General features: G+C 43.6%; 1 protein-coding gene across 1 annotated transcript; it reads left to right on the forward strand.

The window, feature by feature from the left end:
• Positions 1-359: 359 nt before the first annotated feature.
• On the forward strand, positions 360-56,738 carry KLHL6 (kelch like family member 6). Its single transcript, XM_055568941.1, has 7 exons — positions 360-887; positions 21,360-21,525; positions 37,450-37,899; positions 46,083-46,320; positions 50,934-51,136; positions 52,137-52,350; positions 53,593-56,738. Exons 1-7 carry the CDS (start codon positions 601-603, stop codon positions 53,892-53,894), a joined length of 1,860 nt encoding a protein of 619 aa, XP_055424916.1. The 5' UTR covers positions 360-600; the 3' UTR covers positions 53,895-56,738.
• The last annotated feature ends 10,779 nt before the right edge of the window (positions 56,739-67,517 follow it).

Here is a 67,517-nt window from a genome sequence, read left to right on the forward strand (position 1 = left end):
GGGAGGGGGAAGGGATCACTAATAATTGCCATGACATTGTTTTCCCCTGAGCAGGGAAGAGGACAAAGACAGATGACACGCAGTGTTGACAGAAATAAGAATGTCAGAGCTATGTAGGGCTTTCCAAGGTTCCTGAGGAACTGAGTGGGGGGCTTATCATGGGGTCCCGGACTCCTGGATGGAAGGAGGAAGAGGATTTAGAATGTCCCATGTCCATTCCGTCATTGACACCTTGGGATATAGAAGCACCGGAAGTACAAATGTAATGACCAGAACCAGAGGCTTCCTGATCACGGATATGATGGGGGAGGTGGACCAAAATAGCCACACGGCACTAAGAAAAGACTCTGAGAAGCCACTCCTTTTCTATGGAGCCCCTTCCTACACACCCTTCTAAGTAATTTCTAACCTTGTGATGATTGCAGAAAGAAGAAGAATAGAAGTTACTGGCGTTTGTAGTAACAGGATGAGAAAGTGCGAGACTTCCTGTTATGTGTGTGTGACAGCTGGTGATAAGTGGAGGGCCCTGCACAGGAAATCCGCCCAGCTTCTGCAATGTGACCTGCCTGAAACTTGGGCGCTCCTTCAGTCTGAGTGTTGATGGCAGGACAAAGGGGCACCTGGACCATGGACGACGTGGTAGAGAAGAGTTTGGAAGGGCCCTTGGCACTGTCTACAGATGAGCCCCCCGAGAAAAGGGGAGACCTGGTAGAAATCTTAAATGGGGATAAGGTAAAATTTGACGACACAGGACTCTCCTTAATTCTGCAGAATGGCCTGGAGACCCTGCGAGTGGAAAACGCTCTGACCGACGTCATCTTGTGTGTGGACATCCAGGAATTCTCCTGCCACCGCGTGGTGCTTGCCGCGGCCAGCAACTATTTCAGGTCAGCAGCCTAGGACCAGAGTCAAATCCGGTGCAGGTCGTAAGGGAAATCTGAATTGATGTGACAGCCTGATTAAACTGGTTGGCTGTTGTATTGACGGTTTGTCTATTTGTTTAGGTTTGTGTGTCTATTAAAGATATGTACAAAAAGGAAGCTACTAAACCTTAGAGTTTAGAATTTAAGTCCTACTAAAAGAGAGCTTGCATCATTTCAAAGCAATGTTTATACCTTATGGTGAGCTTTAATGTGTATATGTCTTAGTCCAGAGGGTGGAAAATTACTGAAGTTATGGCATTTTTTTCCCCCCAGCACCTGACTACTGTGTTGGAAACATAATGCTGTCTTTGTTCACCAGCAGACATGGAGAAAAAATGATGTGGCCATTCTTAAAGTTAGCCAATGACTTGCTGAAAAGCAGGGGCTTCTGTTGTTGTGTAGGGAGGGGGGTGGGAAGGGAAAGCAGTTACAAAAGTGCCTTAGAAGTTAGAGACGCCTAATTATAACAAACTTAGAAATCGGGGTTCCAACCCACTCTGCCCCTTCCTGAGCCCGGACTTTAGGCAAGTAATTTAATGCTCTGAGTTCCTGTTTTGTCATCTGTAAGATGGGAACACTAATGCTTATCTCTCAGGATTATTGTCATAATTAAATGTGAGAGGGAAGAGTTTCACACAGTGCCTAGAATTTAGTAAATGCTTGATGTATCTCTGTTGAAATTCTTCACCTCAGTCTATTTCAGGTAAGAACCATGTAGTGAGCAAATTCTTAGGGGAAGGAATGTGGGAGAATCAGGAACCTTGTGAATTTGGCTGGGTCCAGAGTTTTTCAGATCAATGTAGACATGGTGGGAACCAGTTCCCAAGGGAAATGTGGATGCAAAAGTTATTTGGGGAACTTGAAGAAGAAATAAAAATTGTAATTCTTCTTATCAAGATTCTTCTTAACTCTTGGTTCTGGCTGAGGAAATTAAAAGCTATTTACTTATGTAAATATCATGGAAGGTATTTTATTTTATTTTTTGAGATGCTTAGGGGAAAATCTTTGGACTTCAAAGAGCAAGGTCTATATGCTGTTGTGAAACTGATCAGGTCCCGTATATAGACCAGGCAAGGGGATATCTGGGTTTGTAGGAAGTAGGGTCTCTATGTGCAGTTATCTGATTTTATTTTTGCAACAGCATGATGAAAGTGCCTGATATGCCCTTTTACAGATGAGGAAATGGAAACCCAGCATGACATATCTAGTCATTGCTGGAGCACAGATTGGGCACATTCTAGAAATTTTTGTTTTTATTGCAATACAAACTGCCCCTAAATTGGAGGCTTTACTCCACTAGAAGCATGTAAAAGGTAACACGTTGGCACAGCCATAAGGCTAGGTTGACGTAGATAAACACATTACTTACTCCACCAGTATCGACCATATGCTTTCACACTGATCACAACCCCTTTCAGAAATGAATGAAAGTCAATTTAGCCTATGTATGTGCTGAGCACTCACTTTCAGGTTTATTCTTTTTGCTTTGAGTCACTAGAAAACTGCAATCATAAAGCATGTACCTGATTACCAGTTTCATTAGCCGCTCGACCTGGCTACGAAACAGGACTGCCAGCTATGTGGTTTTAAGTACATCACTGGTTTCTCTAGTTCTGGGGTTTCTCAGTCCAAACAGAAGGTGTTTGGGTTCAGGTCCTTCCAAGCCTGATGATCTAGAATACTTAGGGAGAGTGTGTGCAGAAGAGTGTGTGCCAGCCCCAGAGACAGCCATAGGGCAATGAAAAGCTGGAGGCAGCCACGTGGCGAATGTGTCTGCCAGTGGATGACAAGTCTCTTCCCAAACTGCCTGGTCATGAAGGGGAATTCCTTCCATTCTTTTTTTTGATGCTTATCTTAGTATTTCCAGGGTGACTGTCCCCCTATAATGAATGCAATCCCGGAGACAGGATTCTTTTTTTCCGGTGCTACTGTTTAAAATAACTTGTGTTGTTGACCACTTATTGTAGGTAAAGCCCTGTGCCACCTGTGTCACATACACTGTCCCACTTAATCCTCATGACAGCCCCCCTGATGTGGGGAATTGTCTCCCCAGTTCTTGATGAGGAACCCAAGCTTGGAGTGTCTCAGTTAACACAGTGCCCAAGTGGGGTTGGGACCCAAGACTGACATCAAGTCTTACATTCCCTCACTGCCTGGCTTGTTTCTAAGATTTTGAAAGGGCCTGGGAGCCAAGTTCCTCTTATGGTCAGGCTTCGGAAGGGCAGAGAGTCTGCTCTGTCTGAGAGGCTTCCGACATAGCCCCCCTGAGCTCTGGAGGGCTTGAAGCTGGTTGTAAAATTTTGTAGGTTCTTTTTTCTTATTCATTGAGAATATAAATATTTTCCACTCAGTAATGGAGCCATCATTTATTTAACCAATCCCCTATTGACAGACATTTGGATTGTTTCTAATTGTTTGCTATTACAAACAATGTTATAATGAATAATCTTTTATGTCCTTTCATATGCATGCAGGAATGTCTCGGGGAGCCTTTGTAGATGAGAGTTTGCTGAGTCAAAGAGAAATGCAGCTGCAGTTTAGTGGCTATTGCCAAATTCTTCTTAATAGGGGTTCAATAATTTTGAGCTCCCTACAGCCTTCCCAGAATAGGATAGCATCTAACTTCGGGGGTTTTCCCAATCTGATAGATGAGAAATAGTATCTCAAGGTAATTTTAATTTGCATGTCTCAATTTTGATAAGGTCAAATATCTGTTTTTTTATTTTTTTGGTATGTTTTTGAAAATTTTTTCAATGAATCAGTTAATTTTTTGCTGTGCTGAGTCGTCACTGCTGCATGGGCTTTTCTCTAGCTGGGGAGAGTGGGGACTACCCTATGACTGTGGTGTGCAGACTTCTCATTGTGGTGGCTTCTCTTGTTGAGTAGCACGAGCTCTTGGGTGCATGGGCTTCAGTAATTGCGGTCCGGGGCTCCAGAGCGCAGGCTCAACATTGTGGTGCACAGGCTTAATTGTTCCTTGGTATGTGGGGTCTTCCCGGACCAGGGATGGAACCCATGTCTCCTGCATTGGCAGGCGGATTCTTTACCACAGAGCCATCAGGGAAGCCCAAGTATATTTTCATATGTTTAAGGATCATCTGCAGTTCTTCTGTGCTCAGTTGTGTCCAACACCCCACAACCCCATGGACTGTAGCATGTCAGGTTCCTCCATCCATGGGATTTTCTGTGAACCATCATTTCATAGCCTTTCAAATAAAATTTATTTTTATAAAAAATTATTTTAATCAAAATACTACATGCAAATACTTAACAAAAAGTCAAATAGTATTTAAAAGCTAATAATGAAAACCAAAAATTCCTCTTCACTTCCTCCACCTGTCAGTTCTGGTCACTAGAGTCCACCATTTTCAATGTTTAGCTGTTACTGCTTCTTCTGTTACTATATTTATATTTATATAAAATATTTTTATACTGCTCTTTCATTTTTCAATGTTAGACATCATTCATTAATTTTCTAGTGTGTCTGATAAGGATTTAGCACTTAAACCCATCTCCCTTACCTATAATCTCTAGTATAATACTATCACATTTTTGATACATTTGCATTAAAAGTGTACATTATATCCATGAAAACATTGTTTTCTGTTGAGCCAAATTGTATGTTACGGTTACATTTTCTTTCTTATAAAACTTTTTGTCTTTCCTAATAACTCACTCTTTTTTTTTCCCATTTGCTTAGTTTTTGGGGTATTTTTTGCTCACAGCCTCTCCATGGTCATGTTTCATGTGGTCCAATGCATCAGAAGATCTGTCAGTTCTATTCACTCCCAGCATTTTTATCACTCCCATTATCCCAAACAGTGTCTCTGAACCTCTCCCCAGCTACTGTCTAGCTGCTTGTGTAAACACAGTGGCTGTAAATAGGGACTATATTAGTAACTCAGACAATGTAGTTCCCTTTGTGGGTCTATTTAAAAGTCTAGAGTGGGATGAGGAAGCTGGGAAAACACTAGAGTTGAGGCTGAGAAAAGGGTGAGGGAGAATAAAGCTTAGAAAAAATTAGGGAAATACAGGTTTAACATTTATAACAATGTTTTCAAAACTTTTATAAGACTTCTAGTGTCTTTTATAAGATTGCTACTAAGCTGCCATTTGTGTTTCCTTCTGGACAGTTCCCCAAATCAAAGTCCTTAGAAGGACTTGTACATCCTACATACCAGGCCACACTTATGGAATGATCTCCATTTAAGCCAGTGGTTCTGTCCGTTTGCAGGTGAGCATCTCACTGCAGAATATGGCAAATTCTGATGTTGACCCATGAGGGCAACTGTGTTGTGATTCCCAGGGTTGGCAGAGGGAGGAGAGTACCAGTGATGTAGGGAGGGGTTGTCAGGCTACTCTTAGTCCTACGTGATGAGCCACTCTTCCTATGTGAATATATAAGCTTCCAGGCTGAGGCTACCAACAGCAAGCTCCTTTGTTGCTGCTGATGCCTGAAATCTCTGCCTGGACTTGGCCCCTGCCTTGTACCTCAGTACTTCAGTCTGTGGGTCTGGTTCCCTGAGGCTGTGATAAGGGGACTTTACTCACTAGCTACAAAAATCAAGCCCAAGGCCAGGAATGGGAAGGGTATTGTGGGTACAGTTTATTAATAATTATTCTATATTAGCCAATTACTGGATGGCAGAAAGGGGGTCAAGGGTAAACTGGGCTTACTCTTAAGCTCTGTTTAGATGTAATTCTTGGCGTTTTCTCCATAATAATGTAAACTATCTAGAAAGGAGCCAGCAAGTGCAGGTGATAGAATAAACAAAGATGAGTTACAGCCGTCTGAGTCTGGATTTAAAATCTGGCTAACGGCAAAAACATCGAGGATTGCTGCTGCCACACTGGGCACTGCTGGTGAACTCAAATGAACTGATAATTGTACTTCTAGCGTTGGGTTGTGTATTTTACACCTTTAATATTGTCCTTTTGGCAGAACCATTATGGTGGTTAATAATTAAGTACTATAGATCTATAGTCTCTTACCTGCAATTTCAAAATCCCCAAAGTGCTAAAAATGGGAAAGTTTTCCATAATTTATTTGATCACCAAATCTAACTGGAACTCCACTCACCTGGTGAAGAGACAGCTTCTGAACTGAGAGGAGGCTACTTAGACTCTTTATTTTCCTTAAGACAACTATTCATATATTCACTGCTGAGGTGCATGCTAATGTGTTGAACTGAGGAGTGTTGGAGGTGCTATGTAGTATTCATGATATGGTACAAGCCAAACAATTCTGAATGCCAGAGCACATCTGGCTGCAAGATTTTGCGGTAAGGGGTTAGGAGATTTTCTGATAAAGTTAATTTTCATTTTGGGGGTGGTTCTTCCACCTTTTTTCCTGCATATTTTATACTTACTTGTTGTTGTTCAGTCGCTCAGTTGTGTCTGACTCTTTGTGACCCTATGGACTGCAGCCTACCAGGTTTCCCTGTATTTCACTGTCTCCCAGAGTTTGCTCAAACTTGTGTCCATTGAGTCGGTGATGCCATTCAACCATCTCATTCTCCTTTGTCCCTTTCTCCCTCCTGTCCTCAATCTTTCCCGGCATCAGGGTCTTTTCCAATGAATTTATACTTATATTACATACTTATACTTGTAAACATGGTTTCCATATGATCTGCGTCTTGCTTTGCACCCTATTTTCTTGTTATCTTTAGCCTATAGTGCTCCATAGTTTTCATAAATACTATTTATAGTGCTCCATAGTTTTCATAAATACTATTTATTTATTTAGCTATCATTTTTAACAGATACATAATATGAAAATCATTCATTATGAATATAGGTTGCTTTCAAAATTTTGTTTTTATAAAGTATGTGGTAATAAACACCTTGTATTAAGTACTTAGGGCTTCCCAGATGGCTCAGTGGCAAAGAATCTGCCTGCCAATACAGGAGACTTAGGATGTGCAGTTCGATACCTGAGTTGCAGAGATCCCCTGGAGGAGGAAATGACAACCCACTCCAGTACTCTTGCCAGAATAATCCCATGGACAGAGGAGTGTGGCGGGCTACAGTCCATGGGGTAACATACACGACTTAGTGACTAAGCATACATACACATTAAGTACTTTTCACAGTTTGGAAATGGAAAACTAACATTTTTTGAGTATTTATCGCATGCCAGGAACTTTGTTGGATTCTTTTTGATTTGATTTAATCTTCAAAATATTGGCAATTAAATAACAACAAGTTGATAGCGTTTGTCTCCATTTCACCCTCCAGGGAATTCACTTCAATAGGAAGAATGGTTTCCATATTGGGACCCAACCTGAAGGTAGACCTCTCCACTGGGCAGAAATATGGCTGTTAGGACATTGCCTGTGAGAGACCATTAACTCCCTCTCCCTTCCATGCACTAGTGTGGTCCACATAAGCTGAAAATAACAAGAAGATGTAAAAATTATTGCCTTTGTGTGCATACACACACAGGCAGAAGCAGACAGTAGGAATGCTCACCCAATTTGAGTCTGGGGGCTGAGCTGACAGATCCTGGTAGCAGAGACCCAGCATGCCTGAGGGTACTGGCCTGGGTCAAAGGGCCAAGTAAGAAATAAATATGCAGGTCAGGGTGTGAGGTAAAGAGACACCATGCTTTGAAAGCACAGGACTTCAGACTCTATGGGACATCACTGGGGCTGGAATAGCTAAGTGCTGACAGAGTGGAAAGAACACCATCTCAAGGTTCTGTCACTGGCATTTGAGTCCTTCCCCTGCCACTTCTTGGCTGTGCAATACTGGAGAAATTGTTTGGCTTCTCTGAGGCTCAGCCAATTATCAACAACACAGTGAGGCTAATGATTTGCATCTACCTCTCCGGGTGAGTTAGTCTGACATATACATAATAAAATGGATTCATTTATAAATGTATTTCTCTCAACATTTTATTCCTGGCAATAAGTCAGATTTCTTAGTTCCAAGGAATAGAAATCAATTGACTCTTTTGGGAAGGGATTTATGTAGGTAACTCCTTCCGAAGGCTGGAGTACCAAACTCAGAAAACAGACAGCAGCAAGGGAGGCCAGGCAGCGTCCAGGACCAGAGCCTAAAGCCGCTTCAAACCCGTGGTGAGGAGGACCTGGAGGCCAATGCTAGCACAGCTGTGGCCCCTGGCACGATTCCACTGCTGTCTTGGGAAACCAGAGGCTGCTGCTATTTCTGCTGCTTCTACTAGAATAGGTTCTCTGTTTCTGCCTCTTTGTGTTACCAGCTCCCAGTTCAGAGCCTGGGGTTGGTTTATCTGATTGGTCAAGTCTGAGTTAGACACATTAGGTTGTTAGCCGTGACAGAAGCTGGGAAAGTGAGCATCAAGCTTTTGTAGCTTCTGGATAGGGAAGTGGCTTCTGTGCCCCACACTATCTTATTCAAACAGAGTTGTGCCACACCTAGGGAGGGTTTCAGGTGTTGGGCAACCAAAAAATGCCAAGGATTCTTTACATGCAGCTACTATGTGACAGGCCTACATTAGATATAGAACAAGGCTTAAAGTAATATGAGCTAAACAAGTATTAAGGAATTTCACTGCCGTTGTCACATATGCATCAGAAATAAAGCTTCTGAGATCTTAGGAGAGAAGAGGACCATTACTTGCATTTTTATTCCTCCTTTCCCTCCAAATTGTAGGTAGTCCTTTGCATACTATAAAGTAGGCTGAATGCTGAAGAATTGATGCTTTTGAACTGTGGTGTTGGCGAAGACTCTTGAGAGTGCCTTGGACTGCAAGGAGATCCAACCAGTCAATCCTAAAGGAACTCAGTCCTGAATATTCATTGGAAGGACTGATGCTGAAGCTGAAGCTCCAATACGTTGGCCACTGGATGCCAAGAGCCGACTCATTAGAAAAGACCCTGATGCTGGGAATGATTGAAGGCAGGAGGAGAAGGGATGACAGAGGATGAGATCACCGACTCAATGGACTTGAGTTTGAGCAAGCTCTGGGAGATGGTGATGGACATGGAAGCCTGGTGTGCTGCAGTCCTTGGGTTCACAAAGAATCAGACATGCCTGAGCAACTGAACAGCAACAGCAACTGTACATACCTGTGAGAATGTATGGCGTGAAGGCATCATCCATCTTACATGGAACTGGAATCAGCTTGAAAGTGGGATGAGCTGCTGCTGCAGAAGCAGACACCCTGTAAATGTTTGACATGAATAAAAACTTGATATTCCTCCTGCAGGTTCTGTCACTGATTAAGTGGCACCCTGGTCAGAGCAGGAAGTACTCAAAGAGTCAGGAGTCTATTGCACAACTTCAGAAAAGGGAAGGATGATAAAGCGTGGTCACCACAGGAAAAACTAGAAGGAGCAGTTAGGAAATCCAAAATGCTTCAGAACATTGTGGATTCGACAGGCCACTCATGTGACCCTCTGGGCACAGATGTGCCGTGCCCACAGAGTGACTTCTGCAGACCTTTGAAAGATGCTGGCAGGGGTTGCTGTCTCAGGGCAGAGTGCAATCAGGTCTTTTGAATTCTCAATAAAACGACATCTCTGTCACTTCCACCCTAGCATCTAGGGCATAGGGATCTTTTTCAATCAGGAAGAGAAAAAAATATTCTTCTCCAGTTTTGAATAATGTTCCATTTAGCATTCAACTAAAACACAACAGAGAAATAATTTCATCATTTACATCTCAAGTTCTGAACTTTATCTCTGAATCAAATACATGGATATGTAACTGTCCCTCTATGAAAATGCCTTTACAGAGCTAGATTCTAACATAGTAAACACCAAACAGCCCCTGAGATGAGACGGCCAGATGTAGAATATCTGTGTTTTTGATAAAACCACCTTGGAGCTCACCATCCATGCCATTGCTCAGTGTTCTATAGTGGTCAGCATTCTCTGGGCTGTAAGGGATAGAAACTCAAAGTCAACCAGCTTAGGCAAAAGAGGAAGGTGTTTGGCCACATAACCAAAGCATAGGAAGGGCCGGGAGGCAGCAGAGCCCAGGAGGAAGAGGAACAAGGCCTTGGAAGCAGTCAGGGAGCTCCCTTCCCACCCTCGCTTGGCGCTCAGGTGGGGCTGCTCAGGTGCACTGCAGCCTCATGATGCGGAATTTGCCTGTTGGCAGCTCTGAATCTCACTTCTCTCAGTTTCTGTTCCAGAGAGCGCTGAGGGGTAGCTGCAGTTGGAAAGTCCCCAAGAAAGACTGATTGACCCATCTCCATTCAATTACCCAATCTGAGAGTAATCATTGGCAGGGATATGGGGCATGACAGTCAGCCCAGCTCCGCTCAGGAGTCCACTGATGGACAGAGAGGTGTGTGTGTGTGTGTGTGTGTGTGTGCGCGCGTGCGCGCCTGTGTGTGTGACGAAAAAGACAGAGAGAGAGGTCAGTAAAACGGTGAGAGCTCCTATTTTAACCACATGATTGGGGTAGAACCTGGGTGGGAGGAAGAGCATTTTCTAGAAAGAATAGGGATAACTGGACCAAAGGAAAAGTACATTTCCATTAAATAAAGATAACGGATCCTGGCTTACTTTTTAATTAACCAACTTGTTACACTTCTGGATTTGCTTTGACTGTCAGGAAGCTCAATGCATTAGGTTTCCTTAGCCTAGGTTTCAGTGATATAGTCTTCTCCTACTTTAATCCCTTAGTTCTTATCTTATTTTTTGTGTTAGTTTGTGTTTTATAACACCTCTGCTGCTTTAGTATAAGCCCTCTCAAGTTCTTTCAGAGAGGCCATTTCTGTATAAAAAGATTTCCTTTGTTATGAAAGAATATCTCTTAGCCAACCTACATATCCTCTGTCAGCTGTAAGGATTCTTTTATTCTTTTAATACATGTAACATTTTTGGAAAGGCTACAATAATCGCAGGAGTGCTGATACTGTTATGACTCTAAAACACAATCAAACCAAAAGTTGCATCATGGCCTTTTTCTGAGGAGACACTCAGAGATCTATAAAAAGTAACCATCAGCAATTTTGCATATAATGACTCAGGTCTGGGGTCAAGTAAGAGCTGCCTGTTGTCAAGAGATCATATGTTGTGTGGAGCAAGCTCAGACTTGCAGGGGACTGGCATATAAAGGGCATTTTGGTGTTGGGCGGGTTAGGGGAGGGTTTATGTCTCATGAATAATTTCAGGAAGGTGAGGTTGGTGGACCCAGCCCACAAACGAAACGACAAAATTCCACATATATGTGTTAATATATGATTGTTTTCCCCTTCTGACTTACTACACTCTGTGTGACAGACTCTAGCTAGGTCTAACCACATCTCTACAAATGACCCAATATCAGTCCTTTTTATGGTTGAGTAATATTCCATTGTATATATGTGCCACCTCTTCTTTATCCATTCATCAGCTAAATGGTCCAGAGGAACCTATCTGCAGGGCAGGAATACAGATGCAGATGTAGAGAACAGATGGGTGAACATAGAGATAGGGGAGGGTTAGAGGTTACACTTGTCATGCAGCCTAAGCATAAGACCACAGGAAGAAGGATAGGGTTGGAGTAAAGAATATTTCAAGGGCCAATAAGGCCAAGAGAGATGGGCAGGGGTGACCATGAAAGGTTTGTTGGGTTAGGATGAAATTTTGGAATGTATCGTATAGGAAATAGGAAGCCAGGGAAGAGTTTTAATTAGGAAAGTGAGAAAGTGATCCAGTCTCTCTGTTAAAATAACCCTCTGGGCTGTGATGTGGAGGTCCTGACCTAGGGGAACCCTCAGGTAACTGCAGAAATTACAGGTAGAGAAGATTAGGTTGGAATTAAGGCTAAGGCAGTGGGGATAAGAAGACAGTTTCAAGAGACATTCAGAGTCCTCTCTGAGGGCCCTCAGAGCAGCCAGACAACAAGGAAGAGGGTGCCATTGGTTGGCAAGAAGGAGAAGAAGAAAATAAGGCTCGGGGACTGGAAGACAAACCCCACTTCTCTGAGCTTCAAGATTGGAAAGAGAAAGAGAAGGCAGTTTAACTCTTTCAATCCTTCACCCACCCATGCCACTCCATTGTGGGCCAGAGCCCAGAAACAGAACAAGCGATATCTAAGTCAACTCAAATTCTGAACTTCTTTCTCAAACACTTTGAGGGAGACACACACCATACCCGTTCCCCTCTCTTATCCACATCTTTGATACCTGTTGGCTTTTTGGATATCTTTGTATGAATTTTTAAAAAGTCTTATCTGGGCAGACCAGTTAGAAATAGGTGCTCCTTTCCCTAGGGACTGTAGCAGTCCACATCAGGGCTCAAAGCTTGGCAAGTGCAGCTGGAGGTCCATCCCAAATCTGACCACATCTGGGTGGCCCTGAGGGTAGCCCGGCCTGAGGGAACTTCTTCACTTCTTGCTTCAAAATTCCTCTCCATCTGCAGCTGGAACATCTTTCGCCCTCCCCCTTTCCCCTGGATTCTGTGTCATAAAAGCCCAAAGAACAGTCTTGGAGGTCCATATTCCTCTTTGGCAGCTTGTGGCGGGAGAAGTCTGGAGCACGTGTAGAGTCATCTTTGTCCTATCACAAGATGGATAACTTTTAGGACTGGGGAAGCCTCAACATTTGATCACCTCGGGGTGAGGATTGGGACCAGTCTGCATGTTTTTAAGCGGTCAGAGCCAGCGAGTGCTCAGAAAAATTTCACAAAGCAGAAGCTGAGCCTCATTTCTGGAAAATAGCATGGAGGCCATAAGAAACCAGCATGGGGTTCTAGGGGGCTGAGATGGAAAATGTTTGGGCAAAGAGGGTGATAAGGAGCCTCCAGGGCAACAGTCGAGTCAGGATGTGGCAGTAGACAGCAAGCGCAAATGCTGACTCTGCCCCAGCTCAAGGGAAGTGAGAATCAGAGCAGATCTCACTGAAGAGGGTTGTGAGGGAAGTGGTGTTTCTTTAGGGGAAGCCAGGGGAATCTTTGGGCAAAGAGATGAAAGATGTGCAAAGCAAATTAAGGTGAAAAACAATCACCATGCTTTGTATTGTAAAATCTTGAGTAGCAGGGCTTAGGATAAACACTGTGGGACTGGAGTCCCAATTTGGAGAATCACTAGAAAACAGAGCTCTTCACACACATACCTTGCTCCCATCAATCAGTCTTGAAGGTTATTGTTAGTTATTCTCATGGCAGTTAGAGGAGAAACGTGGGTTTGGAGACAAGGGGAGTTCACTTGGCCTACAGGACCAAGTACAGGACTGCATATGTAGTTTCCTTTTCCTCCATCCATCCAACAATAGGCCAGTAAATAAGAATTGAGAGAGAAATAAAATCCAACTCCTGCCTCTAAGATCCTTAAGAATCTAATAGAGGGAAAAGGCACAGTAAAAATGGGCTCTATGGGACTTCCCTGGTGATCCAGTGGTTGAGAATCTGCTTGCCAATGCAAGGAGACTCGGGTGTGATCCCTGCTCTGGGAAGATTCCACATGCCACAGGGCAACTAATCCTGTGCGCCACGACTACAAAGTCCATGCAGCAACCACTGAAGGCCCTAAGCACCAGTGAAGAAGCAGCACAGACAAGTAAATAAATAAATAAAATTAATAATTAAAAAAAAAAAAGGCCTGGTAGAATGTACAGAGTCCTGTCTGTAACCCAGAGTCTTGATGTAAACAGAGGCACATATTGGAAACTTCTAGCTATGGGGAAGCAGAGTACACAGATCAGACTGTGAAGGGCAGTGTGTAGTAACATTGAGAGTACTTTAATGTTTCGTTTTCTGGGCACTTGTTATGCAATCTTCTTTAGCATTTGGTCCCATTTGTTATTGAGGATTTCTCTTGTCCAGTTGTATCTGTCAGGATTCTGCATTGCAAATGGCAGATACTCAGTTCAGACTGGTTGAAGCACATAGAAAAAAAATTCATTTCCACACATGATTTGAAAGTCCAAGGGTATTGGTTTCAGGGCTGGTTGGATCATTGTGCTCAAATAATGTCATCAGTTTCACTGTCTCTTGTTTCTACTCTCCTTTGTGTTGGTCTCTCTCTCAGGGGATCTTCACACATAGAAGCAAGAAGGTCTCTAGCCTCTCAGAACTTTTATTTCTCTCAACTCAGCAGCCCCACTGGGAAGAGAGTTTCTGTTTCCCAATAATTCTGGAGAAAGTTCTGGAATTGGTTTCAACTGAACTGGCTTCTTCGTGTGCCCATCTGTGACCCAGGCACTGTGGCTTGGAAGACATATGGACTGTGCTAACCTTAGTCTAAGAGGTGGGACTAGTTCCATACAACCCTCCCAGACTGGTATTGGAGGAGGGATAGTTCCTCAAAGGAAAATCTGAGCACTCCTCCTAAAATGACTAGCAATGATGTTGGGCAGCCAAAATAAGAACTTCCATTATATCTTTGTGACTGAATCATTGCTGAATTCTGGCCACAAGCATTTGCTGTGACTGATGCTGTTGTTTTAAGGTTTTTAAAATAACATGTATTTCTTAAAAGTTAACATGTGCATAACAAGAAATAAAAAAACACAAGAAGCTAAAAACAAAGTCATTCATAATTGCCATCGGTTTACCGATGTGTCTTTTGATGTGTCCTTCTAGGTCTCATTTGTGTATTTTCACAACTAAGCATCCCTTTTTATGTAATTAAGACCATACAGTTGTATATCATGCTGTTTCACATATCATGAATCTTTACCATTTCAAAGTCCCAAAGCTATGAGTATTTTGATAACCAAGAATATAGTATACCAACTCAATCTGGAAGGAAAAAAATTGTAATCCTGCCTTTCTCAAGTGACAAAATTTCAGAAAAGACAAAAATGGCAAATGGATGACTGATGTGTATTCTGCCTGACCTGCAGGTCAGTACAAGCCCTTCTTTCTGTCGTAAATTTGGATGGGCTGAGGCCATCGATGCCATGCAGAGGCCTCAGCAGTGGTCCAGTAGGGATGGGAGGGCTGCTTCTATAGAAGCAAGGCTGGTGTTCAGTTCCATAGAGGTACATGTGCAGCATCCTTAAGGAGTGGTGAACTTGGGCAAGGGGCTTGGCAGAGACAGTTCTTTTGAGGTCTGATGGTATTTAGAGTCAGGCGGGGGCAGCTCCAGGGTTCCAGCCTGTCTGTTCGTTTGGAGAAAATATTGAGCGAGCAGCTGAGAATTCAGGGAGCTGACTCCAGGCCCTGAAGAGAGACAGCAGAGTACTGTTGGTCATTTCTCTAGAGTGGAAGGAGAGATGGCCATGAACCTCCAAGTCGTTCTCTGAGGGCACCGCTCCAGGTATATGAGATTTACATGTGTGCAGCAGATAAGAACAAGGAATTGCACACTGTTTGTTACTAATAGGGCTTTGCCACCACATCCTGTTTCAGAACTCCTAGGTCTAGTGAAATGTGGTACTTGAATGTAAGCTGCAGGGGCCCTGTCTAAACAGCTAAGGTAGAGAAAGACTTAAGAGGCCAGGACAAGGCCTGCTTCCATCTGAATCCCCACCAGGTTGGGAAATGGTGGAGGAGTACTACTCCTGCCCTGCAAACTCCCAGTGTAGGGGGCAGCCTTAGGCCTCATGGAATTCTAGGAAGTCTGGATCTCAGAAGATGAGAAAAAGAAACTACAGGAAGGGAAGACTCTCAAGGGTGTATCTGTCCCAGAACCACAACCAGTTATTTCCTTGACCTGGACCTTAGTCCAATCTCCTTCTCGGGGTTAGCCAAGGGGAATTGAGTTGGGAAATGAGGTGACCTCTCTCTAGGGCAGTGATTTTTAAACTTTGATTTGCAAAACAATTGTGGGTGGGGGCTGGGTGAGCCGAGTAACATTTATATTCCCAGCTCCACTGCCAGAAATTTTGTTCAGAAGGTCTAGGGTGCTTTATAGTCCAATTAAAAAAAAAAAAAAAAAAAAAGAAGGTCTAGGGTGGGTGGGGTTCAGAATTCTGCTTTCTTAATAAACAACCCAGGAATTCTGATGCAAGTCGTGCATGGCATATACTTTGAGACCCATCATCCTTGAGGCCCGAGTGCCTGCAGGCCAGGGATGTGGGCAGGACTCCTGTGCTGGGACAGGGTCTACATGGTAGGGTTTAGGGAATAGCCTGAGGTCAGAAACTGGGCTGAGCCACATGTCTACATAGGTCTTTTGTCTAGGAAATGGCAGGTGGAAGGTTTGGTGCCTTAGCTTAGAGGTGCTGGGGACCATAGACAGTGATGTCATCCAATGCTAGGGTCACCCTTGCTTCCACTGACTCTGTGTTTCCTTTGCAGAGGAAACCCTTTTGACTGGCCACATTGGGTTTACTTAATCCTTTCTTTTTAAAAGATATTTATTTATTTGGCTGCACTAGGTCTTAGCTGTGGCATGTGGGATCTTTAGTTGCAGCAAGCGAATTCTTAGTTGAAGCATGAGGATTCTTAGTTGCACATGCAAACTCTTGTTGCAGCATGTGGAATCTACTTCCCTGCCAGGGACTGAATGCAGGTTCCCTGCATAGGGAGAGCATAGTCTTAGCCGTTGGACAACCAGGGAGGTCCCTCAAAAGTCCTTTCTTAACAATATAGTGTTCATTGAGCAGCACATGATTACTAATTTAAAAAACATTTTTGGCCAGTTGTATGCATATTGACATATATCCTTTTTAAAAATTTTTAACTGGAGGAAAATTGCTTTACAATATCGTGTTGGTTTCTGCAGTACAACAATGTGAATCAGCTATAAGAATACACATATTCTTAAGTAGAATTTAACTCAGTTTGCAACCAACGTTAGAGCTATTCCAACCCTGAATACCTCATTGATGCAGAGGAGTTAGTTCTTGGTATAAATGTGATGGTGAAGGGATCAGAAGAAGAACAGGGCGGGGGCAACATGGGTGTAGCGGGTCTAGGAATGACAGCGGGGTGGTGGTGGAGGTGGATATTTGCTTATAGTCCTGTGATTGGGGTTAGAGCCTCAGGAGGCAGGAAGTTCTGTGGTAAGTGTGGAGGCCTGGGGGGTGGGAGGAACCAAAGCAAAGTTGGGCTGATTGAAAATTCTGAATGGATGACATTTAGGAGCTGTTGGAACATGAACTTATTGAATTTGTGAGTGGGAAGTTTTGGTGTGGGTGCGTTCTCTTTAAGCTCCAGGCATTGGACTTACAGGTGTGATGAGTGTTCTCAATGGGCAGGTCTCTTTGGGCCTCATCCTGTAGAATGCTTGATAATTTTTGGAGGGGCAGAGCCCTGTCAAAAGCAAACATGGAAGATCTAGAAGCACAAGTTTGCTGTCATTCATTCATTTATTCTCTCTCCAAATATTTACTGAATGTCTCCTTAGGTTCCAGGCACTATTCTAGCCCTGAGGATATAGTGTTGAGCACAGCATAGCCCCTGCCCTCACTCAGCTCATGTTCTAGCAGAGAGACAATTATTAAACTCATTAACAATAGATGTGTAATATAGCTTCAGGTTGGTACAGGATCGTGAAGAAAAACAATGGAGATGACATTAGGGAGTGATTATTTTAGACTGAGTGTCAGGGACGGTCACCCTGAGGCAGTGACATCCGAGTAGAGACCTGAATAAAGTCAGGAGTGAGGCTGGCAGAGCTTGGAGGGGAGCGAAGCCCAGACAGAAGGATGGGGCCATGGCCTGACTTCATTACAGGAGACTTTGGCCCATGGCTATTTCCATGGCTATTGTGGGAGATGAACTCTATTTTGGGGTCAGCACTGACTCACTGCTGAAGTATTGGGCAACTGACTCCCTATGGTGAGACTATTTCTAACTGTGAAAAGAGGATCTTCATAGCTACCTCTGTTTTACAAGAATCTCATGAGACTTGGTGTCTGTCTAGAAAGTATTTTTATTACACAAAGATTTTGTTTCCTGCAGAAGCTAAGTGGTAAATGGTTAGCAACAAACCTAGCTGTGCTCTCAGGGAGCAAAATGTGGCCTGGTTCACTCAGTGCTGACACTAGTTGATCCCCTAAAGACGCCCTTGAACTCCTGCTGTTTTCCTTGATGTTAGTGCACTGGTGAGCTCCAGATCAAAGTCCCTAGGTTCTGGGTCCCATTCTATTGCTGACAACCTGTAGGGTCTTGGTCAATTCACTTAACTTTTGCCTCAGTCTGTCACCTATAAAATGGGTATGTTAGGGACTTCCCTGGAAGCCCAGAGGTTAAGAATTCATTTTCCAATGCAGGGGTGGTGGGTTCGATCCCTGGTTGGGGAACTAAAATCCCACATGCCAAGGGGCAACTAAGCCTGTGTGTCACAACTACTGAGCCTGCGTGCTGCAACTAGAGAGGAGCCTGTGAGCCATAGCGAAGGCGCGACACAGCCGTAAATAAATGAATAAATTTTAGAATGGATATAATAATCAAAAGAGATTCTGCTGTTTGGCCTACAAATGCTATAAATCTAACTGTGGGAGATTACTGTTATTAAAGTAGAAAGCTAGGGCCCACTTTTCCCGGGTTGTGGACCTTTCATGGGGTTGCAACGTTGCCAAAGTGTTTCCGTTTATCTCCTAGGGAGCAGCAGCAGGCCTAGGAGTTTGGTCTATGAGAAATATATAGTTTTCTCCTTAGTTTCATCTTATCTGTGTTCAGTACAGTGTCTGTGGCCAGGGAGAGTTTATTTAAGTGGCAGAAAATCAGTGAAAAAAGTCTCAGAGAAAAGCCAAGAAATGCTGGCAGTTTCGGACCCAAACCAGGCAAAAGAAAAAGCTTCCAAGGGGGCTCTGTGTCTGAAGACATAGTCTTTACAGCACGCCCTTCCTCTCTCCCCTATGAACATTTATTGAGCTCCTATTGTGTGCCCACACCATGCTAATGTCCCTAGACCAGTTTGTGAGCAGCCCTGGCCCTAACTCTATGCTGGATGGGTGGTAGACAGCTGTGCAGAGACCTGACTGGAACCAAGCCCAATGCTGGCAGGTCCAGGGTTGTGAGATAGAGTGGGGTTGGCCGTCTGCTCCAAGTATCTCCCACAGCCTTCTGAGTCCTCTGACCAGCCAGAGATGCCTTGCCTTAGTGAATGCTAGCTATTGTTCCAACCTCTTTGTGAGTATTATCTTATTCTTCCCAGAAGCTCACTGGGGTAGGGACTATTGTTAAATCATTTTACAGAGAAGGAAACCAAGGTTTGCTCACTTGTGACATGGTGAGATAGCATCTCACAGCTCTTTCCACCTTCCAACAGCCAGGACTGCAGCGCTTTTCCCGCCCTCCCTAGGCTCCTGGGGTCACTCTGCTTGTGCAGAGTGCTTGTCACCCACACACATCAAAACCCAGAGGGGCCTGAGAATTGACCTCCTCCAGGGATGGCCTGTAACTGTCAGAGGTGCCAGAGTATCACAGCCCAACTTTGCCTCTCGTTGGGACTACTCTGGAATGTCTTCTTCAGAGGTCCTGCAGGACTAGGCCAAAGTGATTTTCTGTATGACTTTTGCTTTGCTTGGCCTCCTCCCCTCCTCATCTTCCCTCCCACATACCCCTAATTCATCACCAGCTCTTGAGGGTTGGTTTCTGGGAGATTCAGACACCCAATTATGTATTAGCTGAACTGGGGCAGGATGTTGTTCAGTGACAGATTCTAAGAGAGAATTCAGAAGTTGTGTCTAGCAGTAATAGCCCCACCAAGAGTCCAAATGATCTCAGAGAGCCCATATAATTATGTCATCTGGGACCTGCAAAATGCATAAGAGCCCCTCAAAGTACAAGGCATTTAATTAGACAATTTATATACCTATATCATTTAATATCAAAACATGTCTAGAGCAGAGTAGACTTTTTCAATTTTCCTTAGAATGTATGAGATCATTCAGATTCAACAAAGTCACTTTTTACTAATTTTAAAATCACGTATCAGGTGAAGGGGTATTTCTAAATTTCACCTGGGTAGGATTCCAGTGATATGCTGCCTTAATTACATGAAGCTTCATTTGACCCCATTATCATTGCCCACCCTCTCCATCTAAATGTTCTATTTCCCATGTGTTCATGTATATGACATTCATGTGGGTGACATTGACTTTATCCCCTGAGATGTTTGCAGATCTTGGTGACCCAACAGCAGAGTTCAGGATTAATGTTTTAGGGCTGCACTGCCTAATAGACTCACCTCTAGCCTCATGTGGCTACTGAACATTTGAATTATGGCTGGTATGGACTGAGATGTGCTTTAAGTGTAAAGTATACATGAGGGATTTTGAAGGCTTAGTATTAAAAAAAAAGAATGTAAATTATCTCATTCATAGCTAAAAATATTTACTACATGTTGAAGTGATAATATTTCCGTATGTATTAGGTTAAATAAAAGATTAAAATTAATTTTATCTCTGTTTTTATGTTTAAAATTATGGTTGCTAGGAAATTTTAAATTACACATATAGCTTGCATCAGATTTCTATCAGGTAACTCTGCTCTAGAGACTCAAAGGGAGGATTAGGGAATGAGGTTGTCCAACTCCTCCTAGGAAGGCAGGTTGAGCTAAGAAACTGTGTGTTTGCTGTGATGGCAGAGTCCTCTATGGAATCAGGAGGCAGCAAGGCGAGGGCTTCACGATCACACTTTACAAGGTGTGTGATTCCACACCTGACTCTGTGCCCTTCTGGCCAAGAGAGTTTACGGCTGAAAAAATTGGCGTGTAAATTAGTCATCTGTCCAAAGGACATCACTGCTTCTTTGGTTCCAGCCTGGGATCGGTTAACTTTACAGAATTCACATTTACTGTCCGGGTCATGCTGTCATTTTCCGAGGGGAGAAGGGTAAGGAGGCCAGTTGAGGGAGGAGAGAAGAAGGGGAGGGGATTGTTATGATGAAAACAAAGACAGGAAGAAGGACAGAGGGAGACCCAGGGGAGAAGATCTCACTGGCGCAAACAAAAGGTTCAAGAAGTCAACTGGTCAAGTAATTCCTTCTTCTCTTTCTTTTTCTCTCTTTTCTCAATGTCTTTCTTTCTGATTTTTTGATGTTTGTTCCTAGAAAATCACAAGCAGTCACCTCTGTTTTGTAGATGAGGAAACAGCAGAAAGAAACTGGCCAGTGATTTCCAGAGATAAATAGGAGGTGTGGCAAAGGGAGCAGGAAGAGAATTTAGAGGTACAGTGCCCTCGGTGTTGGGGTGAAAGTCCCCCTTCTAGAAAGTACATTCTGTCACTAGGGCTCCCTCCTGGTGGATCCTGCCTCAGTGAGTACAGTTTTTGGGAAAAGGCTTTGGCATTGCCACAAGCCTCCAGAAGAACCCCACACTTTGAGCCAGTATAAAGTAGTTCTAGATCCTGCCAGGTGAGCCAGTAGGGCTCCTGGTGTCCCTTGAGGTCTGAGACGGACTTGGGAACCACACTTGGGCCTAGCAGAGCAGGATACGTCAGTTCACTAAGCACTCATGGGACACCTGGTGTGTGCCGAGCACTGAGGGATAGACAACAGTCACTCCGGGTCTGGACCTTGTGCACCTTGCTGTCCCACTGGGGCAGACAGGTCTGAAGGGAGTCTGTTTAGATTTGGAGCCACGGGTCTCAGTTGGACTCATGTTCACACATCTCTCTCCCAGGGCCATGTTCTGCAATGATTTGAAGGAGAAGTATGAGAAGAGGATCATTATCAAAGGGGTGGATGCGGAAACCATGCACACTCTTCTGGACTACACGTACACCAGCAAGGCGCTCATCACCAAACAGAATGTCCAGCGCATCCTGGAAGCTGCTAACCTTTTCCAGGTGTGTGAACAAACAGGCCCCGTGCTCTCCTCTGGAGAGAAGAAGGCAGCACTTCTCTGGAGATCTGCCTGGTCTGGGACACACGCAGCTGGGCCTGTGCTCACTTGAAATGTCCCGAGGGATGATGAGCTGAGTCACTGACTCCTTAATGAGATGAAGCCAGGGGAGCTTGGTGCCTAGAATCTATACTTGGTTCCTGACTCCAGGAAAAATGACTATGATTTACAGAAGCAGAATTAGAGTGTGGGGGATTTGGGGGAGCTGCAGTCACCAATTCATATGTGTACCTTCTACTCCTAAGCACAACCCAGGGGTATAGTCACTTTCTCCCACTTTATGGGTGGGTAAATTTAGGCACATAGCGAATAAGTGACAAGGCTGAAATTTGAATGCTGGGCTTTCTGAGCCCAGAGGCCACCTACTTTCCACTATACATGCAACCTCTCAGGGATCAGTGTCTAGACTTCAGGGGAAGTGGGAACTTCACTGGTCAGCAATCTGTGGTGGATGTGAAGAAGAGCACTTCTCATGAAGGGTATCATGAAAGATAAATAGAGAACCCTCAAAGTTGTGTTATTGTTTACATTTAACTATGTTTCTGTCTGATTATAATAATTATATTTAGTTTCATAAAATAATTAGACCCATAACTTCTGTCAATTGTGTCTACAATTATCATAGGAGTTCCATCCTGAGTTACCATCTTTGCCTAGGTCTAAGATTACACTTTGAACTCAGTTCCATTGGGTTATGACAGAGATTCTCCCATGAGGATGTTGAGATTTATGATAAACAGAGTCCAGGGGGTCAAGATCATTCCCAGGGACTGGAGACGAGCATCAGATCTTGTCTGGGAGTTTGGAAGTTGGCATACTCTTGGATAATCAGTAGTTCAGAAGTGGAAAGGGACAGAAAACAGAGTCTGGGAATGTGGGGAAAGAGGGGTCTAGGCAGAGATCAGGGACAATGGGATTATCTTTGTTGAGGCTGGAGTTGAGGTCGGATTTAAGAAGCCCAGCAAGGGAAGGAAAGTGAAAAAAGGGAGAAAAATCAACCATGAAAACGTACTATGATTCTAAGCAATGGGTCTCTGCAGGGTTAGCCAATTTTATTGTGTCAGTTTCCTCAGGGTATTTTAAAGATACAGAACAAGTTATTTCCCAAAGGACTAGTCACACCTTATCTGGCTATGTCGCCAAGTCAGTTACCATCATACACCTAGCCCCTTGCCCTTATCTGTCATTGTCTGCTTAAACCCTCAGCCTTATTCACTGGCAGGGAAAGATCCTGTTATGTGGAGGGAGGGGCTTAGCAACCTCATGCTCACATCCCTTCTACCCTCTATTCTGCCAATCTAACTTCAGGGAAATCCTTCTAGTGTCATGGATCTAGTTCCGCTTTTATGCTTTTTCAGAACTTTCTCTTACAAGGCAAGTATCCTCTCTTCACCGACGCCTCCCAAAGGACCAATGACTTTGAGAGAATCACCTCATTCACCATAATTCAGTCAAGGCACAGCTGTCATTGTTACCTTCATGCTAATCTCCTTTCCTGGGACCCAAAAAGGGTAGCTGACTTGTCTAAAGATGGACAGGTAACACTGACAGTAATAACAGTAATAGCAGTTATGGCTTCAGGTATAGTGCCTGACACCAAAGTAGATGCTTAATGCATATAAATTTTATTGAGCACTTACTATGTTCTTGGAGTGACAGTTGGATCTAATAACCAGGTCTTCTGTTTTTCCCACTAAGTGAAAATTGGTCCTGTATGATAGGCTGAAGAGATAATGTTGTTTTTCAAAATGCGGTTTTTTAATATTTATAAATTGTAATAACATACAAACTCATTTCAGAAATTAGGAACCCATAAATCGTAATAACATACAAACTCACTTCAGAAATTAGGAACCCATACAAACAAGCAAAAAAAAAAACAACCATAAAAATTACCTACAACTTCCTTCTGTTCCGAGACAATATAGCAGCTTCCTTGCTGTATAGACTTCAGGTCCTTTTTTGTACAGTGACTTATACAGAGAGAGTTAGCAGCTTAGAGCAAAGCTTGGAGCCAGATTGCTGGATTTAAATGCCAGCTCCATTGCTTACCAGCTGTGTGGCTTTGGGTGTATTTCACAGTTTTATTGTGCCCCAATTTCCTTGTCAATAAAACAGCCAAACCAAGGAACACCAAGGAAAGAGAAGATAGAAGAGACGGGGTGTATAGAGGTGTGTGTGTGTGTGTGTGTGTGTGTGTGTGTAAATCTTTACTTAACCCCTTTACTTTAAGTAAGATGTCCTCATGTGTCTCCTTCAGCTTCTGGTGTCCCTGAGTCCGGAACCTTTTTCCATTGGATAAATCTTGTTAGACTGCAAGCAGTAGGAAGGATAAGCAGAAGGCTTAACTTCTTAAACCAATTCCCTGCTGTCAGCCTCCATCTATCCTGGAATTCTTGGCTTGGGGAGACTTTAATATTTCTGCTTTTTTGGGGTTCTGAGGGACATATTTAGTGTGTCCTCTCTTGTCTCAGCAAAGTCACTTACCAGTCTTCATACTGTGTGGTTTGGGGTTACTGATGTCTCTTGGTTTCATTGAGGATGGAGTTTGTGTTTCTGTTTCTTGTTCTCCTTTCAGTTTGGGGTGATTTTCCAAGCAAGACCTATAAAAACCCTTTAGATCGTAAATAATCTTTTGTGATAATATTACAAATATTTTCCATTGATTGTATAACTCATAATTTTTAGTTATAGTTTTTTAATGTACAAAGTTTAAAACTAGTATTTAGTCAGTTAATGTTGATCACATCTTTGATGGTTTTTGCCTTTGGTGTGCATTTTTAGAATGACCTTCCCCATTGCTTGATTACGTACTGACTCACAAGTTCATTAGTCTTGTTACATTTAAAGGTTCGATACCTAAATTTTTAATATATCTGGAAATTATTTTGGCATACAGTTGTTTCCTCTTCGTCTTCTTTTTCTTTTCATTTTCTCTCAAGTGGTGAGCTTCAATGGAAAGTTTAATGAGATTTAATGAGAGAGATTGGAGAGGAGGACGGAGATATGCTAGTAAAGCAGGCTTTATTGTTTTTTTATATATAAAATTTTATTTATTTATTTATTTTTGGCTATACTGGGTCTTTGTTGCTGCACAGCCTTTTCTCTAGTTGTGGAGCACAGGCTCTAGGGCACGTGGGCTTCAGTAGTTGTGGCTCCAGGGTTCTGGAGCTCAGGCTCAATTGTTGTGCGTGGGCTTAGCTGCTCCATGGCATTTGGAATCTTCCCAAATCAGGGATCGAATCCTTGTCTCCTGAACTGGCAGGTGGATTCTTTACCACTGAGCCACAAAGGAGGCCCCCCCTTTTTTTGATACTTATTTGGCTATGCCAGGTCTTAGTTGCAGTATGCAGTATATTCAATCTTTGTTGCAACATGCAGGATCTAGTTCCCTGATCAGGGATTGAACCCAGGCCTCCTACATTGGGAGCATGGAGTCATAGCCACTGGACCACCAGGGAAGTCCCAGGCTTTGTTTATTGTTGATTCTCCTATTCTGATAATCCCTCAAAATTTTCCAAATCTCATTTACTTTCTAGGCAAAAAATAGTAAGTTTCTCTCTGAGGCTATTTTACTAATTTTCCTATGAGTGTTAATTCTTGTGAAAATAAGAAAAGAGTGCTGTGAGCTTTTGGACATCTATTTAACCCACTTTCTGATTGCTATTGCTTCTGGATACTTTCTTTAAAGTATCAGACATAGAAAACTGGTAATATTTTCATGCCTGGAGGCACCATAAGGAACAGAAGTTTATAGGTTGTTGAATTCACTCTGTGCTTTTAAAATATTATTTATTTTTTTATAGATAAAACATATCTATTCTAAATCAGAAATATAGGGAGATATAGTGAAACATTTGCCATCTTCACTGATAATTTTCTTCTTCCTGTTTTGCTATCCTTCCTATTCTATGTATGTACCAGGATAAATGTGCATATATTACCCTCATTCATTGCTTCCATTTTTTTTCTATTAAACTATTTTTTTCTCTCTCTCTTTTTTTTTAATTTAATTTTATTTTTAAACCTCAAACACTATTAGTTTTGCCAAACATCAAAACGAATCCGCCACAGGTATACATGTGCTTTTATTTTATTTTTTAACTTTACAATATTGTATTGGTTTTGCCATATATCAACATGAATCCACCACAGGTATACACGTGTTCCCCATCCTGAACCCTCCTCCCTCCTCCCTCCCCGTACCATCCCTCTGGGTCGTCCCAGTGCATCAGCCCCAAGCATCCAGTATTGTGCATCGAACCTGGACTGGCAACTCGTTTCATATATGATATTATACATGTTTCAATGCCATTCTCCCATGCTTCCATTTTTTTTTTCATGCTTCCATTTTTTAAACAAAAGTGTTGGCATAGTAAACCCTCCATTTTGATGTCTTGCTTTATTTGGCTTCACTATAATTTTTGGAGGTTGTTACAAGTCAGGATGTGTAGAGCCATCTTATTCTTTTCAATGCTGGATAACATCATTGGGGATCTCTTTAGATGTCAAACACATACAGTTATCGGTAATAGTCTCTTATAAGGCAGGGTGGCAGAGCAGAAGGAACATGGGCTTTGGAGTCAGGCAGAACCTGGCCTTAAATCCAAGTTCAGGGAACTTCCCTGGTGGTCCAGTGGCTAAGACTTCATGCTACCAATGCAGGGGGCCTGGGTTCAAACCCTGGTCAGAGAACTAGATCCCACAGGTCACAACTTAAAAAAAAATCCTGCATGCCTCAATGAAGATTGAAGTGCTGCAACTAAGACCCAGTACACCATCCCCTCAAAAAAACCCAAGTTCAGTCACATGTTTTCTGTGTGGCTGTGGACAAGTTATTTAAATTTTCTGAGACTCAGCTTTCTAAGTTGTAAAATTAGGGTGACAATAATGGCTACCCTCCAGGGAAAGTATGCCAGAGTTGGCATTTTATTTTGTCATGTTAGAACTTCCACAGAAGTCTATACCACCCTGACGGTGGGACTGAAGTCAGCATGAATCAGATTACCTTGGTTTCCCCACCACAGCTTGTAGTAAAGGTTTCTTAATCATCACACCTTTGATGTGACTCAGTTGCTCTCTAATTTTCTGATTCTCTTCTCAGGTTTCTTTTTACTCTCTTCCTGTTAAACATTGATTGCTTCCCTCTGAGGATTTCCCAGTCCAGAAAGGCAGAAGTGAGAATTCAGTTGACCAAGCCAATCACCACTATTGGTGTTGGACAAAGGTTTTTCACGGGAGGTCACTTGATGAGTTGCTGGCCCGTTGACACTGATTGCCCTTGGGTCAAAGGCCATTGGTGTGGCATGTGTGCGTGCACGCTCAGTTGCTTCAGCTGTGTCTGACTCTTTGAGACCCTATGGACTGTAGCCCACCAGGGTTCTCTGTCCATGTGATTCTCCAGGCAAGAATACTGGGGTGGGTTGCCATGCCTTCCTCCAGGAGATCTTCCTGACCCAGGGATCAAACCCACGTCTTCTGCATCTCTTGTATTGCAGGTAGATTCTTTACCCACTGCACCACCTGGGAAGCCCAATATTTATATATAGTAGTGTGTATATGTTAATCCCAAATTCCTAATTTGTCTCTCTCCCAACCCTGCCATCCCCTTTGGTAACCATAAGTTTGTTTTCTATGTCTATGAGTCTATTTCTATTTTGTAAATCAGTTCATTTGTAACATTTTCTTAAATTCCCCATATAAGTGATATCATATATTTGTCTTTCTCAGTCTGTTAGTTTTCTAATCTTGAACTTAATCTCTGTTCTGAGCTCCCCATTCTACCAGTGGCAGAAACTGTCGTCAACATAATGATAACTCACTTCGGGAAAGCCTTATCAACTCAGGATTTGGCTTGCTTAGATAGTTCCAGCGGAGAAGGCAATGGCACCCCACTCCAGTACTCTTGCCTGGAAAATCCCATGGACGGAGGAGCCTGGTGGGCTGCAGTCCATGGGGTCGCTAAGAGTCTGACACGACTGAGCGACTTCACTTTCACTTTTCACTTTCCTGCATTGGAGAAGGAAATGGCAACCCACTCCAGTGTTCTTGCCTGGAGAATCCCAGGGACAGGGGAGCCTGGTGGGCTGCTGTCTATGGGGTTGCACAGAGTCGGACACGACTGAAGTGACTTAGCAGCAGCAGCAGCAGATAGTTCCAGGGTGCATTTACACTGTGGAAGGACACTGTATAAAGAGGTATCTGGCCCAGGCTTACCATGGTCATTTGCATCATTGGTTCACGCTGGCACCTGCTGGAAGTCTATATTCCCATCAGTCTCTCTCTTGATCATCAACCCCTTCCCTCCTGGCATCAACTGAAAGTCCTTAGATCCATCTGGTTCTGGTCATCAGTCCTTGCTGGTCATTTTTCATTTTCCTTGTCCTGTTTTCAAGGCCTCTTCAGTCTGCCAGTACTCTCAGCTACTTCCGTGTCCCTCTAAGGAGCACATAAGAAACATCCATTTCCTCTCCCATGAGAATCTTTAACTACAGGGAACTCAGAGCAACTGCCCTAGGCCCCCTTTGTCTAGAAACAACACATTCTAGTTTCTCTTCTGCTGCTACTATTCTGGACTGCTGCTTTTCTGATTTCATCTTGGCAGTCAAGGCACACATTCTTTTGTCCTCATATCCACAACCTTAAGGCCTTCCAGCACACCCCTCACTCTGGACTTCTGGCCTGCTTTGAGAGGCAGGAACCATCCTAGGGGCCCACACCTGCTTCTCACTCAATTACTAGACTTCTACTTTCTCCTGTCTCTTCCAAGAGAACTGGTATTTCCTCCAGTGTGAGAAAAGCTGAATCTTATATTATTATCCAATCTCCTATTACTACTGTTTTGGCATAACGTTTAAGCCCATGCTCTTAGTATCCTGGAGTTTGAAGGTCAAAAGGCCCAGTTATTACTGCTAATTGGTAGTTTCAAAACTATTTTTCTAGTATAAGTTCTAAAAGTATATTTAGAAACACAAAAGCCAAAATTGTCTTCTTTCATCTGCTCTCTTGCCCTTCTCTGAGTCAGTAAGCTGGAATGCCCTACTTATTGTTTACAAAATGTGGAATAAGGAAGTGAGATGTGGGGTTTTAGTTGTAATGTCATCTACAATGCTGCCAGATTCTGACTTTTTCTGCTACCTAACTACACAAATTACTAAGTATCCACTGTGTGCAAGGTACTTTGTGAGTAGCTTTCAGGGTGAAATAAAGATTAAAATTGTAAATATAGATCACATTTAAGTAGCAATTTATCACATTCTTTCCCCTACATGATACTATTTGATATTGACATTTGTTCTGAGCACGAGCAGGCCAGGGAATACCCTGATAATGAGACTGTAAGGTGGGTTTATTATTCCCACCACTTTCTAGATGTGGCTTAGATTTCAGTTAATCAAGTGGCAGAGCTTTGATCTGGGTCTAAACCCAGAACTTCTGGCTCCTGTACCTGCCTCCATTACCACTGCTGAAGACTCTAAAATGAGAATTCCCAATAAGCTTCCAGACCCCGAGGCAGAATATAGAAATTTCTGGCTCTGAAGAAGTTGGACTTCATAGAATGGGTTGAGTTTCAACAAGTGGCAGCTGGGTTTGGAAAAATGTATTTCAGGCAGAAGGAACTTTTAAACAAAGACTGAAGGTTTCACCTTCTCTATCTGCTGTCCCACTTGTTGCAGCTGTGTGCATGGACCTGCTTCGTAGGACCTGGCTTCTACTCATTTACATGCTTCTCTGCTGTATACAAGTGTTCTCTCTCTCTCTCACACACACACATACACACCCAATCCCCCAAAATCTTGAGCTATGTCCCAGACACCATCATTCTGTTTAATCCTTATAATGGGGTCCCTCCCCGGCCTTCACACTCTCCCTGAGCTGAGTCACTAAGCCACAGCTGTACCACTTGCCCCTTGAACCTTCATGTGGCCCACATGTACCCACTATTGCATGCCACTAGCCTGTTGGGGCCCCCGTTGTGTCCTCTGGGAACTCAGGGGCTGTCTGTTGCCTGAATCTCTACCAAACTTGCCACACCCGTGGGCACTGCCCCTTAGTTTTCATTTTGATTCCACTTATGAGGTAAGTGCACCTCTATGCGCCTCAGGCTCCCAGCACCGGCCCCACCTTAGTGAGTGGTCCTTTTGCAGGTCTTAGCTCCTTCCTTTCCTGCCCACCCTGTATAGCTTCCAGGAAGCAGCAGATCTTTCAGCCAAGTCTAGAGCAAGGACTGAAAGTCTGAAGGGAGCAGATGGCTTCCTAAGTTGGGAGAGTACATTCCCATAGAGTCTTAGGCCAGTGTCTGGCTTGAGAGATACGAGCAAAGGCAGAAGATTAGAATCTGTTGTAACTTACAATTTGTATGAAGACTACTGGTTATTACCAATACAGACCCCACAAGAGAATGGCTTGATGTTTTGTATCTATTGTTTGGGAAGACAAAAATAATGACAAATATTTACAATGAATTCAGAAGCACTTTCCAATAAGTTTTAATTTTGTTAATCTCATCAACAATTAACACACTCTTCACATATACTGATTTGTTGGGGCTTGAAGTTAAAAATATCAATGTCTTTATAGATCATTTGCAAGGACTCCAAGGCAACACAGGGACTGTGGTCAATAGGATTCCTGATTTGGACCAAAATAGGACTTACGGTATTCTGGAGTGGATTTGAAGGAACCTCCAGTGAAATGTGGAATCACAGTGGTGAGAGCCTTTAGGATGCCTGGCTCTGGAGAGAGTACAGGGAGGCAGCAGAGGAGCTGTGGGGCTGGGGGGAGGTGCATTCTCTTTGAGGCAGACACTTCTCATGGGAACTGCAAACATGTTTCAAGTGGTTTCTTTGATTGTATTTTTAGTCTCCCTGCTCTGAGAGTCAGGTGCCTGGGTGTAAACTTTTACTCACATGCTGCCCACTCCAAATAGGAAGTTGATTATCTGTTACCAATATCTGTCATCACTCAGGTTTAATACATAAATTCATATGTAATTGGGACAGACCGAGATCTGAAAACTTACCCTAAAGTCCTAAATAATCTTGAATATGAAGAAGCAAAACCAGATATTTTTAGAGAAGTTTCTTGTCTCCATGACTGGCTCAGTAGTTTCCCAGCCACTGACTGGGATCCCGTGATTCTGATTAACACTACCCTCACACAGTTCAGTTCAGTTCACTTCAGTCACTTAGTTGTGTCCGACTCTTTGCAACCCCCTGGACTGCAGCACCCCTGTCCATCACCAACTCCTGGAGTTTACTCAAACTCATGTCCATCGAGTCAGTGATGCCACCCAATCATCTCATCCTCTGGCATCCCCTTCTCCTCCCACCTTCAATCTTTCCCAGCATCAGGGTCTTTTCCAATGAGTCAGTTCTTCACATCAGGTGGTCAAAGCATTGGAGTTTCAGCTTCAACATCAGTCCTTCCAATGGATATTCAGGACTGATTTCCTTTAGGATGGACTGGTTGGATCTCCTTGCAGTCCAAGGGACTCTCAAGAATCTTCTCCAATACCACAGTTCAAAAGCATCAACTCTTTGGTGCTCAGCTTTCTTTATAGTCCAACTCTCACATCTGTACATGACTACTGGAAAACTATAGATTTATGGACCTTTGTTGCCAAAGTAACGTCTCTGCTTTTTAATATGCTATTTATGTTGGTCATAACTTTTTTTCCAAGGAGCAAGCATCTTTTAATTTCATGGCTGCAATCACCATCTGCAGTGATTTTGGAGCCCTCAAAAATGAAGTCTCTCACTGTTTCCACTGTTTCCCCATCTATTTTCCGTGAAGTGACGGGACCAGATGCCATGATCTTAGTTTTCTGAATGTTGAGTTTTAGGCCAACTTTTTCACTCTCCTCTCTCATTGTCATCAAGAGGCTCTTTAGTTCTTCTTCGCTTTCTGCCATAAGGGTGGTGTCATCTGCATATCTGAAGTTATTGATATTTCTCCTGGCAATCTTGATTCCATCTTGTGCTTCATCCAGCCCAATGTTTCTCATGATGTACTCTGCATATAAGTTAAATAAGCAGGGTGACAATATACAGCCTTGACGTACTCCTTTCCCAATTTGGAACCAGTCTATTGTTCCATGTCCAGTTCTAACTGTTGCTTCTTGACCTGCATACAGATTTCTCTGGTGATCTGGTATTCTCATCTCTTTAAGAATTTTCCAGAGTTTCCAGAAGTGTTTATTGAAGCACATTCTGGGGGGAATGTAGGCAACTTGGAGACCCTCCATTCACCCTTGTCCTTACAAGTCCTCTTTGGACTCTCCTGGAATTTGTCAGCTTAACAATACAACAGTTACAAAGGCAAGGTGATGCTCAGTGAGGAGAATTAGCCAGGTGCTCTCCAGTATCATTTCTACCACCTACCAACTGTGTGACCTTGGGCAACACACCTGACTCTTTGAATTCTCTCTTCCAACCTCTGCACCAATGGTAATACCAATATCTACTTTAAATGTATTCATTAAAAAAAGAAAATTTATTCATTAAACAAAATAATGCATGAGAAATTATCTAGCACAGATCGTGGTACATACTAAGTACCTGAAAAATATTTTTTTCCTCTTTCTCTTCTTCCCTTCTTTCTCTTCTTTTGCCAGAGTTTGTGCTAAGTGCTGCTGGAAATAAAAACACAAGTATGACCTAGTACCTGCCCTTGAGATACTGGACCATAGTACAAAACAGAAATGTAATCATTGTTCTACTAGAGGGGCAGTGAGTTGGTTAGTAGAGCCCAGAGGAGGGAGGAATTGATTCCATGTGGGGCAGCTGGAGAAGCCATGAAGGAGGAAATGGCTTTTGAGAAAGAACTTCATGAATAGATAGGATTTCTCCACTTCTTTCCCTTTCCCTTCTCTTCTGTCTCCCTCCTTTTGTTTTAACCTAGTATTGAGCCAGAATAAAAAATGTCCAGAGGCAGGAAAGGCTCCAAGCACAGTCTGATGAAGACCTTGGCTCTGTGTCTTTCTGGTCCTTCAGGTTGGCCGTCCCTCTTGTATTGGTTTTGTCCTCAAGTGGATGGATACCAGAGAGCAACTCAGTGTCTCCTGCAAACACAATTCCCAGAAAAATTCCATGGGTGCAAACAAATTTTCCACACACTGTAGGGGTTCAAAAACTCGCAAGAGCATCCACTGGTCCCAGATTGAACAACTCTGAATGAAGAAAGCAGCCTGTGTAGATGAAGTGGTGGCTGTGGTGCTCCCTTCTTCCTCCTTTTTGAGGAAACGTAAAAGGGGACTTCTCAGCTGTAGATGGGATGAACTCTCTTGAATCGTTTCTTTAAAAGTGGGGCTGCAGAGTCAAACTTGCTTGGGTGATGGGAGGAGGATTTTAGCAGGTAGAGATGAGGGACAAAGGTGGTCCTGGCTGACAAAATGGTGTGAGCATAGGAAGCTACTGTGATAGTGCTGACAGGTAAGCTTAGGGCTGTTTTCAGAAGGTAAGTAGACAGGTGTGACTCCATCAGGGAGAGTCCCAGTGCTGGTGTATAGGCACGGCTTGAGGGGTAAGGGTCGACTTCCTCAGTCTAGGCAGTGGCATCACTGAACTCTGTTACACAGTGTTTATCCCAGCAGTAATTGTACACAGTCTGCATGATTATTTGATTCCTGCCTGCCTCCCCCACTGTCTGCCTTTTCCAAAGAGCCTGGGCATTGTATTTCTTTCTGCTCCCCTTGGTACCCCCAGCTGAGGGCCTATGATCTAACAGATGCTCAGTACATATTAGGGAGAAGAACAGGTGGATGAACGGTTTCTGAGTGGGGAGAGACACGTGTGGGCCACTGTTTCTCACACATGTGAACTTTGGTACTTGATTTTATGCTCTTTCCTGGTTCCCTTCTTTGCTCATCGGTGGTCATCATGCTGGGGTAAGTATTGGCATCTTGTCAGCTGGGCCTTCCTGGATCTGGACAGATCAGACCATCTGAGTTCTCCAGTGCAGTGTACAAATAGCCCTTGGCATCTGCACACGAGCCCTTGTCCTGTGCACACACTATTTGACTGGAGGTGACTTGAAATAATGTAAGAACATATATTTTTGGAACAAGATAAGACTTTCAACTTTTAGCTCTACCTCTCATTTTAAGTCTCTGAAGAAATTACTTCACTTTTCTGAAACTGTTTCCTCATTTATAAAACAGCAGTGATATAATAACAAATCTCTACTTGGTAGTGTTGTACTACTATGTATTAAATGAGCTGGTTCATGGAAAGGACTGGCACATAGTATGTGTTATTTATTTATTTTTACATTTTATTTTCTCGTTGTATACTTGAAAATCACAAGAAAATATTTATTTTATTTTTTCTGATTTTGAAAGCAACTTCCTGCTCAGTGCAGAAAACTTGATCTCTACAGCAAAATCTAAAAAACAAATTAATAACTTTATCTGCAAAACGTAGTTGAGATAACCACCATTCGCATTTTGATGTATTTCCTTCTAGTGTTTTCTCTATTTGTGAGCGTAGATAGAATAAATAGATAATTCCTCCACAAGACACGAAACTGGAGGGGATACAGAAAGGCAAAAGTGAAAAGTAATTCTCCCTCTCCACCCTGATGCAGGCCCCCAGTTCCCTTCCCCAGAGGCGATCACTGTTACTGGGTTCTGAGGTGGCCTCCCAGAGATAGTCTACTTATTTAGAAAATCGATTTGATTTTCATACCACCTTTCTCTCAGGCAAATGCTGGCAAGGTGTACCTGCCGCTTTGGTCCAGAGCCTGCCATTTCAGTGAGTTCCCTTTCAGCCCCCTCAGAGGTCTCTGTGGGCAGAGCCACACAGAGCCCTGGTTACAGCTTCTGAGGGCTCAGCGAGGCTTGGTCTCGGTTGTATATTTTTACTCTTTGAACCGAAAATCTGCAAACAACTAAACAGGTGTTAGAGTTCTGTCTCAACTGTTTCCACAGTTGCTCATGCGAGGAGCAGCTCTACAGGCGGTGGGGGCCAGCAGACCGGGTGGTCCGAGGCAGAGTTTAGGCTTTCTCCTCAGGGCATTTACCCTCAGGTCAATGATTTCTAAACGGACAATTGAAAAGTGTAGTGTGACAGGGAAAATTAATATTTTGCCATTGGGATTGATCCCCTCCATCAGGAACCTGTACCTCCTAGAATGTTCTGAAATGAAGAACAAACCCTAAGTCAGTGTGGTCCACCCTAAGACCTGTCCTGCCCCCTCCCTTCAGGCCTCAAACCCTGTCATCCCCAGCTTCCATCATTAGAGTTTCTTGTCTGCAGGCTGCACCCCCACTCCCTGTACTCTGACTAGGCCCTGTCTTTAGAGCAACCCTCCCTTCCGGGCCCTATCCCCTCAGTCTCCTTCTTTCCATCTTTCCTCTATTGATCAAACCAATAACACTGAGAACTTGACTCCTTCAAAGCTAAGCTCCAGAGAGCAGCAAATAGAATGGACCGGTGCATCTGAGCCCCTCCATTTGTAAAACGACTATTAAATAATATAGTAGACACAAAAGGACTTTGTCACTGTAAGGTGCTGTATACATATATAAGACTCACATTCTTATGAAGAGGATGATAATTTAAAAATAAGACATGGAAACCAATTAATTTTAAAATTAATTTTTCATCACAAAAGTGTTACTTATTTATTTTAGAGGATTTGACCTGCCTCTTGAGAAACCTATATGCAGGTCAGGAAGCAACAGTTAGAACTGGACATGGAACAACAGATTGGTTCCAAATAGGAAAAGGAGTACATCGAGGCTGTATATTGTCACCCTGCTTATTTAACTTATATGCAGAGTACATCATGACAAATGCTGGGCTGGAAGAAGCACAAGCTGGAATCAAGATTGCCAGGAGAAATATCAATAACCTCACATATGCAGATGACACCACCCTTATGGCAGAAAGTGAAGAGGAACTAAAAAACCTCTAGATGAAAATGAGAGAGGAGAGTGAAAAAGTTGGCTTAAAGCTCAACATTCAGAAAACTAAGATCATGGCATCTGGTCCCATCACTTCATGGGAAATAGATATAGAAATAGTGGAAACAGTGTCAGACTTTATTTTTTGGGGCTCCAAAATCACTGCAGATGGTGACTGCAGCCATGAAATTAAAAGACGCTTACTCCTTGGAAGGAAAGTTATGACCAACCTAGATAGCATATTCAAAAGCAGAGACATTACTTTGCCAACAAAGGTCCGTCTAGTCAAGGCTATGGTTTTTCCAGTAGTCATGTATGGATGTGAGAGCTGGACTGTGAAGAAAGCTGAGCACCAAAGAGTTGATGCTTTTGAACTGTGGTGTTGGAGAAGACTCTTGAGAGTCCCTTGAACTGCAAGGAGATCCAACCAGTACATTCTAAAGGAGATCAGTCCTGGGTGTTCTTTGGAAGGAATGATGCTAAAGCTGAAACTCCAGTACGGAAACTCCAGTAGTTTGACCACCTCATGCGAAGAGTTGACTCATTGGAAAAGACTCTGATGCTGGGAGGGATTGAGGGCAGGAGGAGAAGGGGACGACAGAGGATGAGATGGCTGGATGGCATCACCGACTGATGGATGTGAGTTTGAGTGAACTCCAGGAGTTGGTGATGGACAGGGAGGCCTGGCGTGCTGCAATTCATGGGGTCGCAAAGAGTTGGACACGCCTGAGCAGCTGAACTGAACTGAACTGAAAAAGTATATAAATAAACAAAATAAGAAAAAAATCTCAGAGCATCATTACAAAGTGTGGTGCCTTATATAGTTTATACAGTATATTTCATTCATTCCTATGGGACTCGTTTCTGTGGGAGGATTATTGTTGCAATGACCAAAATTTTTTTTTCTTTATAAAAATAAAATAGTATCATAATACACATATGCTTTTGTGAAATGCCTTCTCATTTCACCTGAAAATATTTCAGTGTATAGCCCCCAGAACTTCTTTAAACATAACCATAACACTATTGCCATATTTAAAATTAATAATAGTTGCTTTATAGGGCACTCAAAGCTGGTGCTCTGTTGACAACATAGAGGGATAGGGTGGGAAGGGAGGTGGGGGGTGGTCAGGATGGAGGGGACACGTATACCTATGGCCGATTCACACTGATGTATGGCAAAAACCATCAGAATATTGTAAAGTAATTATCCTCAAATTAAAATAAATATATAAATTTAAAAAGTAATAGTTGCTTTATATCACCAAATGTTGGTCATTGTAAATATTTTTCTGACTTTTAAAATTATTTTGTTTAAATTAGTGTTCCAAATAAGTGCTATACTTTCTTGTAGGTTGATGTATCTTTTAAATCTCTTTTCATGCTTCAGCTCTCTCTCCCTGCCCACCCCCTCTCACTTCTCTCTTTCCCCTTCGGATGTATTTGTTGAAGAAACTGAACTGGTTGTTCTGTAGAGTTTCCCACAGTCTGGGTTTTGCTGATTGTATTCCCATGGCATCATTGAACATGTTCCTCTTTCACCTGTGCTTCCTGTAAGTCGCTGAGTAAATCTGGACATTTGATCAAGATTCAGTGAATGGATTTTTCAACTCAATACATTATGGATGTTTTTCATGTCATTTAATATTTTTCTACGACATGTTTTCTTTTCTTTTTCTTTTTTTTTAGACCCATCAGGATCTCTCTGGTTCCAAGTACACTCTGTGTCTTTATTTTAATTTTTAAAATTTTATTTATTTTTGGCTGTGCTGGATACAGCACACTTTCTTAATGACGCTAGAGCTGTTGAAAATATGACCTTTTTTTCATTTATTTAGCTAGTCCCCTATTTGGGTCATTTGGGTTCTTTCTAAATTTTTGCTACTACATACAACTCGCTGATCAACCTCTTTGTGGACTGGTCATTTTCTGGCCTGATGTGCTACCCTTCTGTTCTCTTAGTTCCTGCGGATGGTGGATGCCTGTGCCAGCTTCCTCACAGAAGCCTTGAACCCAGAAAACTGTGTTGGAATCCTGAGGCTGGCAGACACACATTCCTTGGACAGTCTAAAGAAGCAGGTTCAGAGTTACATCATCCAGAACTTTGTGCAGATCCTGAACTCTGAGGAGTTCCTGGAACTTCCTGTGGACACTCTGTACCACATTTTGAAGAGTGACGACCTTTATGTGACAGAGGAGGCTCAGGTGTTTGAAACTGTGATGAGCTGGGTCAGGCACAAGCAGTCAGAACGCCTCTGTTTGCTCCCCTACATCCTGGAGAATGTGCGCTTGCCGCTTCTGGACCCGTGGTACTTTGTGGAGATGGTGGAAGCTGATCCTCTCATCAGGCAGTGCCCGGAGGTCTTCCCACTGCTCCAGGAAGCCAGAATGTACCACCTTTCTGGCAATGAGGTAAGTTGGTGATGAGAGATGCTATAGATAACCAGCAGAGTAAAGGGATTAGCAGACCTCCCAGAGATACAGGTGAGACTGGCTCACAAATCCTTAGGGCATGAAGAAGAAGATGCTATTAAGTTTATAGTTTGAGTCAGGCAGTCCAGAAGCTTCGGGTTTCTGATCTGTAAAATGGGGATGATACTACAGGGTAGACAGCTACTGAGAGGATTAGGTGAGATCTGGAAATCACCTAGCACCATGCCTGGCACATCCTTCTTTCAGTAGTGTAAGGGCAGGATTCTGGTTGGGAGCCACACATATGCAGGAAGGATGCCCTGTCCAGTTGTCCAGTCCAGTCACCATTCCACAGGGCTGCTGTTTTCCCACTTTGCCCATTCTGGGGGAAACATTAGATCTCCTCTGACATTACCTAGGTTCAGACTCTTATTATTTCCTTCCTGAACTGAAAATTTCTCAAAACTCAACTTCCTGCCCCTCATCTGGCCTTCCTGCTGATCTAAAACTCAAGCCTAATCATTTTCTCCTGGGCTTAGTCTCTTGACTGGCTCCCCACCATCCTCAGGATAAAGCCCACACTTGTGCCTAAACTCTCAGAGCCCAGCCTCCTGCTCACTGCTCTGGTTGTATTCTCTCTCTCCTGCTCTCCTCTTGGTCCTAGTGCACCACTTGTAATTCCCCAAGGTGGACATGCTTTTTCAGCCTTCAGGCTAATGCAGGCTGCTGCTGCTAAGTCGCTTCAGTCGTGTCTGACTCTGTGCAACCCCATAGACGGCAGCCCACCAGGCTCCCCTGTCCCTGGGATTCTCCAGGCAAGAGTCCTGGAGAATGCAGGCTAATGCTGCTTAAACGACTTTTTCCTCTGCTTCATCTAGTTAACTTCTGTTCCAGCTTCAAAACTCAGTTTAGTCCAGGTTCGATGCACGATACTGGATGCTTGGGGCTGGTGCACTGGGACGACCCAGAGGGATGGAATGGGGAGGGAGGAGGGAGGAGGGTTCAGGATGGGGAACACATGTATACCTGTGGCGGATTCATTTTGATATTTGGCAAAACTAATACAGTTATGTAAAGTTTAAAAATAAAATAAAATTAAAAAAACAAAAACAAAAACAAACTCAGTTTAAGCATCACCTTCTCCAGAGGCCCCTGTCATTCTTAAAGCATCATGGCATTGCTCTGTCATAGCACCAACCATTGCCTGTTAACCATTGAATTCCTCATCTATAAATATCTCAAGACAGGGTACTTGTTATGGTAGGAAATATGTCTTATTGGACTATTCATGCAAACCTTAAGAGAGCCCTTGATATATATAGCAAAGGAGTGCTTAATATTTTTTGAATGAATAAATGGGTACCAAGATGGTAAGTAAAAGTATCATTTGTATCTACCTGGTTCTGCTTAACAATTCCTGAAGAATGTTATATTCAGAATTTTATAAAAATTAGAAGAAGCTTAGTGGAGAGGAACAAAACAATCAAGAAGTAATGATAGAAGGACAGCTTGTCAAGTTTGTACGCATGAACAGCCTCACATGTGCACCACTATACAACCCATGTATACCACACATGTATACCACTATACAACCCATGTATACCACACATGTACACCACTATACAACCCATGTATACCACACATATATACCACTATTCAACCCATGTATACCACACATATATACCACTATTCAACCCATGTATACCACACATGTACACCACTATATAACCCATGTATACCACACATGTACACCACTATACAACCCATGTATACCACACATGTATACCACTCTACAACCCATGTATACCACACATATACACCACTATACAACCCATGTATACCACACATGTACACCACTATATAACCCATGTATACCACACATGTATACCACTCTACAACCCATGTATACCACACATATACACCACTATACAACCCATGTATACCACACATGTATACCACTATACAGCAGTTCTGAGTTTGGCTACCAAGCCTTCTTCATTACGCCATTGGTAGAATATTAGCCAAGTTTAGGAATTGTCTTTCAGAGCCCCTTGGGAGCCCCTTCTTTTCTGTGCGTACTTTTCTAGTTCTGTGTTGTCTTCAGATCCATTGTCACTTATTCACTTTGCAAGCACATTCTTAAATATTTGGTAGAATTTATCAGTGATGCTATCAGAACCAGAAGGAATTTGTGTGTGTGTGAGAGAGAAGGTTTTAAACTTAAAACTTCAAATTATATTTCTTTAATATCTATATCTATAATTCTATTTCTTCTAGAATTATCCTTGGGAGTTTGTATTTCTCAAAGAATTTTCCATTGCTGAATTTATTGGCATAAAGTTGTCCACTTATTATCCTCTTTAATATCTATAGAATCTGCAGTGATGTCATATTTCTCATTCCAGATACTGGTAATTTGTGTCTCCTTTTTTTTTTTTTTTTTCTGATCAGTCTGGTTAGAGTTTTATCAATTTTATTGATTTTCTCAAAGAACCGACTTCTGGTTTTATTTGACTTTCTCTATTGTCTTTACACTTTCTATTCCCCTTACTTCTATATTAATTATTTTCTTTCATCTGCTTACTTCAGATTGAATTTTCTTTTCTTTTTCCAGTTTATTAGGGAGGAATTGAAGGTCATTATTTTGAGATCTTTCCTTTTTTTCTTCTAATATTGTCATTAGTGCTATAATTTCCCCCCTAAGTTCAACTTCAGCAGCACCCTATATATTTTAATATGCTATACTTTCATTCTTCACAAATAAATCATGAATACCAACTATATGCCAGACATGGCCCCAAACACCACAAAACAGTCTCTGCCTTAATAAACTCCCGTATCTTCTCTTTTAGAGAAGATAGGACACTAAGCAAATGAAGGGTGATGAGTAGACTGATGGAGAACCAGACCACCACAAGGATCCTATGTTGAAATGTGGGTCACTGGCAGGCGGCTCAGCAATGGGAAAGCCCTTATATTCCTGAAGACAAGATCAATCTCTGCAACTGCTCTCAGTTCAGCATTTAAAGCATAGAGTCTTGATCAACTGCCAACATTCCCGCTGTTTTTGTTTCTGCTTCCCATTTCCGAACTCCCTAAGAGGCAGCTGTAAAGGGTTTCTTCTTATATAAATTGTCGCTACTATGTCTTCTGCAAAATTGCTGCTGCTAAAACTGTTCTGCCTTTTGTATTTGTGATGGAGGAGTGGGGAGTGGGATTATAGGCTTTGGATTTAGGACCAGAGAGAATACTGATAACTAGAGAAGTCCCAAGTGTCAGAAACTTGGACTTCTAGTCGGGTGAATCTGGACTTTAATTTTGATTGCACAATTTACCTACAGTGTGACCTTGGGAAAGCAACTCAGCTGCCCTAAAGCTCAGTCCTTGTAACATCAGTTCAGTTCAGTCACTCAGTCATGTCTGACTCTTTGTAATCCCATGAACTGCAGCATGCCAGCCCTCCCTGCCCATTACCAACTCCCAGAGCCTACCCAAACTCACGTCCATTGAGTCGGTGATGTCATCCAACCATCTCATCCTCTGTCATCCCCTTCTCCTCCTACCCTCAATCTTTCCCAGAATCAGTGTCTTTTCAAATGAGTCAGCTCTTTGCATCAGGTGGCCAAAGTATTGGAGTTTCAGCTTCAACATCAGTCCTTCCAATGAACACCCAGGACTGATCTTGCAGTCCAAGGGACTCTTAAGAGTCTTCTCCAACACCACAGTTCAAAAGCATCAATTCTTCAGTGCTCAGCTTTCTTCCCCTTTGTAACATGGGGAAGATAATACCTACCAGCTGATGGAATTGTTTTGAGACTTAAATAAGATAATGAATGAAATGTGTTAGCACAGTGTCTGACACATGATAAGTGTCCTAGAAATAAAGACTGTTCCTATTCTCACTCAGTTCCTTTATGGCACAATCAAGCATTAAGCATTTTCTTTCTCTGAGGCTAAAATCTCTCTTTCCATTCAGTCCTAATTTTTTTCTGTCTTATTGCCCCAAGTGCTTGGGGTACTTTCTTATTCTCATTCTATTCTAGGTAACTGAGCCAACCAACCATTGTGATCTCTGAGTTGGGTCTCATTGCTAGTTGATTTCCAAAATTCTCAGTCTTCTCACTGCTTGCATGAGCCTGGCTTTATTCCTGATGACTAGAGTGGAAGTCTGGAGGATACGCTGTGAACATCCTTCTCCTCCTAACCCTCCTTTCCCAGACTTAACCTTGTTCCTCCTTTTAAGCCCACGGTGGTGGTGACAGAGTCAAATGTTAGAACCTAAAGGCAAATGTCAATTTACATTCGATCTAGAAGTAGTAGCTGGTACCTTCATTGGGAGAGGTCTTTTGGGGCAGAGAAAGTTGCCCCTTCATTTCATTGCCTCCAAAGTTTCCAGGGGCCAACTTGATCTATAACAAATGCTGCTATGATATGTGTGCTGTCAGGAGGGCTTACTTCTGAGGACAGAGTGTCAGCAGCTCACCCCTGTGAGCTTTATCCAAGTAGTTTGGTGACTTCTGTTCAGTCCTCTCATATGGGCTGTATGGACAAAGAGTACTCAGTAAGGTGCAACTCTTTGCTCTTTCTAACAATATGAAAATAAACTGGGTAGACCTGATTGTTGTGTGTGATTCACTGGCAAACATTTCCCTGTATCTGCAAACTCGCACATCTTTGATGTCTGATTGGCATTTGTCATGCCTTTGAGGTTAATATTTTGTAAAGTATAGCTGACCTTACGTGTGTGTTCAATCACACAGTCATGTCTCTTTTGTGACTCCATGTAGCCCAGCAGGCTCCTCTGTCCATGGAATTTTCCAGGCAAGAATACTGGAGTGGATTGCCATTTCCTTCTCCAGGGGATCTTCCTGGCCCAGGGATTTGACTCCGGTTACCTTCTGGGCCACTAGGGAAGGCAGGTCTCAATACCCAGCCTGATCCATGAACTGGATGATTATATTATCTATTGCTATGCAACAAATTATCCCAAAAGGCAGTTTAAAACAACAAACATTTATTATCTCATAATTGTCAGGGATCTGGGAGTGATTTAGCTGGGTGGTTCTGGCTTAGGGGCTGTTCTGAAGTTGCAGTCAAGCTACTGGCTGGGGCTGCAGTTAGTCATCTCAAAGCTCAGAGCCGGCTGGAGTATCCACTTCCAAGCTCCTCCACAAGATTGTTGACAGGTGTTACTTCCTTGCTGACGGTTGGCCCCTCCATAGCAGCTGGCTTCCTTCAGAGCAAATGACCCAAGAAAGACAGCAATCAAGATGGAATCCTTGTGCCTTCATAACCTAATTTCAGAAGTAGTATACTGTCACTAATGTATTCTATTGGCATAGAGACCAACCCGGGAGCAATGTGGAGGGAACAACATAGGATGTTAATTCCAGGAGGTGGGGATTGCTGGGAGCCCTTGTGGAAGTTGGTTACCACAATGATCTAGACTGGAAAAAATAATATCTTTATCAGGTGCTGGGTCAACTAGCTTGCCCATTCTTTCATTCATTCATCCATCCATCATTTATGGAAGCCCACAAGCTCCAGATATTGTTCTTGGTGCTGAGATCTGTTGAAGAAAAGGGCTGTTGCAGCCATGAGGGACATTAGAATAAATTAGATGAGGGTGAAAAGTGCTGTGATAGGGAAATTCAGGAGGGTGGGAGCATCTGTGGAAAGGCTAGAATAGCTTCCCGGGGAAAAGAGCAAAGTGACAGTGACAATGATGTCAAAAAGCTTGCAGGGTGAGTGGCTGGGAAGTGGTGTGGGAAATAAGGACAGATATGGGGAGATCCTGACAGCAGGCAGCAGTGCAGGATTCAGTCAGTGGGAACACCGTCTTCCACAGGCCAGGATGCAGGACTAGGGTGCCAGCCTGGGTCAGGAGTAAGATCCCAGCTAGTGTGGTCCCCAGCTAGTCAGCAGGCTGTTGATGTGGCAGAGCAGGCACTGTGCATGAGGTGGTTAAAGAGGGGAAGCTGGGGCCTGCTTCTTTGAACCAGAGTGAGTCACAGGAAACCAATTCTGGAGGCTAGTGCTGTCCTCTAAGCATCGCTCTATAATCCCCAAATCCTCCCTGAAAGAGGACAGATTGGTGCTGGAGGTTGTACCCGGAAGGATGGTTTAGAGGCTGGAGGGAGAAATCTCAGATGGGACAGATTTGTCTTGGGTGCCAATGCATGGTTCAATCCTCTCCTACTAGCTTGGTATTCTCATAGTGCCTCCAAGTTCTCAGGACCACCCCCCACCCTCATCCCAGCTGGCCTTTCCACCGAAAGTGCTGCAGGCTCAGCCCAGGATTGTCCTGCCACACATAGTCATACTCCCTTCTGCTGACCCACAGAAGAGAGCCCTGCTACACACTTAATGGCCACGGTTCAGCCTCAAGAACTGAGGATCAAAATTTATTGTATGGTGACTGCAGCCATGAAATTAAAAGACGCTTACTCCTTGGAAGGAAAGTTATGACCAACCTAGATAGCATATTCAAAAGCAGAGACATTACTTTGCCAACAAAGGTTCGTCTAGTCAAGGCTATGGTTTTTCCTGTGGTCATGTATGGATGTGAGAGTTGGACTGTGAAGAAGGCTGAGCACCGAAGAATTGATGCTTTTGAACTGTGGTGTTGGAGAAGACTCTTGAGAGTCCCTTGGACTGCAAGGAGATCCAACCAGTCCATTCTAAAGGAGATCAGCCCTGGGATTTCTTTGGAAGGACTGATGCTAAAGCTGAAACTCCAGTACTTTGGCCACCTGATGTGAAGAGTTGACTCGTTGGAAAAGACTCATGCTGGGAGGGATTGAGGGCGGGAGGAGAAGGGGACGACAGAGGATGAGATGGCTGGATGGCATCACTGACTCAATGGACGTGACTCTGAGTGAACTCCGGGAGTTGGTGATGGACAGGGAGGCCTGGTGTGCTGCAATTGATGGGGTCACAAAGAGTCGGACACGACTGAACGACTGATATGATCTGATTGGCACAGAAAAATAAAGTCTCTTCTGGGAAGTAGGTGCTGGATGTTGGCTGGCCTGATTGCATGTGACTATTGATTGGATTCACCATCTGTGGGCTTCAGTCTTTGCTACTGTGACCTGTGTGTCACCATCTGTAGGCAGGACTGAAGTTCCATGATCTGTATTAGGTCAGTTTAACTTTGTAGGAAAAAGAAGCTGCTTTGGTCACGTGGGAAATGGGTGCCGCCTCTCTCCCTCCCATCAAGGTCCTACACCTGTAGAACCTCCCCCATCAAGCCCAGGGTTGGCTGGACCAGGAGGAGGGCACCTCTCCCTTTTCATTCCTAACATCAACATGACATCTCCCACCACTCCCGCTGTCCCCTTTGACTAGCTTTCTAGGGCCCTGCGTGTGCCAGATGCTCGACTCAGCCCTCTACATTACAACCTCATACATGCCCACAACAGCCTGGTGGCCGAGGTGTGATCACAGGCCCTTACAGAGACTGCGTCTCTTCTCCAAGGTCACACGGCCATAGGTGGTGAAAGCAGGAAGGAACGCTGGTGTATCTGACCCCCAAACCTCTGCTCCTTCAGCTGGGTTCAAATATCTGTGGTATGAATTTCTTCACTTGTTCAAGGCTCTGAAGGGTCATATGCTTGATGTTGGGACCCAGTCCCCCGACCTCCCTGGATACATTCTGTTCCCTTTTGGTTCTTTTCTCCTAAGTCTCTGGATGCTCTTATATGCCCAGTCAGGACTTCTCTTCCAGTCCTCTAAAGAGGCCTGGTAGTGAGCAAAGTCTGGGATATCATCAAGAAATTGAAACCAAGGGGCAGTGGAAGGTGGCCAGAAATTAAATTCTAGGATTCAGTGCTTCCAACCAAGCAAGAGAGAAGACGCAGGAAGTGCACTTGATTGTAAACAGATCTGAATTTCTTAAAAAGTAGTAAAATCTACAACCGATAACCTTTACTGAGTACTTATTATCCATCAGGCCCAAGGCCAAGCACACTAAGTATATTAGCCCATTTAATCTTCCTGACAAAACTATGAGGTTGTTACCACTAAAATCTCCATTATACAGAAGGTGATACTCAAGGAGGTGAAGTCACATGGTCATACCGTAGCAGAGTTAGGAATTGGGTTCTTTCACCCTGGTTCTATAACCTGAGCTCTGAACCACTGTACCATTCTGCCTTTTTGTACTCCCACTGGTTTTCCAGATCATTTCGGAGCGCACCAAGCCCAGGATGCATGAGTTCCAGTCTGAGGTATTCATGATCATCGGTGGCTGCACGAAGGATGAACGGTTTGTGGCGGAGGTAACCTGCCTGGATCCCCTGAGGCGCAGCCGCCTGGAGGTGGCCAAGCTCCCCATGACAGAGCACGAGCTGGACAGTGAGAATAAGAAGTGGGTGGAGTTTGCATGCGTGACATTAAAAAATGAGGTCTACATCTCAGGTAAGCAGAAGTTATGTGATACCAAAGCCAGTTCCCAAGGCACTACGTGCTTCCCTGAGTGAGAGCCAGGCAACCATCCTAGAAGAATTAGTGTGGATGGCACTGATCTAGCACTGCCTGGGTCAGAATGTAGAAACCAGGCACTCAGATGGTCTTATCGTGGAGAGGGGATTATTATTAACTAACCCTAATCCTTGAGCAGTATTGTCCTAAGAACTGGGGGAACAGGCAGACAGGTCCTGTACTTTCTGGAAAAGGAAGAAGGAAGTATTGCTAGAGTTTATCTGGTGTCTGCTGTAGGCAAAGTTCACTGAGCATTGGTAATACAGTAATGAATATTCAGTAATTTATTCAGTAATGAATAAAAATCTGACCCCTCCCCCAAGTTTAATAGATCTTGCCTTTAGATGCTCCAATAGCACTCAATACTTTTTCATTTCTTACTTCTAAGTTGTTTGTTTAATTATTTGTAATTACTCTATGCTTGTTCCCCATTAGTCCTTGAATTCCATAAGTCAATACTGTATTTTCAATTCCTAGCACTGTGTCTGGACACATAGTAACTGTTCAATAACAATTATTGAGTAACACTGTCTTTACCATCTTTACAGCACAGTAAATAAAATTACACTTCGGTAGCATTTAATTATTTGCTTCTCACTTCAACTCCATATGGTAGGTGATTTTAATCTCCAGGTTACAAATGGAGAAAACAGGCTCAGAAAGTATAGAACTTACCCCAAGTCACACATTCCAATCCATGTTGTCTCAGTCTCATGCTCTCCCATGACATCAAAAGCCACCTAGCTCTTCTTGAGGTGCCAATGGAAGAGACAAACATCCCAATCCCTTTTTTGGAGGTTTTCTCTAGTCTAAAGTTGTTTAGGGAAGAGCTTATTCCCAGAGCTGGCCTCCTTCAGAATAAAGGGCAGGTCAGTTCTTCCTTGAATACATTAATACCATAGATTAGATTTCAGCTTTCTTTTATCTTATAGAAATATTTTAAATTGTTTTAGAAGATTTAAGCAATACAAGGAGTATAAAGTAAAACATGGCAGTTTCTCTGCTCCATTACAATCCTACATTTTTACTTTTTTTTTTTTTTACAAAAATGGTTTTGTATTGTCTTAGAGTAAGTAATGCTAGCTGCGGCAACAAATTCTAAATCTCAGTGAATTACCACAGTAGTGCGTGGGGGTGAGGAAGAGCACCTGCTCCACTCGGTTCTTCAGGGACCTAGGCTCCTTCCATCTCATGATGCAGCTGTTTCCACAAGTGACCTGAAATTAAAGCTTGATGCATTTTGGGAAGAGAAAGGAACTGAACAAGTTGAGAAGGCACACCTGCTCACAACAGCCTCAGCCTGGACACGAGGCATCAGTTCTGCTCACATTCTATTGGCAAGAACCAGCCACATGCCCTCCCTGCACCTCCATGATGTGGGGCTGGGAAATGTAGTTTAGCTATGTGCTCAGGAGGAAAAGACAGGTCTGGTAGTCATGGTCAGTCTTTGCCACATATACAATACATGTTATTTTATTCTACAACTTTTCTTTTCTCTGTCTTCAATTTGTTGTTGTCTTTTAAAAAATGATACAAGCAATACACAAAAGCATGCTTGTTATACTAAATCAACAGAAACTTGTACTCAATTAATGATCTATTCTAGACATCATTACATGATCTACTGTATGTGTTGAGTGTATAATACACATAAAGTACAGCACAATCGCAAGCACAGGGTGAGAGCTCAATAGTATTACTCATCATTATCATCACTGTGAGGATTGTTAATGTTGCTCTTTTACCAGTTTCAGGGCTGTCTGTTGAATGAATGAACCATAATTTTTTTCAATGTCTATTTCCCCCCTGAAAAAAAGGCCACAACAGACATTTTCATATATATATTTATGAACTTGTGCTGCTATATGGAAAGATTCCTGGAAGTGGTCATAAGATGTGTAAATTTAGAATTTTTGTAGATATTTTTAAATTGTCTTCCAGAAAGTTTGTACCAATTTACAGTTCAACCAATGAGTGACAGTGCCAATTTTCTACATCCTTGTTAACATTTTTTATTATCAATTACATTTTAATGGACTTGAATGTTTAAATTTACACTCTAAGTTAGTGAGATTGAATATATTTTCATCTATTTATTAATTAAATGTATATTTTTAAAAAATGAGCTGGTCCTATCCTTTGTTCTTCTATTGGTTGGTTGTCTCTTTCTTATTAATTTTTGGAGTTCTTATTGTGTTAATCACTCAGCCGTGTCTGACTCTTTGCAACTCCATGGTCTGTGGCCCACAAGGCTCCTCTGTCTATGGGATTTCAAGAATACTGGAGTGGTTTGCCATTCCCTTCTCCAGGGGATCTTCCCAACCCAGGGATCAATCAAACCTGGGTCTCCTGCATTGCAGGCAGATTCTTTGTCGTCTGAGCCACCAGGGAAGCTATTTGTATTGTAAATACTTTCTCTCAGATAGTGATTGTCTTTTAACTTTTTATATTTTAAATAGTAACTTTCTTTTCTATATGATTCTAGGTTTCTTGTCATGCTTAGAAAGCCCCTCACCACCCCCAAGAAGATAACATCTTCTATCATATATTCTCCAGTTATTTCTATAGCATTTACACTTCAATTTTAAGTGTAATGTGAAATAGGGATCTAACTTAATTTTTCTCTAAACAAATAGCCATTTTTCATAATCTCTATATCTTTTAGTCTGTTTCTGTACCTTGCTTTTAATTGATCAGTTTGTCTCATCTTACGCTGGTAGCACATTATTTGTATTATCATAGCTTTTTGGTATTTTGATATTTATTTATTTTGATATTTGCCAGGGAAAGCTCTCTCACTCCTTCTTTTTCAAATGTTTCTTAGAAATGTTCCCAAATCTACTCTTCCAAATGAAGTTTAGAATGGTCACTTCACGTGCTGAAATCCATGAAAAGCCCTGAAGACACCCAACATAGAGGTTAACTTGGGGAGGACTGACATCTTTGCAATAACTTGTCTTCTCATCTGTGTAACACGATATGCCTGCCCAGTTAATCAGATCTTCTTTTACATCCTGAAGTAAAAATTGTAGGTTTTCTCCTCCTTTTAATAATGTTTGCATACATTTCTTTGAAAGTGTATAGTATTTTATAATTTTGGATACTACCTGAATGGGATCACTATCACAGTGTTTTGAATAGAGAACTCTAAAAGGTGCACAATCCCACTCCCCAAGAATGGTTAAAATATATGAACAAAAAACTCACAGAAGAGGAAGAAGCTCAATCTCCCTAGTAGCAGGGAAAAACCAAACTATTACATCATTTTTCTCTATCAGGATGTAAAGCAAACAAACCAACCAAAAAAACCCTCCTGATATCTGCTGTGGGTGGGGTATGAGGAAAGGTCAACCAGGACAGCTTTAAAGGCTCTTTGGCAGCACCTATGAAAATTAAGGTGGGCACGCCCCTGACCTAGGAATCCCACCTCGGGGCTCCACCCTTGAGAAACACTCATGACACAGAGCGCCACCAGTGATACTCAATTCCACACTAGTGCACAGTTGAAAGTCTGAAAACTACATCTTTTAAGTATTATTAGCAGTACTCTGTGCTGATGGGGAAAAGGAAATACAAAGTCATTAAAATATTTTATTAAAGTCACCAAAAAAGTCAGTTCTCCTTTGTCTTGGTCTCTCTCCCTAACTGAAATCTGTATTTTCTGTTTATTGAGTTGTTTTGAAATTTTTTTTTACCAGCTCATCACTCTATTGTGAGCATCTCATTCAGTTCCAACAGAGATAATTTCAAAGTAGGACAAACCTCACTTATGTTTTTATATAGATCAGAGATATGAACCAAAGAATTTTCTAAGATTTTGTGGTGATTTCTCCAGGCTTGCATTTGTTTAAATATTAATAAATAAGCAAACATAGAACTTCAGCTGCTTTCTATTTTGATGCTGGTCAAGGCCGTACCGGGCTTTCCAGGTGGCTCAGTGGTAAAGAATCCATTTGCGATGCTGGAGATGCAAGAGACATGGGTTAGCTCCTTGGGTTGGGAAGTCCCCTGGAGTAGGAAATGGTAACCCACTCTAGGACGCTTGCCTGGAGAATCCCATGGACAGAGGAGCCTGGTGGGCTGCAGTCCATGGGGTCGCAAAGAGTCAGATATGACTGAGTGACTGAGCACATAAGGCCCTACTATTCCCACCCACAATCGTCCAACCTCACCTGTCCTGCCTGACCTCTTGCTCTTCGGCCATACAGACACTGAGTGCAGGCTCCTGCTGGCGCCCACTCGCCTAGGCAGACCTGGGTACCACTTCCCTGAACCTTCTCTAGACTTAGCTCATGTAGCCTCTTCTCCGAACTCTCGCAGCACAGAGGTGACACATGACAGCCTTACACTGTGTCTCCCTGTTTCCCTGTGTTGGCTCTGTCTCCCCAACCACACCACACACATCTTCATGAATTTTTTTGCCTGGCGGGGTGGAGTGGGGGTTGGTGTTGGTTTGGGGAGGCAACACTTACAGGCTTGTGGGAAATTGTGGGAGAAGCTGTACTTGTTATACATCCGGTGGTTTCTTAAATGCTGTATATGTCTTTCAGGTGGTAAAGAAACACAGCACGATGTTTGGAAATATAATTCTTCAATAAACAAATGGATTCAAATTGAGTATTTGAACATAGGCCGCTGGAGACACAAGATGGTGGTGCTGGGGGGCAAGGTCTATGTGCTCGGAGGTTTCGACGGCTTGCAGAGAATCAACAACGTGGAGACCTACGACCCGTTCCACAACTGCTGGTCAGAGGTATAGATCATTTCTATGAGTGACTCTGTATGGTTGCTTCAAAACTTAAAAAAAAAATAAGCTATCTGCCAACATAGGTATATGGCTTTCTGATCTTTCTCCTCCCACTGAGAATATTTTTGGTGGTACCATCGATTCAGCATTTCTGGTCAGGTCACAGAAATGACTTTCTTCCCGGTGGGGGAACTCTGTGTGGGTACCTGTCCTATCCTGGCCAGTACCTCAGATGTGGAGTACAGGCTTGATCCTATCTTGGTCTGCATGTCTTGGTCTAGAATCTCTGTCTCCTAGGACACCATCTGCCCTTGACTTCTCCACACGGGGCACACAGGGATCCCTTGACTACACTGTTGAAACCCAGAGTCATTTGGTAGTATTTAAGAGTCAGCCCTTATTCATGTGCCTATAACGATGAACCATGTGTATGTCTTCATATAAGACTTTAGCAATACAATCTCAGGTACATATCATACACAAGAAAAGGCAAAGCTTTGTTCATCAATGGGCATAAAGTTTCAATTATGCAAAATGAACCAGCTCTGGAGATCTGCCTATAGATAACACCTGGAACCCTTATACCAGCAATTCTTCCTAACTATAAGTGCTAAGGACAATGCCTGGGACATAGTAGGCACTCAGTAAATATTTTTTGAATGAAGGAGCACATGAATAAATATGAATATACATTTTTGAGAAAGCAATCTCCTCCAACATTGACTGGTTTCATCTCGTATACACTTATTGCTGTCTACACCCCACCTCCCCTGAGAGCTGGACTCTGGGAGAAATAGACTAGAAACCAGAGCCAGGAGGGAGGGTGGGAAATGTATGCTTTGATCTTCTCTGTATCTCAAGGGAGTCAAGCCCACAGGCCTTGTGATTTTAGGCTAAGGATGCCCGGCCTTGTGTTCCCTGACTCCTGGCCTGTGTCCTGTGAACCACTGCAACAATCTGGGCAGTGTGACTGAGAGCTTCTCCTGGTGCCCCTGTGCCCCTGCAGGCTGCGCCCCTCCTTATCCACGTCAGTTCCTTCGCAGCTACCAGTCATAAGAAGAAGCTTTATGTGATTGGGGGAGGGCCCAACGGGAAACTGGCGACGGACAAGACTCAGTGTTATGATCCTTCAACCAATAAATGGAATTTAAAGTCGGCCATGCCAGTAGAGGCTAAATGCATCAATGCAGTGAGTTTCCGGGACCGTATCTATGTAGTTGGTAAGTGAACAAATGGCATGATGTGGGTGGGGTTCAAAAGGAAAAGAAGATGCGATTGGTCCAGGCCTTGGTGGAATTTATCTTTCAGTCCTGGAGACAGAAATAGCCCACATTTAGTAGACGCAGAGCAGATAGACAATGGGGCCCTGGTAAGGGGAAGCCAGAAGTTGCTATGGGAACAAAGTGTGTTGTAAGCATTAGCAATTGCACAGAAATTGAATATGCACAGTATAAGTGCCCAGTAAATGGCAGCTACCATTATTTCTTACCTTGTATTCATGGGAATTTTATTCTCCCACTTGCTTTGAGGGCTCTGAAAGGTTCCATTTAGCAGGAAGGAGAGCCTGACCAGCCAGACCACAGTGGGCATGTAATTGTTAAGGATGATAAATCTCAACCCTGACTACTCATTATGGAGTTTTTTTTACAAAAACATGGGTACCTGGGGCTTGTCCAGACCAATAATATCAGAATGAGGAGGATACTGGCCACAGTACCAGGTGTTTTTAACGTGCAGGTGGTTTTAAAGTACAGCCAGGGTTGAGAACCACTGATTAAGGAAATACCAAAAATAAATAACTTCAGCAAGTAAGTGCTAACCACAGAAATCTTCCTGAATGCAAAATATGGGAACAGATTAAGGCAAAAATCCCTTTTCTCCTTTGCTTCAGGTTTCCTGTGTTTTTACTGGTCAGACTCATGACTCTGCCTCAAAGGTCTGATCTCGATGGGTTACCAGAGCTGGTGTTCCCTGTCATGCTCAGTTTAGAGATGCCCCCACTTTCAGTCACTGTCATGTATATCAGTACAAGACTTCTGTGTACCAGGCTTTCCGCCAGGTGCTTAATGTGCCTGATCTCTCTGTTTTCTAATAACCACCATGGTCTTGGTGTTCCTGGTTACAGATCCCAAAGTGGCAGAGCCGGGTTTATGAGCCAGGCCTGCCTGATGCACCACCTGGTATTTCCTCCAGGAAGCAGTCTTAGGGTACATGTTAGCAGTCACGGGAAGTCAGGCGTCCTTTAGAACCTGATTAGCACCCGGCTGCAGTTTCAAGGGCTGTGAACTATTTCCAGCATGAGACTTCCCGCTCCTAGTTAACCATTTTGGCTTTCTTGAGAGCCATGAATTTGCTCTTTCTTTTGGCAAGGTGGTAGACTTGACCTAACCAGTAGTAGTTTAGTAGTTAATGGGTAAGAAAACCAGAAAAACAGTGACATGTTCACGATGTTTCCTCTTCAGGAGGGGCCATGAGAGCGCTGTACGCCTACAGCCCCCTGGAGGACAGCTGGTGCCTGGTGACCCAGCTCAGCCACGAGAGGGCCAGCTGCGGCATCGCGCCCTGCAACAACAGGCTCTACATCACTGGGGGGCGGGACGAGAAGAACGAGGTCATCGCCACGGTGCTGTGCTGGGATCCCGAGGCCCAGAAACTGACGGAGGAATGCGTCCTGCCCCGGGGAGTGTCCCACCACGGCAGCGTCACTATCAGGAAATCGTATACCCATATTCGGAGGATCGTGCCTGGAGCCGTGTCGGTCTGACCCCGGGTGCGCGGAGGGCGGAGTCACGCGGGGAGCCCGCCTCCCTCAGCCCTGCCCTTCGATCCTACTTCGGACACCAGCGGAACTGGACTTGGGGCTCACCGCGGCTCTCCCTGGGGGCTCCTCGGAAGTCACAGCTTTGGGACACTTGAGACCAGCCAGGAATGTTTGCGAGACCTACCTCAGGAGGAAAGAAGAGTAATACTTAACATGGAGAAGGAAATGGCAACCCATTCTAGTACTCTTGCCTGGAAAATTCCATGGACCGAGGAGCCTGGTCCATGGGGTTGCAAAGAGTCGGACACGACTGAGCGACTTCACTTAATATGCAAGACAGACCTGTCCCCTGCCAGGTTCTATACCAGGCGCTTTTGTACACCAATGCTTTTTACTGTCCTAATGACCTGATTACTGGATATTGAAACTCCCATTTGACAGGTGAGGAAACCGAGCTTAAGAGAGGCTAAGTAATTGCCCTAGGTCAGTCAGATTCTAAGTAGCTAAACCAGGAGTTTAAACCCAGGTCTTTCCATCTCGAAGTCAGCGTAGGTTCTGTCTGGCCGTCTATCTCAGAGCAGGAAAACACAAAGCAAAACAACTCATCTTTTGGTCTGACAGGTTAGCTGGAGGATTCACTCAGCAAGGCCGGGAAATAAAGGTGTTTTTTTTTGTTTTTTTTTTTTTTCTTTCTTCTTCTTTTCTTTATATTTAAACCACATGGGATCTTTGGTGTGGTAACCTTGGGCCTGTTGTCAAGAGTGTATCATAGGTTGTTCCATCTGACAGTTCTGGGGAGATGGGTCTGGGAAGACCTGTTTGCTCTGGAACATGTGAAAAACTTTTGTCTTCCTCATCAAAAACCTCTATCTTTTATGATCACAGGAGGCCCATCGTAGCCTGGAACTGTCACTGCCGGACAGAATTGTATCTTCAGCACAGCCCAGTGCCCTAGCCTTTTAATGTTCAACAGTTGTATTACAATGTTGAAAAGGTTTTTCCAGAGACTCAGAATACTGTTTTGTATCTTGTTTGTTTGTTTTATGTAAACATCCTTACATTGCTGGCCGCTGAGGAAGGACTGGCTCTTCTTGACAGTATATATTCTAATTTTTAGACAGTGATTTGGGTCCATGTCCCTGTGACTCCACCTGCCTGGCAGCTTCATTTTTAGAATCCTTTTAATCCCTCCTATTTGGTTTTTGGATCAGGTTGGCGCAGGTTTGTTTTTTTTTTTTGTGCAGTTTTGACTTAAAGAACAGAGTCTGTTCTTTACTCTCAGAGATAGAGCTTTCAAATGAGCTCACTGGAAATTCATTCTAATCCCCGAGTTGGGGAAACAGATTAAGATATCCTATTTCAGATGCTGTACTTAAAAAGCAACAATAATGGTAACAACATAGTAACTGCATTACCTAATGTCCTTTATTTTCATCATATGATTTCAAATCTCTTTATAGAGTTTTATTTCATGTCAGATGTGCCATTTTGTGCTTGTACATCTCAGCAGTTTGGGAAGATAGAGGTATTAGAGTTGATAATGAATTTAACTTTCATAGAAAAGTTTGGTTAGAAGAAGCTACAGCTCAAAGCAGATAAAACAGACTTGGAAAATAACAACTGAAAATTCTATTTATGCATAGATCATTGAGGATAAATATAAATGCATGTTGATGTTTGAGAAGCTCTGTGTCTTAGAGTCAGGTGTGACACTTTAGTTCCCTGCTGTGAAAATTGAGGTGGGAAAATACAAACATATTTGTGGAAATTTAGAACACATACCTCATTTACCCATGAATACTGATAACCTTAATGAAGCTCTCAACTGAAACAATTTAAACTACTTCAATTCAGCAAACATTCCTGGAAATTGTTATGTTTGGCAAGCCCTGGGGACTCCAAAAAGCAAGACAAATTTCCACCCTAGAAACATTCAACAAGCAGGTAAATGGGCCACTTGTCAATATTATAATTCTCTTTTCATCAAGCTAGAGAAAAGGAGATGTACATGAAATTATGAGGTTGCATTCAGGTCTTTCTTGCCCATCCACGTGATCTCCTTGGGAAGCAGTGCTCTTAGATCAATGATACAGCCATTGTTTACATGTTTGTCTTTCCTTGGGATTACCTTCAGAAACCACATATGAGCTCTGGGAGGAATCAGTCGTATTTCAAAGACAATTTCAGGAAAGAAATTTCACAGAAGTTCAATGACAGCATCATTGGCAACACAGAGAGCCTCCCCTCAGAAAGAATGTGTTCCTTGTCCTGACTGTCCTTTGATGAGAGCAATTGGAAAATTTTGAGCCCAGATTTTCAACAGGTCAACCTTATGCTGGGAAATTGAGGACTTAGGATCTCTGTGTTATAAACCTGGCTGTCAATAATGGGTTGCAGACAGATACACCTACTAAGAAGATCCAGATTTCCACACTTGAAGCTGTCAGTCTGTAACTTTTAGGCATATAAAAAAAGTTCAAGTCATTTTGGGGGAACTCTATATCATCAGGATTTAAATTTCTAGGCCCTAGCTAGGGATGGAAGCTCTTAAATTCTAATTTCCGTTCTTAGATGAAAAAACAAAAACCTAGTTTACAGAAGTTAACTGTCATAAGCCATACTGCCAGCAGGGGGACAAGGCAGGTTGGTGCCAGGTGAGTCAGAGACACAGGGCCCTAGGACTCAGGCAGAATGTCCTGGCACAGCCTACTGGATCTTGAGTCAGGTCCCATGAGTGGATAGAAAACCCTTGACTGGAAGGAAGAGGAGGAGGTAGGAGGAGATAGGAGGAGGGGGAAGTCAGGTTTGGACACAAGTCTAGAAAATGATGCCAGGGGCCCTGGAGTTGGGGAGCATGACTCCATTCTCAAGAAGGGGGAGAGGAGCATAAGGAACCCACTTCTTAGAAGTGAGGCAAAATTAGAGCAGGACTAGCAGTAAGACCTGTTTGCTGTGGGGCCTCTGGGCTGCTTGGCTAGGTCTCTTGTTTTGCTGGACCAAGAGAGAGAGGCCCAGAGGCTCTGATGAGGTGGAATCTGTCAGGGAGGTTCAAGGGCCCCAGTTGCCAAGGCTGATCTGAAATGGGTAGGGAGCTAAGCTCACCCAAACATCAACAGATAAATATTCTCTTCTTAGCTTTCATCACATTCTACATGCATTGGCCTCAGGAAATACCCACCCACCCACCCACACAGAGCTCTTGAACTCAAAGAAGCTGTGCTCTCAGGGAAGTGCAAATATTTGCTTATAGCTGTGAAAATAGAGCTTTGCTATTTATGAAAGTCCTTGAGGTACTGTTGTTATTTACTTATCCTACTTGATTTTGAAAAAGAGAAATACTCAGTAAAATTTTCAAAGTGGGTAAACACCACTGGAATTTCTTGGGTTGCAAAAGCCTTTTTCTCCTTAGTATCTGATCTGGGTGTTGTATGAGATCTCCTCATTTGAGGAGTCAACTTTCATGGAAATCTGTAAATATCTCAAACATGGCTACTACAAAACAAATTTTGACAGGTCAGATTTTCATATTTTTAGATAAAAATATTAACAAAATCCTTAGTTAACCAAATCCTTCAAGCATTTTGGTTACATGAAGTTGTATTTTTTTAAGTGATCAAACTAAAGATACCATTTATGGGTAAAAATCAAATAAAGTTTTTATTTATTCAGTATGTATGGAGTATTAATGGAGTAAATAAGAATACTTTATATACAATTACTAGCTGAATTTTTTCTTTTTTTGGTTGATATGAATCAGTGGTATCTGAATAGAAATTAATTTAGAAGGGGAAATTTGAAATGTTTCAGTTGATTCCAGGGGGCTTAGATAAACTCACATGCTAATTTTAATCAGATTTGGTTTACAGAATGGGAACAGTAGACAGCTTTTCCCTCCTTGGTGCCTCTTTGCCTCTGGGAGCCAGTGTTTACCAATCTTTGTGAGTTTACGAACTGTGTGACTCTCATCCTGTCCGACTTTTAGCCTTCCTGCAGGAGGCCTCCCTCTAGGTTTCTGGTTTCTGGTCTAACGTCTCAGCCCTGCCTCCACCAACATCTCTGTGTAGTCTCTGAAGCCTTAACCAACCTTTGTGCCTCTCAAAAATGAGCACGTGAAACTGGGAATATGAACCAGAGAGCTGTGACTCTCGAGCACTGGAAAACTTGTCATCATTTAGTTGCTTTTGGATTTCAATACAAAGATGCTATGCAATCGGAAAGGAAAACCTGGGGCTTTAAAGAAATGTGCAGCCACACGAATGGCATTAGACCATTCTTTCTGGGCCTCCTTAGAGACAGAAGTTCTCACTTCTCAGTCTTATGGATTCTGAGTGGAAAACCTTGGGAAACACAGTCCCAGTCCACGGGTTATACGTGTTCTGGAGTCAATCCTGGGCCATGGATCCAAGAGGCAGTTCACCAGGTGAGAGTCAAAATGGGGTTTTGACCATAACTTCACCGCCGAACCCTCCAATTTTTCTACTGGATCTAATTGGTAATCTGATGCCTGGGCAGCGTGGCCAGGGCCTGGCATCTGCCCAGCTCTCCTTGCCTTGTCTTTCTGCTCCTGGCGCTCTGCTGGTGTGTGACCTCCGATGGACCAGCCTCCTTTTCACTGGAGATGTGGCCTTTATGAAAGATCTCAGTCCCCATCCCCTCTTCCAGTGGGTTCATGCCACATTTTCTCTTTCTGTATGCTGTCACATTCAAGACTCTTGGTGATGGGGACTAATTTGGGTCAGGTCTTGCCCACCCCCAGGCTGCCCAGGCTGCCTGATTACTAATCACTCTGGTTTTCACTCCCACATTTGTTTCTGACACCTGGGGATTTTCCTTTTCTTCTTACCTGCTCAGCTTTCTCCTTTGTTATTGATTCCTGAATGACACTCATGACCTTGATAGCCATGCATGCCCCATCCCTGATAGTCTGCCCAGTGGGTCACAAGTCACACCAAGTCACACTTGAAAAATACAAGGGTGGAGGGTGCAGGCCTGGGCAAAGACAGAGCAGGGGCGAGGGGAATGGAGGTTGCAAACCTTGGTTTAACACTTGCAGCAGAAACCAGAGGGAAAAATCTGATTTCACAAAGAAACCCATGAGTCTGACCTTAGACAAACAGAATTTTTGTGGGTGAAATTCTATTCTTTCACAATAAAAAAAGTAATAGGAGCATTTATTGAGTAATTTCCCAGAAATATGGACAGAGTCATAAATAGTTTGGGGACAGTGACAAATTTGTCTAGGTAGAAATGCTGGATTTTTAGTTATCAAACTGCATCCTAGTAGAATGTTACATTCCCAGAAAAGGTCACTATAGAAGCCTGAAAGAAAAACAATACATTACACATTGTTCTGGCTGAGACTTAGACGTTAGTAAGGAGTGAGTCTTTGTGAAACGGTGCAACAAATATTGACTGAGTACTTAATTTGTGCCAGACAGGATTCTAGGTACCAGGGCTCCGCATCCACGAACAAAAGTCCCTGCTCTCATGAGCTAACATTCCAGTTGAGAATGTTACAAAAACAAACAAGCATATAATACAATGTCAAGGAATAATAGATGCTTGAAAAGGAGTAAAGCAGGGTTCGGGGTATGCATGGTTAGATAACATCGCTGATTCAATGGACATGAATTTGAGCAAACTCCAGGAAATAGTGATGGACAGGGAAATCTGGCCATGCTGCAGTCCTTGGGGTCGCAAAGAGTTGAACATGACTTAGAGACTAACCAACAACAACAAGGTAGGCATGATACTTTAAACACGGTGAATAGATGCTCTTTCTGAGAAAGTAACTTGAGTGAAAAGAGTATCTGGGGAAGCATATTCCAGGTAGAGGGAATAGCCAGTGCAAGGGCCCTAAGGTAGGAGGCTCAGTGTATTCAAAGGACAGTAAGAAGGTCTTGGTGACTGGAGTGAATTCTGAGTGATGGTAAGGGCTCTCAAGGTCACTGTAAGAACTTTGCCTGTAATCAGAGGAAGATGGTAAGGCATAAGACAAGTTCAGAAATGACACAGATTCACAAATGTTACATACCCAAGCTGTTGCAAATTCAAGTCTGTTACATTCACAGTGGTAATTAGTAGTTAGTGACTAATGAAAGCAACCTTTGTGAACCCAGGGAACATTGCGGTTGCGTGTGCATGTGCTCAGTGTGTGTGTGCGTGCTCAGTCGTGTCTGATTCTTTGTGACCCCATGGACTGTAGCCTTCCAGGCTCCTCTGTCCATGAGGATTCTCTGCCATTTCCTTCTCCAGGGGATCTTGCCGACCCAGGGATCGAACTCATGTCTCTGAGTCTCCTGCATTGGCAGGCGAATTCTTTACCGCTGCGCCACCTGGGAAGCCCTGTTGAGATTTCTCCAAATCCATGGTCTTTCTGACCCTGCCCTGTGTGCTCTCATCATGGTGGGCTGGGGGCTGACTTTCCCAACTGCCTGGTGACATGAGCCCAGGGGGCTTTGGGGAGAGCCTCTCAGATAATTATCTACATTCCCTGTGTAAATGGAAATAGTAACATTCAGACACATGGGTATCTGGTGAAAATGAGACCATCAGTGGTGATATTGGTGGGTGGTAAAGCAGGATGAAAGCCAGAACCTTTAAAGTCAGTGACCTATAGGAAGCCTAGATGATTTTCTAAAACCTCTTATATCTTGAAATAATGTGGACTGAGATTCAGAGCAATATAAAACAAATAAAAATCCTTAGTGGTTAAGTGCAAACCAACAAGGCATTTAAAAAATCTAGGTAAAACGTGGAGCAGTTCAGATGGGAACTAGAAATTAGGTTCTAGCAGTGTTATTTCTTGGAGAAGGCAATGGCACCCCACTCCAGTACTCTTGATTGGAAAATCCCATGGATGGAGGTGCCTGGTAGGCTGCAGTCCATGGGGTCGCTAAGAGTCAGACATGACTGAGCGATTTCCCTTTCACTTTTCACTTTCATGAATTGGAGAAGGAAATGGCAACCTACTCCAGTGTTCTTGCCTGGAGAATCTCAGGGATGGGGGAGCCTGGTGGGCTTCCGTCTATGGGGTCGCACAGAGTCGGACACGACTGAAGCGACTTAGCAGCAGCAGCAGCAGCAGTGTTATTTCTGGATGATGTTAGAGGATATGTCATCCCAGAAGGCGGTTGGAATCTTCACTAGGAACCAAGGCTGGAGACATGGTGGGTTAGACCAGGCTGCAGCATTGTCACCAACTTCCCTGATTCCAAAGGAAGGTTGCAATAGGGGCTGTTTCTCTGCGGTCTTTGCATCTAGGGCACCTTGCACGGAGCCAGCACACATATGAACACTCAAGGAATGTTGCTACTTCATCGCCTGCCAGGAATAATGTATAGGGTGGGGGAAGGGGTTCCTGAGAAGCTGCCACCCAACTATTACCACACCATATTGATCACTTCCTGGACATTTCACACATCACAATTTAAACAATAAAAACCATACTTATCTTTCTTTGGACTGTGCAACATTTTTAAAAACTGGCAACATTGGGCCCATATTTCTACATAACAACTGGTCGGCACAGAGTAGGGAAACTTCTCTTTAGAAAAGGGTTGAGTGGTCTAGTGATTAAAAAATCCACCTGCCTGTGCAGATAACATGAGTTCGATCCTTTCCAGGAACTAAGATTCCACCATGCTGCGGGGCAACTAAACCCATGTGCCACAACTACAGAGCCCATACCCTAGAGCCCATGAGCTACAACTACTGAAGCCCACACCTCCCAGAGTCTGTGCTCTGCAAGAGGAGAAGCCACACACAATGAGAAGACCGCTCACTGCAAGGAAGCTGCTGCTGCTGCTGCTAAGTTGCTTCAGTCGTGTCGACTCTGTGTGACCCCATAGATGGCAGCCCACCAGGCTACCCCCTCCCTGGGACTCTCCAGGCAAGAGTACTGGAGTGGGTTGCCATTGCATTCTCCACACTGCAAGGAAGAGTAGCCCCCAGTTGTGGCAACTAGAGAAAGCCCACGCAGCAGTGAAGAGCCTGAATACCACAACAAAAACCCAGTAGAGCCAAAAATCAATCAATAAATAGAAAGGGGCTGTGCTCTCCATTCGGCCAGACTCCGCTGACTTGATTGGCCCCAAAGGCATTTGAGCTTGCAGCCTCTGACATGCACTCTCTTGTTTAGTCCTTGCAAAGAGCTCTATGAGGTAAATTGATACTCCGTGGATGAGAAAACTGAGGTGAGGCTCCCAGATGTTGAGTACCTTCCCAGCATCAGGGCAGGACACTGCCTGCGGTCTCTTCAGCTGGTGCTGCTTCTGCTCTGCCCACGACTGCTGCAGTTATGACAAGGGGCCCATGTAACTCCATGCTTCTAGGATTTAAGCATTTTCGGTCTGCATCTCACAATTCTACAGTCACTGAAAAATCTAGAAATAATATATTACTAGCTCACTGTGTGATCTGAGCAAGGCCAGAGATTTTTGACAGAAAAAGCAACAATGAGCGGTTGGAGATGTCCTCCAGCCCTAACAGACTCTACAGGAGATAAGACTGCACTTTCAAAGGCTCCACATGAGGCAAAAGATGACAAGTGCCTTACTTACATTTTGGTGATGAGGCAGAGCCAAGGACTCTCAAGGGTTTATTTTCCTTAAAAAGTAAGGTCTGGTCTGAACGGCCAAGATCCATCACTCTGTTCTGTCCCCCCAGTTCTCTACCAGACTTCTCTCATAATGAGCTCTTAGAGGGACTGCGGCCTGTTCTATCTCAAAGTCATCAAGTCTAAGACAGTATAAACTGTGAGACAAATCTTTATCTTAGGGGGCTCTAACAAAGGAAAGATGGAAGCATGCCTTAATGATAGGCATTCATATTGTATGAGTCCAGTCACACCAACTTTCTCTGCTTTAAAATTTCTTTTCTCCATCCTCAGAAATTGGGCCATGTGCCTACCCTTCATCTCCATTCCTTAGCATAATATTGGTGACCTTTACACATCATCTTAGTGACAAGGTCTATTATAGCATCATTTACTCACGTGTCCTACAGCACTTGTTTTTGCTTTGCAAAATATGAGATTGTGGTCATTCTTCCTCTAATAAATATCTATTTCACTAATATAAAATTTATGTCCCACTGCTCTGTTTCCTTGCTTTTCTGTACAGATAATTTTGGTTTCAATGCCAAATCATAGCATTATCATGAAAAGCCTTATTGAGGTAAAATGGGCATATGATAAACTGCACATACTTAAAAGGTACCGTTTGATAAGTTTGACATAATGTATACAACTGTGAGGGCTTCACTAACAGATGTATCTGCTCAGTGGTAAAGAACCTGCGTGCGGTGCAGGAGACCCAGGTTCAGTCCCTGGATTGGGAAGATGCCCTGGAGCGGGGAATGGCAACCCATTCCAGTATTCTTGCCTGGAGAATCCCACGGACAAGAGGAGCCTGGTTGGCTGTGGTCCATGGGGGTCACAAAGAGTCGGAAACAACTGAAGTGACTAAGCAGCAGCAGCATCATACATCTGTGAAACCATCATCACAAACAAGGCATTAATAATAAAACTACTGACCTCAAAGTTTCTCCTGCCCCTCAGTAATCTCTGCCTCTCAACTATCCTATTCCTCCACCACCTTGTACAGGCAACCAATGACCTGCTTTCTGTTAGTATAGAGCAGTTTGCCTTTTTTAGAACTTTATATAAATGGAATCATACAGCAGATACTGTTTTTTTGCCTGGCTTCTTTCACTCAGAAGTTATCGTGGATTCATCATTGGTGCATTGACACATTCATTCCTTTAAAAATAGTTTTATTGTGATGTTATTTACATGCCATAAAATTCACCTGATTTATTATAGAATTCAATGATTTTAAGTATACTTACAGAGTTGTGCAAACTTCACCAAAATCTAATTGTAGAACATTTTCACCACCCCCAAAAGAAAACTTATGCCCATTTACAGTCACTGCCATTTCCACCCAGCCCTAGGCAACTGCTAGTCTACTTTTTTCCTCTATAGGTTTGCCTTTTCTTGACATTTCTTATAAGTGGATTAAAATAGTATGTGGTCTTCTGTCTTGCTTCTTTGGCTTAGCATGTTTTCAGGGTTCCTGTATGTTGAAACACATATCAATGTTTAATTCCTTCTTATAGCTGAAAAGTATTCTAATTTATGTAAATAGCATTTAGATTATTTCCACCTTTGGCTGTTAGGAATAATGCTGCTGCAAACATTTTCATGCAAGTTTCTGTGTGAACATATATTTTCATTTCTTTTGAGTATAAACCTAGGAATGAAATTTCTGGGTGACATAGTAACACTATACTTAACATTCTGAGAAAAGTGCCAAACTATTTTCCAAAGCTACTGTACCATTTTATTAATACCTTCCCTTTAGCAATGAACAAAGGTTCCAGATTGGGGCCTCCTGCCAACAGCCATGCTGAGCTGAGCTGTCTTTGACGTGGCCCTGCAGTCCTCAAGGCTTCAGATATCACAGCCATCCAACAGCTTTACTGGACTCAGGACAGACCTTGAGCCAGGAGAGAGCCTAGCTGAGCTGCCCCTCAGAAACAGATAATATGGGAGTTCCCTGGTGGTCCTGTGGTTTGGACTTGGCACTTTCACTGCTACGGCTCAGTTTCAATACCTGGTCAGGAAACTAAGATCACGCAAGCCAGGCATGTAGCACAGCACGCGGCCCGCCGCCCCCACCCCCGCCGCCCTGCCTACCCTCCCTCTGTCCCGCAAAAAAAAAAAAAAAAGGGAAAGAAAGAAGCCCAGATGGTAAATGTTTGTTGTTTTAAGCTACTAAGGTGTAGGGAATTTGTTAGACAGCCTAAGATTACTAATATATGGGGAATGGCTAAGGGGTGGAGGGCAGAGGACAACCTGGCTTGGGGTGGTGCCGCCCATTGCCCCTCCCCCGCGTGACTGAGGGGCATCCACAGGAACCCCGAGAGACACCTCTTTAGGGCGGTCATCCAGCCTGGGTGCCTTAGACCAGGAGCAGACAGTGAGGACAGAGGGATGGCAGTCTTGCTGGAAGGCTGTTAGGGAGGAACGGAGCAGCCGTGCCCTTGACCAACCCTGTGTGAACTGAGGAGCTGAATCTCCAGGGGCCCTGGTCTCAGTGCCCCGGACAGTGCCTGTTGCCAGGACCCCAGAGGCACCTGCTGGGAGGCTGGGGGTGGGGCAGGGCCCTGAGGCCTCATTTGCCACAGTATACTTGCAACTGGTCCCAGGTCAGGGTCAGTGGGGACGGGGAATGGGAGGCAACAAGAGAACTGAAAGCCCTGAGAACAAGTTTCAGCTATTCCTCAGAGTAAGCGGCTCCTGGGGTGAAATGATGACTAGTGCTGGGCCCCTCTCTGCTGCCGGCCCTGCAGGACCGGTGGCGGAAGGGGCTTCAGTCACCCACAATCTCCTCACAAGACCCTTGGAGGGAGAATTTCTTCAGAGGCAAATCGCATCTGCCCTGGGTGAGCCCTTACATGTCTCCCCTGGGCTCTGGCAGCAGAGATCATATCCTATTCACCCAGCCTCCCCCGTGGCTCCTGGAAGGAACCCAGAATTATTGGAACCCAGAAGCCTTGAAGAACGTCCCTCAGTCAAAGCCACTGGTTGCGCAGGGGAGGAAAGGGCAGCTCATGGGCAGTCTTTTGCAGTGTCTTCATCATTTCCATATTTAACCCCTTTCTCCTGGATCCACTGGCCATGGGCTCTATACTACTAAGAGTCTTGGGTACTAAGTCTTAGTGCCCAGGTGGCAGCACTGAGGGGACCCCAGAATGAGGGTCGGGCAGGTCATGGGCAGTGAATGAATGAGAGGCTTATCGCCTGGGGTAGGAGCAGGGGTTTTGGAGTCAGTCAGACCTGAGTGCGGTTTTGATTTTGTCCCTCACTCACTGGCTGTGTGATCTTGGGGAAGCAATTTAACCTCTTTGAACATCAGTTTCCTTCTAAAACAGGAATACTACAGCTTGTTTTGCAGGATTGGTATGAGGATTAGCAAAAATGCATACAATTTAGAATACCTAGGAGCTCAAATGAAGAAGGCAATGACAACCCACTCCAGGACTCTTGCCTGGCAAATCCAATGGACGGAGGAGCCTGGTAGGCTGCAGTCCATGGGGTCATGAAGAGTCGAACACAACTGAGAGACTTCATTTTCATTTTTCACTTTCATGCATTGGAGAAGGAAATGGCAACCCACTCCAGTGTTGTTGCCTGGAGAATCCCAGGGATGGGGGAGACTGGTGGACTGCCGTCTCAGGGGTCGCACAGAGTCGGACATGACTGAAGCAACTTAGCAGCAGCAGTAGCAGCTGGAGCTCAAAAATAGCACAGGCTATCAATTAAGTTCAGTTCAGTTCAGTCTCAGTCGTGTCTGACTCTTTGAGACCCCATGGACTGCAGCATGCCAGGCCTCCCTGTCCATCCCCAACTCCCAAGTTTACCCAAACTCATGTCCATTGAGTCGATGATGCCATCCAGCTATCTCATCCTCTGTTGTCCCCTTCTCCTGCCTTCAATCTTTCCCAGCATCAGGGTCTTTTCAAATGAGTCAGCTCTTTGCATCAGGTGGCCAAAGTATTGGAGTTTCAGCTTCAACATCAGTCCTTCCAATGAATATTCAGGACTGATTGCCTTTAGGATGGACTGGTTGGACCTCCTTGCAGTCCAAGCGATTCTCAAGAGTCTGCTCCAACACCACAGTTCAAAAGCATCAATTCTTCGGCGCTCAGCTTTCTTCACAGTCCAACTCTCACATCCATACATTACTACTGGAAAAACCATAGCCTTGACTAGACGGACATTTGTTGGCAAAGTAATGTCTGTGCTTTTTAATATGCTTTCTAGGTAGGTCATAACTTTTCTTCCAAGGAGTAAGTGTCTTCTAATTTCATGGCTGCAGTCACCATCTGCAGTGATTTTGGAGCCCAGAAAAATAAAGTCAGCCACTGTTTCCCCATCTATTTGCCATGCTCTTGAGAGTCTCTTGGACTGCAAGGAGGTCCAACCAGTCCATTCTGAAGGAGATCAGCCCTGGGATTTCTTTGGAAGGAATGATGCTAAAGCTGAAACTCCAGTACTTTGGCCACTTCATGCAAAGAGTTGACTCATTGGAAAAGACTCTGATGCTGGGAGGGATTGGGGGCAGGAGGAGAAGGGGACGACAGAGGATGAGATGGCTGGATGGCATCGCTGACTCGATGGACGTGAGTCTGAGTGAACTCTGGGAGTTGGTGATGGACAGGGAGGCCTGGCGTGCTGCAATTCATGGGGTTGCAAAGAGTCGGACACGACTGAGCGACTGATCTGATCTGATCTGATGGGACCAGATGCCATGATCTTCGTTTTCTGAATGTTGAGCTTTAAGCCAACTTTTTCACTCTCCTCTCTCACTTTCGTCAAGAGGCTCTTTAGATCTTCTTCACTTTCTGCCATAAGGGTGGTGTCATCTGCATGTCTGAGGTTATTGATATTTCTCCTGGCTATCTTGATTCCAGCTTGTGCTTCATCCAGTCCAGCGTTTCTCATGATGTACTCTGCATATAAGTTAAATAAGCAGGGTGACAATATACAGCCTTGACGTACTCCTTTTCCTATTTGGAACCAGTCTGTTGTTCCATGTCCAGTTCTAACTGTTGCTTCCT

Source organism: Bubalus kerabau, chromosome 2, assembly GCF_029407905.1.
Source record: "Bubalus kerabau isolate K-KA32 ecotype Philippines breed swamp buffalo chromosome 2, PCC_UOA_SB_1v2, whole genome shotgun sequence".
In the NCBI taxonomy this organism is placed as follows: domain Eukaryota; kingdom Metazoa; phylum Chordata; class Mammalia; order Artiodactyla; family Bovidae; genus Bubalus; species Bubalus kerabau.

Excerpts from the sequence above, each read along its gene's own strand:
- KLHL6 (XM_055568941.1), top strand. The coding sequence starts at position 601 with ATGGCAGGACAAAGGGGCACCTGGACCATGGACGACGTGGTAGAGAAG. Across the intron at positions 21,526-37,449 it reads AAGCTGCTAACCTTTTCCAG|TTCCTGCGGATGGTGGATGC; the intron begins GTGTGTGAACAA and ends CTGTTCTCTTAG. Across the intron at positions 37,900-46,082 it reads ACCACCTTTCTGGCAATGAG|ATCATTTCGGAGCGCACCAA; the intron begins GTAAGTTGGTGA and ends CTGGTTTTCCAG.